The sequence below is a fragment of the Lolium perenne genome, chromosome 2 (assembly GCF_019359855.2).
Source record: "Lolium perenne isolate Kyuss_39 chromosome 2, Kyuss_2.0, whole genome shotgun sequence".
NCBI lineage: Eukaryota > Viridiplantae > Streptophyta > Magnoliopsida > Poales > Poaceae > Lolium > Lolium perenne.
In genome coordinates, this window is record NC_067245.2 from 52,871,857 (window position 1) to 52,943,271 (window position 71,415).

General features: G+C 46.6%; 4 protein-coding genes across 4 annotated transcripts; 1 reads left to right on the top strand and 3 right to left on the bottom strand.

Annotated features, from left to right (window-relative positions):
• Positions 1-7,669: 7,669 nt before the first annotated feature.
• LOC127332608 (uncharacterized) lies at positions 7,670-9,725 on the bottom strand. The gene is made up of 7 exons (XM_071825337.1): positions 9,353-9,725; positions 9,176-9,260; positions 9,026-9,067; positions 8,740-8,908; positions 8,175-8,227; positions 7,787-7,999; positions 7,670-7,684 (listed from the first exon to the last, which is right to left on the bottom strand). The coding sequence occupies exons 1-7, from the start codon at positions 9,571-9,573 to the stop codon at positions 7,670-7,672; spliced, it is 798 nt and encodes a 265-aa protein (XP_071681438.1). The 5' UTR covers positions 9,574-9,725.
• A 384-nt stretch (positions 9,726-10,109) lies between these two features.
• LOC127332606 (uncharacterized) lies at positions 10,110-12,625 on the bottom strand. Its single transcript, XM_051358926.2, has 4 exons — positions 12,325-12,625; positions 12,084-12,158; positions 10,642-11,926; positions 10,110-10,555 (listed from the first exon to the last, which is right to left on the bottom strand). The coding sequence occupies exons 1-4, from the start codon at positions 12,623-12,625 to the stop codon at positions 10,294-10,296; spliced, it is 1,923 nt and encodes a 640-aa protein (XP_051214886.2). The 3' UTR covers positions 10,110-10,293.
• Positions 12,626-17,422: 4,797 nt separating this feature from the next.
• On the bottom strand, positions 17,423-19,757 carry LOC127332609 (uncharacterized). The gene is made up of 8 exons (XM_051358930.2): positions 19,543-19,757; positions 19,362-19,446; positions 19,217-19,258; positions 18,936-19,104; positions 18,540-18,592; positions 18,153-18,365; positions 17,878-17,924; positions 17,423-17,750 (listed from the first exon to the last, which is right to left on the bottom strand). Exons 1-8 carry the CDS (start codon positions 19,755-19,757, stop codon positions 17,696-17,698), a joined length of 879 nt encoding a protein of 292 aa, XP_051214890.2. The 3' UTR covers positions 17,423-17,695.
• A 37,466-nt stretch (positions 19,758-57,223) lies between these two features.
• Positions 57,224-58,366, top strand: LOC127328568 (putative cyclin-dependent kinase F-2). The gene has a single exon (XM_051355161.2). The coding sequence runs from the start codon at positions 57,224-57,226 to the stop codon at positions 58,364-58,366; it is 1,143 nt and encodes a 380-aa protein (XP_051211121.1).
• Positions 58,367-71,415: the final 13,049 nt, after the last annotated feature.

The window sequence follows — 71,415 nt, forward strand, 5'->3', positions numbered from 1 at the left end:
ATCAAAGTTAACGATGATGTGGGCAACTACTTCCAAACAAAGAAAGGTTTGAGACAAGGCGATCCCCTATCTCCAATGTTATTTAACATTGTGGCGGATATGCTTGCTATATTAATTGAGCGTGCTAAGGAAGATGGGCAGATCGAAGGAGTGGTTCCCCATCTAGTTGATGGGGGATTGTCGATACTGCAATATGCCGATGACACGATTATTTTTATGGATCATGATCTGGAAAAGGCACGAAACCTGAAATTAATTTTATCAGCGTTTAAGCTACTTTCCGGTCTAAAGATTAATTTCCATAAGAGTGAGTTGTTTTGTTTCGGTGAAGCCCAAGACGATGCTAACCAATATGCCGAGTTATTTGGCTGTGGTTTAGGAAGTTTTCCAATAAGCTACTTGGGTATCCCGATTCATCATCGGAGACTCACCTTAGCAGAATGGAAAATAGTCGAGGAAAGATTGCAGATAAGACTTTCTAGTTGGAAAGGAAAATTACTATCTCTAGGTGGAAGATTGGTCCTCATAAATTCAGTACTCACGAATATGGTACTATATATGATTTCTTTCTTCCAGCTACCTAAAGGAATTCTTCATAGATTGGATTATTTCCGATCAAGATTCTTTTGGCAAGGAGATAGTGAGAAGAAGAAATACCGGTTAACAAAATGGAATGTAGTATGCCGTCTGAAAAATCAAGGTGGACTTGGTATCCATGACTTGGAGGTTAAAAACAAGGCCCTACTAGGCAAGTGGTTGGCCAGGTTTTTAACTGAGGATGGTGTATGGCAGACCTTGTTGAGGAGGAAGTATGTAGGCTCAAAAGCGATTTCTCAGGTTATTTGGAAACCTGGGGATTCTCACTTTTGGGCTGGCATTATGGCAACTAAGAAGCACTTCTTCCCACATGGGTCGTTTTCCATTAGAGATGGGTCGGAGATACGGTTCTGGGAGGATAAGTGGTTGGGTGCAACCACACTCCGAGAACAATATCCTGCTTTATACAGGATCATACGTCATAAGGATGTTACTCTTCAGAGTGTGATGGTAACCTCTCCACCAACTATGACATTTAGGCGGGATGTAGTCGGTCCCCGCTTAACTTCTTGGAATGAATTGCTACAAAGATTAGCTCCAATCCAACTGGTTCAGGGGAAAGATATTTTCCGCTGGGAACTTACCAAGAATGGTTTATTCTCGGTAAAATCCATGTATGAAGCGTTGACAGAACCTGTCCAACCGGTACTAAATAATAAAAGCATTTGGAAGTTGAGGATACCACTAAAAACGAAGGTGTTCGCTTGGTACTTACGCCGTGGTGTTATCCTCACTAAAGATAACCTTGCAAAGCGAAACTGGCATGGTTGTAAGAGATGTGTCTTCTGTCATGAAGACGAGACGATAAAACATCTCTTTTTCCAGTGTCAATTCGCGAGAGCTATATGGTCAATCATTCAGATAGGATCTAGCTTATACCCACCCCGAAGCATCGCTAACATTTTTGGCAATTGGCTAAATGGGGTTGTGGTTAGGTATAAGAGTCTTATCAGGGTGGGAGCGATTGCCGTTATTTGGTCGCTATGGCTATGTAGAAATGACAAGGTTTTTGACGATAAAAATTCTTCTCTTATGCAGGTAATCTACCGGTCTACGGCCTTGCTCCGTTCATGGTCGTCACTTCAGCGCTTGGAGGACCGCGACCTATTTACGGAGGTGTCTACACGGTTGGAGAATTCGGCCAAGGAGTTTATTACCCAACATGGGTGGCTGCATAGTCGGAGGATTGCAGCTTCTTCACCATGATGCGCTTTTCACTTAGTCGCTTGTTATGACATGAACTTTTCTGTTTTTATACTCTTGTGTGGACGGCTGTGTGCATCATAGTTATGCAGAGGCCGGGTGTATTACGAAACTTTGAAGTAATAAAGCGCCCTTTTTCGAAAAAAGAACACCATGGCGAGCACCAATAGAGCTTTGATCCTTATGGCTTTGGTGCTGAGCACCACTATGCCAGGCGCTGCCGGCGGAGGCTTGCCCCTGACGGAGGGACGCCTTCGCCTCTCAATGAAGTTGTTATCAAATGGCTTCTCGACCTCAAGCTTTGGCAGAAGGTACTCCTCTGCGTCGCCATCTTCTTGGCAGGATGTACTCCTCTGCGTCGAACATGTTGCTATAATTTTGTAAATAATACTGCAATTCAGATAAACAACTTTTACCTTTAGTTATGAGATAAGATCTTGATTGAAATCCTTTAACAATAGATAAAACTTATTTTTTACAATACAAATATAGGGGAGGGGGCATTTGCCCCTGGTTCTATTTAAACAATGGTATATGGCTATGAGTTCTCCCTACCAAACTTTAGGACCATCCCCCGCTAATACCTTGTGTGCATTGGGCTCATCCTGCGATGATGCCTGGTGAGGTGGGGTGCCGCCTGTGAGCGGCATAATGTCCCCGCCCTTCACTCGTCGGACCACGAGGCAGCTTCCAGTGCGTGTGTCAAATGCTAAGTCACAGCAAGCATCCGCGATGGGTGCACACATCTTTGTGATGCGGCGGTCGGGATGGCTGGGTTCATCGGCTGCATCAGCGTCGGCTAGTCCGGCTGCCTCGCATTTGTTGCTCTCTACCGAGCGGTCTGGGCACTCAGCAACGAGGCCGTTTCCGGTGTTGTCTCCGCCGTTCTATTGCATCAATACTTCTATCAGGGGTTTGTGATAGAGGCGTGATAAGCAGTTTGTGTGTTCTGTGATTTTAGTACTACTGGTAGCTTTGTTTGTGTTGAATTCCCTTCGATCGAGTTCGGGTCTTGCTATGTTACTTGCCAAACTTATTAGCCACTCCAAGGATGATTTGTTATTGTGCTTTACTGTTGTGTGTATTCTACTCTTGTAATGTTCTGTACTCTTATGTTGTCACGAGATGCCAACTACTGGGTAAGAAACATGAAATTTACTTGTTTACTGTGGCATGAAATATATTGGATGCTCATGTTATATACGCATTTTTTCCCTTAAGAAGAGGAATGTCAGGGTTTTACTCTGTTTGGTTTGGTAACATGCTAACAGCTCGTTCCCTGGATTCGTAGCTTCTACTTTTCTCCCTACTCGGTGTTCTTGATTCTTCAATGTGAAACATTACTTACTTCTCCCGCATTAATCAGCAGTACCAGCCAATCATGTTCCAAACCAAACAAATTACCATCACAAATATGTAAACTCGATCATAGTATACACGGACCAAGTCAATAATCTCATTGGGCGCATCTCAATTAAGAACACATCAACTTACTAGAATATAGTTTATGTAGTGGTGTTTGTAGTGAGCTTGTATGAGCAGGTGATAAAATAGTGGGTAGCAGTGGAAGGTTTATGTCCCTGGTGTTCTGCCCTTGCTGAGTGTCCAGGTTACTTGCGATGAACATTAGACCATAAATGACCTGAAATTAAGTGTCAGCTGGGATGGTGACGCTAGTCTTAACCCAAAACTGTGCAAAAAGATTGAATAAGCATGTCAGAAGCTGCATTACTATATGTTGCGTTGTCCACCTTATGAAGAAGTGGCCGCATTACATAAAACATACATTCTGTCTGTGAGGATCATCATAACGAAACACAAGCATGAATTTTCTACTAAAAATTGCTGAAAGAACTAGCCATGACTGAAGTACATAATACCATGTGGTACAAAAAATTGTTGATTGATGTTTCGGGTTCCTATACTGCTTAAGTGGCATACATGGATTGTGGGCTTTTACCATGATGATTTGATAGAAATGGAGAGAAACTATCACACAAAATATATAGGAGCATAAGTAAAGCTTAAACACTTCTAGATGGAATATTATGATCTATATGATTAGGAATAACCATCTCTTAAAAAATTGGAATCAACCTGGTGTCAAGGTTTCTTGCAGTCAATTTGCTAGGGCACCATCTCGTAATGAGGCACAAATATAATATGCAGAAATGCCAGTAAATCATTCATTATTCATCAGGGTATACATGGATTTTGGATGTCACAACGACAAAGTTTTGTTGATCATAATATCAACCAACAATCCGGTAATAGCCAAAACGATGGAAAAGCGTTGGACAACACACCACCAATACCCAAAAACGTGTTTAACAGTGATGGGAACTTTTGGAAGCCAAGTGGAGGTAGTGTGAATCTAGTCCAGCAGATGAAGCCTGATATAAGCACTTTGCAAATGCCAAAGAACAGTTCTGGTGGCAAAGGTGTTAGTAGTATGATGGACTCAAGCAAGCCAACAATAAATCTTAATCAGCATCAGATAGTTGTTGGTCAAACTTAGGGGTCCTCAGAATCACTACGAAGAAAAACAGAGCCAAGAACAATTGACCGCAGCCAGGAGACCAGAATGCAATACTCATGGAAAGCCATGGACAGCAAGTGACCTTGCTGCCAGCAAATGAGTCAAGGTTTTGGTTTAAGGCGTCCCAACGACACTCAACTTCATATCATTTCTGGTCTAGTCACACTAATGTTCAAGCAACCTGAACGCTCGGCAAGGAAATAACACCAGGGACAGATTGATATCTTCCACTGCTCCCCAGTATTTATCACCTGCTCATACTACAAGTTCATCATCACTAACACCATTTCAAACTTTAGAAACGGGTAGTACTTGACAGCCAGCTGGGCATTTTCCCTAGTTAAGTTCAGGTTAGCAATTAGAATAGGGCTACACCAAGTATATGTATGATAATGTTGTGACAAGTGTTCGAACAAGCGATGGCGACACTGATGACTTTCCAATTAGAATAGGGCTACACCAAGGGTCAGCTTTGAGCCCTTATCTTTTTGATTTGGTGATAGATGAGGTCACAAGGGATATACAAGGAGACATCCCATGGTGTATGCTCTTTGCGGATGATGTGGTGCTAGTCGATGATAGCCGAACAGGGGTTAATAGAAAGTTAGAGTTGTGGAGGCGAACTCTCGAATCGAAAGGTTTTAGGCTTAGTAGAACTAAAACTGAATACATGAGGTGCAGTTTCAGTTCTACTAGGCACGAGGAGGGAGAGGTTAGCCTTGATGGGCAGGTGGTACCGGAGAGAGACACTTTTCGATATTTGGGGTCCATGTTGCAGAAGGATGGCGATATCGATGAAGATGTGGGCCACCGAATCAAGGCTGGTTGGATGAAGTGGCGCCAAGCTTCTGGCGTACTCTGTGACAAGAGAGTGCCACAAAAGCTAAAAGACAGGTTTTATAGGACAGCTATCCGACCTGCGATGTTGTATGGCGCTGAGTGTTGGCCAACGAAGAGACAACATATCCAACAGTTAAGTGTAGCAGAGATGCGCATGTTGAGATGGATATGCGGCCACACAAGAAAGGATCGAGTACAGAACGACGATATACGGGAGAGAGTTGGGGTAGCACCGATTGAAGAGAAGCTGGTCCAACATCGTCTTAGATGGTTTGGACATATCCAACGGAGGCCTCCGGAAGCGCCAGTGCATAGCGGACGGATAAAGCATGATGAGAATGTTAAGAGGGGTCGTGGTAGACCAAACTTGACATGGGAGGAGTCCGTTAAGAGAGACCTGAAGGTTTGGAATATCGATAAAGATTTAGCCATGGATAGGGGTGCGTGGAAGTTAGCTATCCACGTTCTGGAACCATGACTTGGCTTCGAGATCTTATGGGTTTCAACTCTAGCCTACCCCAACTTGTTTGGGACTGAAAGGCTTGGTTGTTGTAAGTTCAGGTTAGCAATCATGTGCTTGACATCAGACTTGGTTCTGTACCCACCCCTCAACAAGGCAGCTCAACAACAGTATCCAATCTAACAAGATTAAACCCGATATTCTCCAGCCTAAGGTGTTTCCAAATAACGCTTCAGAGTCCAACTTATGGGGCTCAGAGAACAAGGTTAGATGGCATCAACGCCCACCTGATGCTACCACAATTTCTGCCAAATCACATAGTCAAGAGACAAAAGAAGTTCTAGACAGTGATGCAGTGTTAACCTCTTCTGAGATGACAAATTTTGATTCTGCTGGAGCTACTGTACCCACAAGGGGAATCAATTTCTGCAGAAGCACTCTTCAGATGAAAACTTTGCCATTCCCGCTTCATCCTTAGCGCACTTGCATCAACAAGGTATGTTGTATCCTAGGCAGGGAGAGAACCCTGCAGCTAACTTTCCGTAAGGTGTTAACTGGGAACCCACCAAAGTCTCACTTACAGTTCATTTTGTATTTTCTAGTTCAAAATTAGGGAACTATAAGTGCGACTTTATTGCGATCCCACGTGCAACTATAACTTTCAGTCTACGAATGTTTTTCACAACAATAGTGGCACTAATGTTAGTGGCATTGGGTTCATGGAAGCCCAGCACCTTCGAACCTCCAACAGCAAAAAAGTTCTCCCCAGCATCAAGTGCAAGCAATGGGTCATGTGGATATTGATCCAGGCAGTACAACTGGAAAGATGCTTGAACCAAATGAGATGGTAGTTTCTGATGCATCACAAATTGACAGGAAATCTGCTCAGAGGTTTGAATATGAAGCCAATAACTCGATCAGGTCATCCATAGATAAACAGCGGTATCCTTGTAGCCAATTTTTATCTATGTGGGATGTGCTAGTAATCTAATTAAACAAACATTTCAATATGTAGACAAATTTATACTGCATTGCATTTCCAAAAATATTTCACTAGCACTTGTTGATCTTTAATTCCTTGTGCACTCTGACTCATGACGTCAACTATGATTTTCTTCTTAGGATAGCTCTTCTTTCTGTCCCTAGTATGAATTTCAAAACTACCTTATTGTTGACCTATCTATATTTACCTGGACTCGTGAAGTGATCGTTTAGAAGAGCTTGAGGGTTCTCTTGTGCTCCCCCAATCACAAGGAAATGGAAGCATTAACGCTTGGGCGAAATAGTAGACCGGTGTACTAATAAGATTCTCTTGTATGAGTAGCTTGAAATGTTTAGCTGGAGCAAAGTTAGTGATGGAAAGATTAGTGTTGGACACGGACGAGGTGGCACCACTCAAAATAAGAACAGAGAGATGTATAGTAACAACTCGGATAGTGATTCCAATTTGGTTTCTCTCCCAGATACTTCGAGTTTGTACTTTGTAGGTTATGGTGATGTTGCTATGGTCCTAACCTTTCTTTGGCTGACCAACTTAGTAAATCTTTAATACATAGCGGGCACTTCAAGAATAACAACATTGTAATACAAGAGAAAGATCACATAGGCTGAGGTTTTAGCCTTCAGGACTTCCATTAAGGAAAAGAAACGGCTTAAAGGATGACAGGTCATTTCATATGCATCAAAATCTTCAACATACTCTGGTTTGCATCTCTTCCCCAACAAGCTCGAATATTTTTTCAATTCTGAAATAAATCAAGTCATCAATACTAACAGCAAAGTTATATGATACCGATTAATTTTTGAAATTCAGTGTGCAAATTCTGATATTCTTAGTCTATAATAGCCAAAAGCTGTCAATAAAGCAATTACTTACTCATCTTGATATTCACATTATCAAGCCAAGAGGTTAAATAAACCTGTAAAACAAGCAATTAACAAGATAGAACCCTTGTTAGATAGCAAGCTGACATAGGATAACACGTTTGACCTAATCCAAAGATGGCCTTTCATCCTTTACATCAGCCAAGTTAGTGCTTATAAGTCTATCAAATAACAGACAATTAAAGACATAAGCACCAGGATAGAGACAGTAGAGTTCTAATGTATGGAATCAATGCAACAATTTGGCCAAATTAGACCCATACCTGCAAAACCTCATGCGCTGGAGTATGGTCAGGTAGCCGTGCCTGCAAGACATCAGCCCTCCAGTTTTCAGGCAATGGGCAACTGTCTCCAGACCGAAGCTCAGTAATCAGAAATTTGTGCAATTCCCCGTCATATAGCTCATCTGACCATTCTAGTGAAGGATCTGGACCTTCCTTTAGGTTGATCGACAGAAATTCCAAGACAATCAGTCTCTACATTGAAAGTGATTTCCACTGTAAGGAATTCCGCAAAGAACGGGAGAAAGCGGGCACGTAAAAAGAAGCAATTCCTAACTGCACAAGCAGAAACCATAGCATGATCGAATGCACTAACTGTTTCTGAGATCAACAAGCATCACCATCTCATCAAATAATATGATGATAATACCTTCAACTGTAACTCCGAAGCAAACATCTGAACAAGCTCTTGAGCAAGATCCTCTGACATAAATTCATAAATAAAAATAAATTAGTACAACAAACAAAACTGTATCTTGCTGGATTAGGACCAGCCGAGCAGCATAGGTCTCATGTGCAGATCTGAATCTTGAGTAGCTATTTCAGAAAGGAAATTCGACATCAGAAACTAGATATTTACTAATTTAACTTGATCTGATGTGACAGTTCTACACTGAAACTATATGATAACTTACAGTTTATTTTCTAACTATATAACACTCACTCGACTTTCTGACTAAGTTGCAGCAATTACGCAAACTATACATAATTCGTTGAACTCCTGAATCATACATCAAGAATGCATTTCTGCCACGCCTAACACAAAGGAACGAAAGAACATTAGTCTTTCTGAATCCAAGTATTTGAGAACGCAGCTTTCTGAATCTCTTTAAAGCAATCACTATCATGTCTAATCAAAAGGAAATCGAAGTTTTTCGCGAAAGGAAACAGAAGTTATGAATCCTGTTTTGCATGAAAATAAATGAGCAGCCCACCGAATTCTGAGATGGATATCGATTTGAATACTGGAGCTCCTCCACCATCCCCTGAATCACGCAAATCATCTTGGGAGTCAGTAAACCGGACTAGTGGGCTACTGGAAGATATTTTGGAAAAACACCGCATGGCTCGTGAAGCTTTAACCAAGTCGGACATGGCAAGGACCTAGTTCCAGGCAAAAAAAAAATGGAGAACATCGAATCAAACAACCAGTCATGCCCTATGGGGTCCTGAATAAAAATAAAAGGACCTGAACAAACACGGTCTTTGTATCAGCATTACCATCTCTTTGTAGGTTGATAGAAGCATCTCGCAGCATTGCACCTGAACCAGCCAAAAGAAACGAAAATGAGGATACCAACAAGAACTTAAACCCGGGACCATGCTTGCAAAAGAGAGGATGGGCTGAGTTCCAGCCGAAAGTGTAGCTACCTCCTTGTGAGCCAACTTGGCGCTCGCCCTGTCGCGGATCCCCGGCATGTCCTTGAGCACCCCCAAATCCATCCCGGACATGTAACTGACAATCCCAAGGCGGCGTCAGAAAGTGGTGTCTGAACCTCGGAAAACCCAAGCGCGGCCGAGACGCAGAGCGAGAGAGCGGGGGACTACCTGCGGGAGAGGTGGGCGTTGACGAGCGCGGATGCGTGCGAGCGTCCGTCGGCGGCGGCGGCCAGCCACCGGGCCTTGGCGGCGAGCATGCGCGACCACTGGTTGCGCAGGTTGCGCTGCGCTGCCGGCCGCCACTGGCGCAGCGACGAGGGCGACGGGGTTGGGGAGGACGGGGACGGGTCGGCAGGGCGGCGAACTGGAGTGGCTATGCACGCCTCCATTGCTTCGTCCGCGTGCGGCGTGCCGCTGGCGCTTCTGCAGTCTAGCCTGACCGAGCCCAGCGCCGTTGCAAGCACCGCTGGCGGGGAGAGGACCAGCTGGCGAGCTAAGGTCGACCAGTTCGGCGGCGGCCGGGCGCGGAAGCGGTGGACCGGCAGCAGAGCCGGGGTACGAGGCGGGAGAATGACTTATAACCCCCCCCCCCCCCCCCGCGTTGGTGTGCAAGGGCAAAAGAAGCCCCCTTCTTCGTTGCTCTCCCTCTCAGCCCCCCAGTTCACGTTTCAGTTGCTGATGTCCCCCTTTTGCTTCTTTAACAGAAATGTCAGCATATAAACACTAAAATGGCACATGAATAGACAGAACTACCCCTGCAATATGTTGCCCAAGTAAATAACTGAAACGTGTTGCTGTTTCAATTGAAAAAAAGGCTATAATTCTGCTGCAATATGTGCACCTCCAAATTGACAGCAAATATGTAGTTTCAGAACATATAAATACTCACAAACTGACAGCAAATATATAGTTTCACAACATAATATGACTCACAAACTGACAACAATATCATAGGTTCACAAACTGATAGTTTCACAGTCTCACAAACTGATTGTTCAACAAGAATTTAAAGTAGTTCATGCATGACAACAAAATAAACATGAGAATGTCTCTCACGTACACAACCAAGTTCTGAACAAATAAAGGAGTTCTTCAAAGGCACAACAAGTTCACAGGTCACTTGATTTCCGCTTCTTTGGAGTCATCTTCTTTCCTTTTGCTGGAGGAGATTTCAGTGGTGTAGAAGCAGCAGATTGGCTCCTTGTCACAGGTCCTGGGCTGCTAGTTGTAGCAGCAGCAGCTTGGCTCCTTGTGGTCGGTCCCGGGCTGCTAGTTGTAGCAGCAGCTTGGTTCTTTGTTGGTGTAGACGGGACTAAGTTGCTCACGGAAACATCAAACCATGGCGACATGTTCTTTTTCCCCTTTCCGTTCCTACAAAAATGAGCAATTAGAATGATTTGCATGTAAAAGATCCAAGGTGTTAGAACTAAAAAGAGAGCAACAAGTGTGATTTTTACCTTTTCTTTGTTCCATTATTAGGACAGCCAGATTCTCTATGCCCAAGCTCGCCACATCTTTTGCATTTGTTGAGAGCCCCCTTCCTTGTACCACCTTCCCACCAAGCCTTTATCCTTTGTTTCCTTGTTCTTCCAGCAGCTTTCTTGCTTGTTGGAATTGGTGGACGCAAGACAAATCCAGTATCTACTTGTGGCCACTGATTCTTGTCTGTAAGGGGCTCAATTGCACCTTCATAGGCTGCCCTGAATCTGCTAACTGAGTAGTACTCATGTACGTAATCCTCCATGTTGACAAAGTTCCGAGCTTGCAGAACATTTATGAAGGCAAGTGCATGGTCACAAGGCTTGCCTGTGTGCTGCCATTGGAGACAAGTACACTCATGTGTGAGTGTTTTCACCACATGCCTTTCACCATCTTTGTTAATATTGGTCACTTCCGCACTCCAATCAGCTGATGCTTTGGCCTTGAGATGTCCTAGTCCTCTAGTCTTTGCATTTAGTTGATGTATGACAAATGGCAGAATTAGACCTACAAATCTTTCTCCAATCATTCTCCTCTTCCTAAATAGCTCCATAATCATCTCTCTAATTTTGTCCGCTAGCTGAACAATCGGTAAGTCCTTGATATCTTTCACCCAAGCATTAAAACACTCGGCCAAATTGTTATTGATGTAGTCACACTTGATTTGAGGGTTAAACATGCACCTCATCCATAACAGATTATGGTAATTGCTTAGGTAAGGCAATACCTTATCGGAAGCCGCATACACCTTGGCCATGTGATGTTGATATACCTCCAATCTATATGCCCGAGCAGCAGGCCACAACCTTCCAAAGACATCACCATGGAAATATTTCTGGAAATTGTGGTACATGTGCCTAAAGCACTCACGCTGCTCGGCTTCAGGAAAGACCCTTTTGATAGCATTTTCAAGACCCTTGCAAGCATCGGTGCAAACAGCCAATACCGGTAGGTCCCCTATTGCCTTCTTCAATTGATTCATGAACCAAGCCCAATTATCTCCATTTTCAGACTCAATAAACCCATATGCCACCAGAAACATCCAATTGTGACCATCTAAAGCAGTGACTACAGCTAACTGACCATTCCATTTGCCATTCAAGTGAGTTGAATCTATGCTAATATATGGCCTACACCCATTTAAGAACCCATCTATGCAAGGCTTCAGAGCTGCAACTGTGGTTGTATCAATCTCTACAATGCTTCCCGGAGACCTCAACTCTATCTCCGCCTTGTAGTTGTACAGACTCCTGAAACTTTCTTCTCAACTCCCATATAAGCTGGTTGCAGCCTTTTGTTTGCCTTTCCACACCGTGCGATAGCAAAGTGTGACATGATGTTCTTCTTCCAGCTCTTTAAGTAACTTCACAGCACTTAAGGTGGGATCTTTCTTCAGAATAGCCTTTGCCTTATCAGCCACCCAAGATTGGGATGTCATATTTGTCACTTTTCCACTTGTTGAGCTGCAAATATGTTGTGTTTGATGCTTCACAACCTACAGCACAAAAGGTACAGATTTATAAGTTATTACCATTACCAACAAATGGAGCAAAAAAATAATACAATACAAAACGAAAATATCATTACCATGACACACTTTGCATCTCGCTGCCAATTAGCGGTTAGGGCCCATTTGCAAGGTTCATCTTTTTGGGATTTACCTTTACAAAACGCCCGAAACCTCTCTGGCTCATTTTTTTTAGTGCCATATTCAAACTCCCCATTGATAGCAAATTGTTTTATGGCCTTTCTAAATGCAACCATATTAGGATATGGCGTCCCAACATCCATATGCGGGTGCCGTTCGTCCCACACAATAAGTGGCTCATTTGGAGCCTTATCATCGACAAACATATCAGCACCCTCACAATCATGTAGGCCATAATTAGGAATAGGAATATTTGGCTTCACATCAGCAGCTCGCACATTCTCCTCTGTTTTAAAACCAAACAGAGCAAACATGGCGTGCTCATCCACCGGCTTTTCATCCGGGATCCCCTTTTCCTCCCCAGCATTTTCGTCCCCCTCATTAGCAGGTTCAATCACAAGAGAAGACCAATCAATAATAGGAACAGGATTTTCGTCCCCATCATTGGCCGAAGTAGCTCCCGTGGTTAGGTTAGTCACACTGGATTTACTAGATTCATGCATACACGTAGACATGTCCCTTCAATAATACACATCAAAAATTCAGAAATTTGCCACAAATATTGGACACCAAAAACACATGCATACATCCAGAAAAAATCGGGGAATATGATGTTACCTTTGCAGATCCATCATACCCCTTTGTCAATCCAGAACCCCTCAAATCCCCATATCAATCTCCAGTCCACATCTAGGGTTTCAACAAACCAGATCAACCACACCAAACTAGCAAAATCCAGCCAACACAAGAGAAGGGGAGAAGCTTGCCTTGCCTTGGGGGAGGTCCTGGAGGGCGGCGGGCGTGGGGAGACGGCGGAGCAGAGGCGGGCGACGAGGCGGAGCAGAGGCGGGCGACGAGGCGGAGCAGAGGCGGGCGACGGGGACGGGCGCTCTCTGTGGCGGCTCGGTCACGAACGGGTATGGGGACTGGGGAGCGAATGAACGAGCACGGGTTGCTCCTTCCGTGTCGTGTGCAATCTGAAGAAAAAGAGGAGGGGCACTTTAGTCATTTCTATAAAAATTGGAAAGGTACAGATAATTAGAAGTCTAATAATAACTCATGACAGTAAAAAGGGGCTGAGAGGGAGAGCAACGAAGAAGGGGGCTTCTTTTGCCCTTGCACACCAACGAGGGGGGTTATAAGTCATTCTCCCGTACGAGGCGGACGAGCGGTATCGGACTTTCTGTTCGAAGGCTCTGCCCTGGATCGCTGTAGGCCTTTCTCTTGCTGGGCCTGGGCCGAAATTACTTGCTACTGAAACCTTGATGCTAGACAAATAAGTCTGGCTTTTCTTAAGTTCTAGAAATCATGATACCATCCAATTTCCCCAATTTTCATGGACAGTTACTTAGCTAGCTTACCATAATATAATCTAAGCTTAATTTCCTCATTGCAAATTTTCAGCTATGAAGGCAACATGGACCTCCAAATAGGGAATCAAGAGAAGCAACACTTAATAATCCTTATATTTGCCCTGCCTGGAGTATCGCTTTTAGTTACAGTTCCCCTCCGTTACTATGTGTTAGCATGAAAAACCATCAAGAGAAACTTATCAGAAGGTCAAAGAAGGAACCCTCCTCTTATCGTGTTATATTTCCTTACGGTGTCTTTTATTCTGTGGGCATGTGTTCTTAACCTTATTATGGCATTCCTTTGTTACATATGGCCTTAGGAAGTCCTGCCAAGTAACAGAAGTCAAGCGCATTGTCCTACGTAATTTTTGAATGCCATATCCATCGGTATAAGCTTCACTCCTTTGTTTGTATAACTCTATCGGGAAATTTAATGAAGATGTAAGCTATGGTTGCAGACATATATTAAAATATCATGTTGTAGAGGTAAGTTCGAATTGAAATTTTCTTCTGGTGAATGACCACATTTGATTTTCTAATACTTAGAGCTGCCAGCAAAGGAAGAGAGGAGAACTGAACTTTAGGAATTTGAGAATATATGAATGCTTAGCCTATATAGCTGGTATATGAAGACTGGAAGAGCTCCATTTCGAATTCTGTATGGGATCATAACTAGCATTATTTGTTAACGAATCAAATGCTCTTGTCCATCACGGTCACTCTGCAATATAACTTGAGGTTGGATAAAAAATTCATCAGTTTCATCTGTTTGGTGAATGAGTTCTCATAGCTAAGGTAAATAGCCATCAGTATCTTATAGAGCCTCTCCAGTTATTGCTTTTTGTCAAGAACAATGATACACGTAATGCTAGTGAGGACTGGCTAGATCTAGGCCGTTTCCTGGCCCGGGTGGCGGTGAGTGATGGAGAAAAGAGAGAGACAAGCTGATGATGGATTTGTGTGTCCAACATCTTCATCTATGAGTACATGGAAGACCTCTCGATAAGAGCTATTGGCAGGACATGAATGTTTGGCGCAAATGACCGTGACGATGGGATCACACCATCAATGTGCTACAGTTATATTTTTACATCCCAAGTCAGTAATGTGCATACCACAATAAAATTGGAGAAGTGTAAGGAAGGGGAATTTTAGTTTATATTTAGTTTACTTTTCTCAATTATACACCAGGATTATTTTCTTTAAGTTCCTTGTGGTCATAAATATGTTATCTATGTTTCCATTGAAGAATAATAAGGGACATAATTGTCATTGTACTATGTGTATATTCATTATTTTAAATAAAAAAGAAGTATACCATCATATCTCATCACCTTTAGAACCAGGTGAGGGTCATTTCACAGATTTGATAACCTTTTAAAAAACCAGCAAGGCCATGGTAAAGATAGATGTCACATTTTTGAAACTGCGGTAAATATCATAAATTATAACATAACAAACTTCAAAATTTGATAGATTTGTTTCTTATGAGTGTGCAACATGGAGAGGGATATTCAAAGTCTTGCCGAAAGTAAGAAATATTTTTAAAAAGAAGCTAGAGCTTTTTCATTGCTTAGGATTCGATAGAATTAAAGCTTCACTATTGCTACTTGCTACGATTCCGCTTCTATTTGAACATGTTGCTATAAACTTGTGTTTGTCAATAATATTGCAATTCAAATAAACAACTTTTACCTTGAGTTATGAGATAAAATCGTCTTGATTGAAATCCTTTAACAACATATAAAACTTATTTTTTACAATACAGATATAGGGGAGGGGCATTTGCCCCTGGTTATATTTAAACAATCATATATGGCTATGAGTTCACCCTACCAAACTTTCGGACCGTTCCAAATCCCTTTGAGAACGGCTTGGAAGACGCGGCTGGAGATGCCTTAACGCAGAAAACTGAAGCACATAATAGGAAGAGCACCTCTTCTCTCTCTCTCTCACTCGGTCACTCTCCCCCTCTCTCGGATCTCGCTCCCTAGCTTTACGAGCGAAGGCAAGAAACCCTAAACCCAAAGGCCAAACCCCACTTAGTAAGCTTCCGGCGCCTGTGCCAAATGCCAGGTCGAGGCAAGCCTCTGCGAAGCGTGCGCACACCTTTGCGACGCGGCGGTCGGACTGGCCGGCTGCATTGGCGTCAGCTAGTCTAGCTGTCGGGTGCTCTCTCCGCGACTCCGCCGGTCTGCTGCAGTTTGTGATGGAAGCAGTTTATGTGTTGTGATTTTAGTAGTACTATTGTGTTGAATTCCCTTGGATTGTCTGGATCTTGCTATTGTGTGGTGTGTATTTCTAGTTTCCATAATGTTCAATAAATTTACTTTCTAGTATAATATATTTTATGTAGTTTGTTGCGAGCTTGTATGAGCAAGTGATAAAGTGGTGGGTAGAACCGTAGAAGTGGAAGTTTATTTCCCTGGTGTTCTGCCCTTGCCGAGTGTCCACGTTGCTTGCTATGAACATTACACCATAAATGATCTGAAATTAACTGGCGTTGGGACGGTGGCGCTAGTCTTAGCCCAAAACTATGCAAGAAAGATTGAATAAGCATTTCAGAAGCTACATTGCTATCTATTGTGTTGTCCACCAAGTGAAGAAGTGGCCGCATTACATAAAACATGCATACTGTCGCCACCTGATGCTACCACAAGTTCTGCCAAGTCACATAGTCAAGAGACAAAACAAGCTCTAGACAGTGATGCAGGGTTAACCTCTTCCGAGATGACAAATTTTGATTCCATTGGGCTACTGTACCCACATAGGGAATAAATTTCTGCACAAGCACTCTTCAGATAGGAACTCATCCATAGCACAGTTGCATCAGCAAGGTATCATGAATTCTAGGCAGGGAGAGAACCCTGCAGCTAACTTTCAGTAATGTGTCAACTGGGAACCCACCAAAGTCTCACTTTCACTTCATTTTATATTTTCTAGTTCAAAATTAGGGCCAAAATTTGACTAGAAAACACAAAATAAACTATAAGTGCGGCTTTATTGGGATCCCACACTACGAATACTTCTCACAACAGTAGTAGTACTAATGGTAGTGGCATTGGGTTCATGGAAGCCCAGCACCTTCGAACCTCCAACAGCAAAATTTCTCTCCCCGCATCAAGTGCAAGCAATGGTTCATGTGGATATTGATCCAGGCAGTACAACTGGAAAGATGCTTGAACCAAATGAGATGGTAGTTTCTGGTGCATCACAAGTTGACAGGAAGTCTGCTCAGAGGTTTGAATATGAAGCCAATAACTCGATCAGGTTGTCCTAGATAAACAGCGCTATCCTTGCAACGCATTTTTATCATTGTGGGATGTGCTAATAATCTTCTAATAAAGCAAACATTTGACTATGTAGACAGACTTATACTGCATTGCATCTCTGAAAATCTTTGACTAGCACTTATTGATGTTTAATTCTTGCACACTCTGACTCATGATGTCAATTACATTTTTCTTCTTAGGATAGCTCTTCTTTCTGCCCCTGGGATGAATTTCCAAACTAGCTTATTGTTGACCTAACTATATTTACCTGGACTCGTGAAGTGGTCGTTTAGAAGAGCTTGGGGGTCCTCTTGTGCTCCTCCAGTCATAAGGAAATGCAAGCATTAACGCTTGGGCAAAATAGTGGACGGTGGACCGGTGTACTAATAAGTTGCTCTTGCATGAGTAGCTTGAAATTTGTAGCTGGAGCAAAGTTATTGATGGAAACGGACGAGGTGGCAACACTCAAAATAAGAACAAAGAGATGTATTGTATCAACTCGGATAGTGATTCCAATTTGGTTTCTCTCCCAGATATTTCGAGTTTATACTTTGTAGGTTAAGATGATGTTGCTCTGGTCCTAACCTTTCTTTGGCTGACCAACTTAGTAAATCTTTAATACATACCGGGAACTTCAAGAATAACAACAGGGTAATACAAGAGAAAGATGACATAGGCTGAGATTTTAGCATTCAGGACTTCCATTAAGGAAAAGAAACGGCTTAAAGGACGACAAGTCATTGCATATGCATCAAAATCTTCAACACAGTCTGGTTTGCATCTCTTCCCCAACAAGCTCGAATATTTTTTCAATTCTGAAATAAATCAAGCCATCAATACTAACACCAAAGTTATATGATACAGATTAATTTTCGAAATTCAGGCTGCAAATTCAGATATTCTTAGTCTATAATACCCAAAATCTGTCAATAAAGCAATTACCTACTCATCTTGATATTCACATTAGCAAGCCAAGAGGTTAAATAAACCTGTTAAACAAGCAATTAACAAGAAACAACCCTTGTTAGATAGCATGCTGACATAGGATAACACGTTTGACATAATCCAAAGATGGGCTTTCATCCTTTACATGAGCCAAGTTAGTGCTTAAAAGTCTATCAAATAACAGACAATTAAAGACATAAGCACCAGGACAGAGACAGTAGAGTTCTAATGTATGGAATCAATGCAACAATTTGGCCAAATTAGACCCATACCTGCAAAACCTTATGCGCTGGAGTATGGTCAGGTAGCCGTGCCTGCAAGACATCAGCCCTCCAGTTTTCAGGCAATGGGCAACTGTCTCCAGACCGAAGCTCAGTAATTAGAAATTTGTGCAATTTCCCGTCATATAGCTCATCTGACCATTCTAGTGAAGGATCTGGACCTTCCTTTAGGTTGATCGATAGGAATTCCAAGACAATTAGTCTCTACATTGAAAGTGATTTCCACTGTAAGGAATTCCCCAAAGAACGGAGAAAGCAGGCACGTAAAAAGAAGCAATTCCTAACTGCACAAGCGGAAAACATAGCAGGATCGAATGCACTAACTGTTTCTGAGATCAACAAGCATCACCATCTCATAAAATAATATGATGATAGTACCTTCAACTGTAACTCCGAAGCAAACATCTGAACAAGCTCTTGAGCAAGATCCTCTAACATAAATTCATAAATAAAACTAAATTAGTACAAACAAAATTGTATCTTGCTGGACTAGCAACAGCCGGGCAGCATAGGTTCATGTGCAGATCTGAATCTTGGGTAGCTATTTCAGAAAGGAAATTGGACATCAGAAACTAGATATTTACTAATTTAAATTGATCTACACTGAAACTATATGATAACTTACAGTTTATTTGCTAACTGTATAACACTCACTTGACTTTCCGACTAAGTTGCAGCGATTATGCAAACTATGCATAATTTGTTCAATTCCTAAAAGTAAACAGAAGTTATGAATCCTGTTTTGCATAAAATAAAATAAAATGAGCAACCCACCGAATTCTGAGATGGAGATCCATTTGAATACTGGAGCTCCTCCACCATCCCCTGAATCACTGAAATCATCTTGGGAGTCGGTAAACCGGACTAGTGGGCTACTGGAAGATAATTTTGAAAAACACCGCATGGCGCGAGAAGCTTTAACCAAGTCGGACATGGCAAGGACCTAGTACCAGGAAAAAAAAGGAGAACATCGAATCAAACAACCTTTCATGCCCTATGGGGTCCTGACTAAAACAAAAGAACCTGAACAAACACGGTCTTTGTATCAGCATTACCATCTCCTTGTAGGTTGACAGAAGCATCTCGCGGCATTGCACCTGAACCAGCCAAATGAAGATGAGGATACCAACAAGAAATTAAACCGGGGGCCATGCTTGCTAAAGAGAGGATTAGCTGAGTTCCAGGCGAAAGTGTAGCTACCTCCTTGTGTGCCAACTTGGCGCTCGCCCTGTCGCGGATCCCCGGCATGTCCTTGAGCACCCCCAAATCCATCCCAGACATGTAACTGACAAGCCCAAGGCGGCGTCAGAAACTAGTGACTGAACTGAACCCCGGAAACACAAGCGCCGGGGAGACACACAGCAAGAGAGCGGGGGACTACCTGCGGGAGAGGTGGGTGTTGACGACCGCGGAGGCGTGGGAGAGTCCGGCGGCGGCGGTGGCCAGCCAACGGGCCTTGGCGGCGAGCATGCGCGACCACTGGTTGCGCAGATTGCGCTGCGCCGCCGGCCGCCACTGGCGCAGCGATGAGGGCGACGGGGTTGGGGAGGACGGGTCGGCAGGGCGGCGAACTGGAGTGGCTGCGCAAGCCTCCATTGTTTCGTCTGCCTTCCGGTGTCCGGTCCGACGGAGCCCAGCGCCGTTGCAAGGTCACAGACACCGCCGGCGGGGAGAGGACCAGCGGGTGTCCACCTCACTCCTCGGCGGCGGCCTGGCGCGGAAGCGGTGGACGAGCGGTATCAGACTGTTCGATCGCTCTAGGCCTTTTTCTTGCTGGGCCAGAATGTGGTGACCCTGCATACCACTGCATGTTGTAGTATGCCAGTCGTTGATATAACATTCACGAAGTACCATTCCGCAAATATTATATCCCTCAGAGTAGTACAACAGAACATAGCAGGTCCATAACTCATTCATTTATTATTACAAATATCATACACATGTCGTTTCGGAGCTCCTCTTGGGTCCTAAGAGGAATACTCCTGGGTTCGAGGCGAACCCAACTTAGCTTACAATATAAGAGTCTCATTAAGTTATAAATTTATTTCCTCGAGCAGCTAAATACTAAGGGTTCGGGCTGCTCGGCTACTACTACTACTCGAGATGTTCAGGCTTGATCTCCTCCGGAAGCCTCCCCGGATCCGTAGACGATGAGGTAGTCTACGCCTTCGATACCTCCAGAGAGGTCTGGTTCTTCATAGCCGATGATCTCGGCTCCTTCATTGTTGTCGTAGTCCTCCTCCAGACGATTCAGACAATCTAAGCATGGGATTTAAGAGTGGTATGAGTACGAGCGTACTCAACAAGTTCATTATAGATAAGAGGTGTTTAATGCTCTAGCTACGATATTAGACCAGAAAGTCTAATACCAATGCAAGTTTTTATAAACATTTCTTCAAGAGATTGCTTTTATTCAAAGAGCTATGTCCGTCCGCCTTCACCGGTTTACTAGAACTTCATGGAGCTCCTTTCCGGCCGCGTTCGCAGTTCCTTATCCCGGAACAGGGAGTGACAGGTCACAGTTCTTTACACTCTGCAGAGGTGTGTTGCTTTACCCATAAGAGATCTTAACCTTGGTGCCAACCGGGCAGCTTTCCCGTCCACACTTCCTTCGGTGTGAGGCCCGGTATAAGGTCTAGTCAATCATGTTCCTCCGCTACCTCGAACACCCACCCTTTGTTGCATGCCCCGACCCTGGGTCCTCGCCGGTCCCATTATTCCCACTCACGGGTGGACCCCGACCACGACAACAGTTTGGGACTCGTTAACCAAACCCCTTCGCCGGTAGCTGCAGCCCATCATAGACCGCAATACCGTGGGGACTTAAGGCCTCCCCAGCCAACCGCTTGCTTTTCGAGCGACAAGTGTCTACGGACTATGCCGTGGGGACTTAAGGCTTCGCCAGCCAACCGCTTGCCCTGACAGATACAAGTGTCTACGGTAAAGCGCATCCGTTGATGAACGAGAGGTGGAAACACTTTTGACTACTCCGTCCCACTCCGGATCTTATGGTTAACACGGGTATTTGATGTCTACGCCCCCTCCTTTTCCTGTAGACAGTGTTGGGCCTCCAAGAGCAGAGGTTTGTAGAACAGCAGCAAGTTTTCCCTTAAGTGGATCACCCAAGGTTTATCGAACTCAGGGAGGAAGAGGTCAAAGATATCCCTCTCATGCAACCCTGTAACCACAAAGCAAGAAGTCTCTTGTGTCCCCAACACACCTAATAGGTGCACTAGTTCGGCGAAGAGATAGTGAAATACAGGTGGTATGAATATATATAAGCAGTAGCAACGGCACCAGAAAAGTGCTTTGCCCAGGACAGTAAACAAGCAGTAGTAACGCAGTAAAACAGTAAACAAGCAGCGATAGCAGTATTTAGGAACAAGGCCTAGGGATCATACTTTCACTAGTGGACACTCTCAACATTGATCACATAACAGAATAGATAAATGCATACTCTACACTCTTGTTGGATGATGAACACTATTGCGTAGGATTACACGAACCCTCAATGTCAGAGTTAACAAGCTCCACAATATTCAATGTTCATATTTAAATAACCTTAGAGTGCATGACAGATCAACACAACTAAACCAAGTACTAACATAGCATGCACACTGTCACCTTCACACTATGTAGGAGGAATAGATCACATCAATACTATCATAGCAATAGTTAACTTCACAATCTACAAGAGATCACGATCATAGCATACTCCAAGTACTAACACGGATGCACACACTGTCACCTTTACACCGTGCAGGAGGAATAAAACTACTTTAATAACATCACTAGAGTAGCACACAGATAAATTGTGATACAAAACACATTGCAATCATAAAGAGATATAAATAAGCACTTCACTATGCCATTCATAACAGTGAATAAGTATTCTGTGAAATATAGCCTAAGAGACCCACACGGTGCACACACTGTCACCTTTACACACGTGGGACAAGGAGTCTCCGGAGATCACATAAGTAAAATTCACTTGACTAGCATAACGACATCTAGATTACAAGCATCATCATATGAATCTCAATCATGTAAGGTAGCTCATGAGATTATTGTATTGAAGTACATAGGAGAGAGATGAACCACATAGCTACCGGTACAGCCCCGAGCCTCGATGGAGAACTACTGCCTCCTCATGGGAGACAACAGCGTTGATGAAGATGGCGGTGGTGTCGATGGAGAAGCCTTCCGGGGGCACTTCCCCATCCCGGCGGCGTGCCGGAACAGAGAGTCCTGTCTCCCAGATCTTGGCTTCGCGATGGCGGCGGCTTTGGAAGGTTTCTCGTACCGTGGCTTTTTCGTCTCGAAGTTTTAGGTCGAGGACCCTTAAATAGGCGAAGAGGCGGCGTCAGAAGGTCAACGAGGCAACGACACCATAGGGGGCGCGGGCCACCCCTAGGCCGCGCCGGCCTATGGTCTGGTGGGCCTGTGGCCCCCCTCTGGCGACTCTCGGGTGTTCTGGATGCTTCCGGGGATTCTAAGATCTTCGGCGTTGATTTCGTCCGATTCCGAGAATATTTCCTTACTAGGATTTCTGAAACCAAAAACAGCAGAAAACAGCAACTGGCCCTTTGGCATCTCGTCAATAGGTTAGTTCCAGAAAATGCATAATTATGACATAAAGTGTGCATAAAACATGTAGATATCATCAATAATGTGGCATGGAACATAAGAAATTATCGATACGTCGGAGACGTATCAGCATCCCCAAGCTTAGTTCCTGCTCGTCCCGAGCAGGTAAACGATAAACAAAGATAATTTCTGGAGTGACATGCCATCATAACCTTGATCATACTATTGTAAGCATATGTAATGAATGCAGCGATCAAAGCAATGGTAAATGACATGAGTAAACAAATGAATCATATAGCAAAGACTTTTCATGAATAGTATTCAAAGACAAGCATCAATAAGTCTTGCATAAGAGTTAACTCATAAAGCAATAATTCAAAGTAGAGGCATTGAAGCAACACAAAGGAAGATTAAGTTTCAGCGGTTGCTTTCAACTTATAACATGTACATCTCATGGATATTGTCAACATAGAGTAATATAACAAGTGCAATATGCAAGTATGTAGGAATCAATGCACAGTTCACACAAGTGTTTGCTTCTTGAGGTGGAGAGAAATAGGTGAACTGACTCAACATAAAAGTAAAAGAATGGTCCTTCAAAGAGGAAAGCATCGATTGCTATATTTGTGCTAGAGCTTTGATTTTGAAAACAAGAAACAATTTTGTCAACGGTAGTAATAAAGCATATGTATCATGTAAATTATATCTTACAAGTTGCAAGCCTCATGCATAGTATACTAATAGTGCCCGCACCTTGTCCTAATTAGCTTGGACTACCGGATCATCGCAATGCACATGTTTTAACCAAGTGTCACAATGGGGTACCTCTATGCCGCCTGTACAAAGGTCTAAGGAGAAAGCTCGCATTGGATTTCTCGCTATTGATTATTCTCAACTTAGACATCCATACCGGGACAACATAGACAACAGATAATGGACTCCTCTTTTATGCATAAGCATGTAGCAACAATTATTTTTCTCATTTGAGATTGAGGATATATGTCCAAAACTGAAACTTCCACCATGGATCATGGCTTTAGTTAGCGGCCCAATGTTCTTCTCTAACAATATGCATGCTCCAACCATAACGGGGTAGATCGCTCTTACTTCAGACAAGACGAACATGCATAGCAACTCACATGAAATTCAACAAAAGGTAGTTGATGGCGTCCCCAGTGAACATGGTTATCGCACAACGAGCAACTTAATAAGAGATAAAGTGCATAAGTACATATTCAATGCCACAATAGTTTTTAGGCTATTTGTCCCATGAGCTATATATTGCAAAGGTGAAGAATGAAAATTTAAAGGTAGCACTCAAGCAATTTACTTTGGAATGGCAGAGAAATACCATGTAGTAGGTAGGTATGGTGGACACAAATGGCATAGTGGTTGGCTCAAGGATTTTGGATGCATGAGAAGTATTCCCTCTCGATACAAGGCTTAGGCTAGCAAGGCTATTTGAAACAAACACAAGGATGAAGCGGTGCAGCAAAACTCACATAAAAGTCATATTGTAAACATTATAAGACTCTACACCGTCTTCCTTGTTGTTCAAACTCAATACTAGAAATTATCTAGACCTTAGAGAGACCAATTATGCAAACCAAATTTTAGCAAGCTCTATGTATTCTTCACTAATAGGTGCAAAGTATATGATGCAAGAGCTTAAACATGAGCACAACAATTGCCAAGTATCAAATTATCCAAGACATTCTACCAATTACTACATGTAGCATTTCCCGTTTCCAACCATATAATAATTTAACGAAGCAGTTTCAACCTTCGCCATGAACATTAAAAGCTAAGAACACATGTGTTCCTATGAACCAGCAGAGCGTGTCTCTCTCCCACACAAGCATTTATTCAAACAAAAACAAAAAACAAAAGCAAACAGACGCTCCAAGTAAAGCACATAAGATGTGGCCGAATAAAAATATAGTTTCAAGAGAAGGAACCTGATAATTTGTCGATGAAGAAGGAGATGCCTTGGGCATCCCCAAGCTTAGACGCTTGAGTCTTCTTTAAATATGCAGGGATGAACCACCGGGGCATCCCCAAGCTTAGACTTTTCGCTCTTCTTGATCGTAGCATATCATCCTCCTCTCTTGACCCTTGAAAACTTCCTCCACACCAAACTCAAAACAGCTCATTAGAGGGTTAGTGCATAATCAAAAACTCACATGTTCAGAGGTGACACAATCATTCTTAACACTTCTGGACATTGCTCAAAGCTACTGAAAGTCAATGGAATCGAAATATCCATCGAACATATCAAATCAGGCAATGCGAAATAAAAGGCAGAATCTGTCAAAACAGAACAGTCCGTAAAGACGAATTTTATTGAGGCAACAGACTTGCTCAAATGAAAATGCTCAAATTGAATGAAAGTTGCGTACATATCTGAGGATCACTCACGTAAATTGGCATAATTTTCTGAGTTACCGACAGAGAATTTTGCCCAGATTCGTGACAGCAAAGAAATCTGTTTCTGCGCAGTAATCCAAATCTAGTATGAACCTTACTATCAACGACTTTACTTGGCACAACAAAACACAAAACTAAGATAAGGAGAGGTTGCTACAGTAGTAAACAACTTCCAAGACACAAATATAAAACAAAGTACTGTAGCAAAATAACACATGGGTTATCTCCCAAGAAGTTCTTTCTTTTTAGCCATTAAGATGGGCTCAGCAGTTTTAATGATGCACTCGCAAGAAATTGTATTTGAAGCAAAAGAGAGCATCAAGAGGCAAATTCAAAACACATTTAAGTCTAACATGCTTCCTATGAAAAGGAATATTGTAAATAAACAAGTTCAAGAGGCATAATGTAACAAGCATAGAAAGATAAAACAAGTGTAGCTTCAAAAATTTCAGCACATAGAGAGGTGTTTTAGTAACATGAAAATTTTTACAACCATATTTTCCTCTCTCATAAAATTTTTCAGTAGCAACATGAACAAACTCTACAATATAACTATCACATAAAGCATTCTTATCATGAGTCTCATGCATAAAATTATTACTCTCCACATAAGCACAATCAATTTTATTAGTTGTAGTGGGAGCAAATTCAACAAAGTAGCTATCATTATTATTCTCATCAAGTGTAGGAGGCATAGTATAATCATCATAAAATGTACTCTCCATAGTAGGCGGCACCAAAAGACCACTATCATTATAATCATCATATATGGGAGGTAAAGTATCATCAAAGTAAATTTTCTCCTCAATGCTTGGGGGACTAAAAAGATCATGCTCATCAAAACCAGCTTCCCCAAGCTTAGAATTTTCCATAGCATTAGCAACAATAGTGTTCAAAGCATTCATATTAATAACATTCCCATTAGCATGCATATAAAGTTCCATGGGTTTTTTAATTCTCTCTTCAAACACATCATGTCCTAATTCAAGATAAAGTTCATAAAGATCTCTCATATTTTTGTTGTTTTCCATTATGCCTTACTAGTGTAAACAAGAAACAAAAAGATGCAGTTGCAGGATCTAAAGGAAATAGCTTCGAGTACTTACAATGCGCCGGAAAATAGCTTAGTAGCCGAGATCCGGAGTGTGAGTACCTTTTACCTTTCCTCCCCGGCAACGGCGCCAGAAAATAGCTTGATGTCTACGCCCCCTCCTTTTCCTGTAGACAGTGTTGGGCCTCCAAGAGCAGAGGTTTGTAGAACAGCAGCAAGTTTTCCCTTAAGTGGATCACCCAAGGTTTATCGAACTCAGGGAGGAAGAGGTCAAAGATATCCCTCTCATGCAACCCTGTAACCACAAAGCAAGAAGTCTCTTGTGTCCCCCCTGTAACCACAAAGCAAGAAGTCTCTTGTGTCCCCAACACACCTAATAGGTGCACTAGTTCGGCGAAGAGATAGTGAAATACAGGTGGTATGAATATATATAAGCAGTAGCAACGGCACTAGAAAAGTGCTTTGCCCAGGACAGTAAACAAGCAGTAGTAACGCAACAGTAGTAACGCAGTAAAACAGTAAACAAGCAGCGATAGCAGTATTTAGGAACAAGGCCTAGGGATCATACTTTCACTAGTGGACACTCTCAACATTGATCACATAACAGAATAGATAAATGCATACTCTACACTCTTGTTGGATGATGAACACCATTGCGTAGGATTACACGAACCCTCAATGCCGGAGTTAACAAGCTCCACAATATTCAATGTTCATATTTAAATAACCTTAGAGTGCATGATAGATCAACACAACTAAACCAAGTACTAACATAGCATGCACACTGTCACCTTCACACTATGTAGGAGGAATAGATCACATCAATACTATCATAGCAATAGTTAACTTCACAATCTACAAGAGATCACGATCATAGCATACGCCAAGTACTAACACGGATGCACACACTGTCACCTTTACACCGTGCAGGAGGAATAAAACTACTTTAATAACATCACTAGAGTAGCACACAGATAAATTGTGATACAAAGCACATTGCAATCATAAAGAGATATAAATAAGCACTTCACTATGTCATTCATAACAGTGAATAAGTATTCTGTGAAATATAGCCTAAGAGACCCACACGGTGCACACACTATCACCTTTACACACGTGGGACAAGGAGTCTCCGGAGATCACATAAGTAAAATTCACTTGACTAGCATAACGACATCTAGATTACAAGCATCATCATATGAATCTCAATCATGTAAGGCAGCTCATGAGATTATTGTATTGAAGTACATAGGAGAGAGATGAACCACATAGCTACCGGTACAGCCCCGAGCCTCGATGGAGAACTACTCCCTCCTCATGGGAGACAGCAGCGTTGATGAAGATGGCGGTGGTGTCGATGGAGAAGCCTTCCGCGGGCACTTCCCCATCCCGGCCGCGTGCCGGAACAGAGAGTCCTGTCCCCCAGATCTTGGCTTCGCGATGGCGGCGGCTCTGGAAGGTTTCTCGTACCGTGGCTTTTTCGTCTCGAAGTTTTAGGTCGAGGACCCTTAAATAGGCGAAGAGGCGGCGTCAGAAGGTCAACGAGGCGACGACACCATAGGGGGGCGCGGGCCACCCCTAGGCCGCGCCGGCCTATGGTCTGGTGGGCCTGTGGCCCCCCTCTGGCGACTCTCGGGTGTTCTGGATGCTTCCGGGGATTCTAAGATCTTCGGCGTTGATTTCGTCCGATTCCGAGAATATTTCCTTACTAGGATTTCTGAAACCAAAAACAGCAGAAAACAGCAACTGGCCCTTTGGCATCTCGTCAATAGGTTAGTTCCAGAAAATGCATAATTATGACATAAAGTGTGCATAAAACATGTAGATATCATCAATAATGTGGCATGGAACATAAGAAATTATCGATACGTCGGAGACGTATCAGTATTACGGCACAAGAATCACTGGCGATATTTGTTGTTTAATCCTAGATGGATATAAGCCCGTGCAATGGAACCTCCACCATATCAACACAATCCATGGTTCCATTGCCCACCACATAGTCATATTCATAGTTATGAAAGTAGTGGTTTTGATTTTTATGCAATAGTGATAACCATAATACTTTGCAAGTAATTTGATAGAAATACCCAAATGACATGAGCAAGTGATGAACTTGCCTGAACACTGCAAAGTTTTGCAGTTGGAAGGTGTGGACTGACCCTTGTCCCCTATCTCTGAAAAATAGCATCATTGTCCGATAAGGGCAATGGTTACAGAAGCAATATGCATGATTCCAGTTTTAGGGTTTGATTCCCCCCTTCCGATGTCGTTATTATATCATGTGAGAGGTTAATACTAAGAATAATTTAGGGATACTTTGTTTAGGGTAAATACAACCTTGAAATATTGTCAAGGTGTTTTTAAAGTCCAATTGTATTAATGGACTTATTTTCATTTTAGAAAATAATATGTGTGATTTAAATTCTCATTTAAATCATCAAAATAAGACTTATTCTTAATTGTCTTCAAAAATTCTGTTTGGTATTTTATTTAAGGGATTTCTATTTTCGTGCCCTCAGTTCCTTAGTTGTGCTCAGTTTTCCCCAGCTCCTTAGTTTTTCCTCAGTTTTCCCCAAGACCTTGTCTGAAACCATCACAGATGCTGTAACGGCCGGTTGCCCGACGGTTGACCGTTATCTTCTGACTAGTGGGGCCACGTAGAGCCCGCAAAGACACGTCAGACCATCCATCTTTGTTTGACCGTAAGCATCGCTGTATCCCTGACCAAAACACACACGAGTGGGGCTTTGGTATATCGAATGACAAGTGGGCCATGGCGCTGATACAAGGGGCAATACACGGGTAGGAATAGATTTTTAAACGGAGCTCTACAGCGATGGCACGGAGGAGGTGGCCTGCGGAGTGCCGAGATGAAATCGACGTCCACAAAGAACTGCATGAGGTGAGACCAGACGCATTAGATAGATATGAACTAGACGCGTTTAACCATGCAAAGAAGAGAAGAAATGGTCAACGACATCGACGACTACCTCAAAACTTTGACTGACCGTGTCCGACACGAACGCGAGCAATGTAGAGAAAACTAGTGTCTCTCCTTTCTGGCGTGTATAGATGGGTGCTAGAAGAGTGTGGTGGCAAAGGGAAAGACCTCGCGGTGGTCTGTGGCGTCCAACATAGCGGGGCGGCGTGGCCGTGCCCACATCGGCGTGGATGCATGTTCGGCATTGGCATCAGCATGTACGTTCGGCATTGGCCTCGGTGGTATCTCTGGTGTGTCAGTGATCGAATGAGGGGACGGGATTGAGGGTGCATCCCGACGGTGACCTAGCAGTGGCGTCGAGCATAGCCGTTCTGACCATGCCGATATCGGCATCGGCAAAGTTTGGAGGCTGTGGTGCTCGAATCAAGGAGGGATTTGTTTCTTGTACGCCAAAAGTGATTTGAAACAAGTTTCGTGTTGAAGGTTAGGTAACGAAAGTTTGTAACTAAGCCCAAAATTATACTAGCGCCATGGTGAGGTTCTTTTTGATAGAGCTATACGGTTGGGCAAACTTTTTTGACACTTTTTAGATAGGGTTCCTTGTTGTTACACGTATGGCATCATGTATGGCAAATTTGGGATCATTTGGAGATGTTCGAAAAAATCACTTTGCTTAAACGCATGCCGTTTCGTCTCACTGAAACCAGCTTTTCTAACAAGGTGATTTATTCTACCTCCTCTAAATGACCTCAAATTTCATACAGCTGATCTTCTATACATAGATAGATAGATTGTTTCGTTTTATATTTTTCAAACTTTTTATTTCCCTTTATAATATCCAATTGATTTTCAGGTCAAAACCTCGAAAAACAGCATCATGCATGGCATCATTTTCGCCATAAATTTCAAATTTTGTGAAACTTTCCCTTTTAGATATTCCTTGTTGTTATAGATATGGCATAATGTATGCTAAATTTGGTTAGGTCTCACTGAAACCAGCTTTTGTAACAAGTTAGGTTTTTTCGACCTTCTCAAAAGGGATTTTTTTCTACCTTCTCTAAATGACCTCAAAAATCATACAGACGATCTTCTATACAAAGATAGGTAGATTGTTTCGTTTTTACATTTTTTGAACTTTTATTTCCCTTTATAATACCCATTTGTTTTCAGGTCAAAACCTCGAAAGTTAACATAACTAGATGGTGAACCCTTCCAAACTTCAAATACAGAGATAGATAGATTGGTTCGTTTATCATTTTTACCGTGAATAGTAATGGCTACAAGAAATCGGTGATGGTCTATCATTTTTTGCGTGAAAGGTAATGCATACAACAAATCGGTGATGGTTTATCATTTTTTGCGTGAAAATTAATGGCTACAACAAATCGGTGATGGTTTATCATTTGGGATTTTCGTGAAAATTAATGGCTACAACAAATCGGTGACGGTTTATCATTTTTTGCGTGAAAATTTATGGCTACAACAAATCGGTGATGGTTTATCATTTTTTGCGTGAAAAGTAATGCCTAAAAGAGTTTATAATTTTTAGCGCGTGAAAATAAATACAGAAAACCGCCATTTAGCAAACTTAGAGAGTGGAAGGTAACCGCCGACAGAGAGAGAGAGGGGTTATCCTGCCCGTTAGATCATACGATCAACGGTCGGCGGGCACGATCCGCGTGACATGGGCTAGACCAATCAGGGCAATGTTGCACGTATGAGAGAATTTGTGGAGGGAGAGGGCAAAACTGAGTAGTATCAAGAAACCAAGGGCACCTATGTAATAAACAGACTAAGGGATTCAAATATGAGATTTAAAAAATGGAAAATGCGTGTTTTGTAGAATAAAACCCATCTTGGCCTATCTCAAACTATTTGCAATACAAATATACATGAGTGTGAGAATTGTGGCCTCATTTAGACAAAGTATGTTTTGGGGAAAGCTGTTTTGGGAAGGGCTTATTGTGGAAAACCATGCACCTTCATAGCTACTAGGTGATTTGAGAAGGCCTTTGAGAAGTGGCAATTTGTGGTAAAACTTGATTTATCTATGACTTATCTATGTTTTGAGAACTGGCAATTTGTGGTGAAGACTCCATGAGTATGTGCCACTATTTTTCGGAATTTTTGCACATTAAATGACTCATTTAACTAGTTAATCCCATTTATTGACTGTCTGTTGACCAGCTACTTGAGGGTAAAACTGAGCATATTGCACTAGCCAGTATTAGCACTCAAGAGGAAAACTGAGCACACAAAAAATGCTAGTATAATGCTTGAGGTTATACTTGAGTATATCTAAATTTCCAGGGTTAGACTCGAGGACGCGTGTTGCGGTGCAGAAATGAAAGACGTGCAATATTTGACGCGTAGACGCCGGTCGCGGTGCAGAAGTCGAAGACGTGCAATCGTGGACGCGTGGCGCATTGCAGAAGTCCAAGACGTGCAGACGTGCAGCGGTGGACGCGTAGGACGCGGGTCGCATTAACCATCCCTTGCCTTTATAGACGCCTCCTCCCACTATCTCTGTCACTCTCACTCGCCTACGCAACGCCGCCTCTCTCACGTCCCATCATCTTCTCCAAAGCAAAAAACCCTCTCCCTCTCCTCTGCCGGCGAGATGGACAAGGAGAATGCCAATCCCATCGTCCACGGCGCCGGCGGCTCCAAGCGCGACGCCTCCCTCTTCGACGCCGTCCCCTCAATGGACGTCGCCGCCGTCCCCTCAACGGACGTCGCCACCGCCTCCGCCGGTGCATCGGAGGCTGCTGCCGCCGGTCGTGGTCAGATCCCGCCGGGATGGGACCCCTACGAGCCGGTGCCGTACGTCTCGCCCCCGAACCGCTACGACACCTCCATAGAGGACCCATGGAACGAGGTAACTACGGTTTGCTTCCTTTTTTGTTCCCCATTCCTTTTTGAACCCTATTTGTGCTGGTGTAGATGGATCTGTGGATGGATGAGTATTGGGCTAATATTTGCGCCGATTTTATTCCATTTTGCTTTGATCCCTCCTTGATTTCGTTCAAGATTTGGGTTTCGGCCGTTCGGTTAATTTATGCAAGTAATAATGGGATCTCAATCAGTTAATTTATGCAAGTAATCATAGGATCTCAATCAGTTATTTTATGCACGAATCAAAAGATATCAACCGTTTAATTTTGCAAATAATCTGGAATGTGTTCAAGTTCAGATCTGGAATCTGTTTCTTTGCCTATGATGAATCGGTGGGCACAGATTTTTACAGGGAGGGTTCAGCGAACCATTTCTGTGTACAAATCTGTTGTGCATGAGCTTTGGTTCGCTTACACCGTCCCTGTAGACATATATGTCGTGGTATCGTCACGGCATATGCCATAGGGTGGTTAATCGAAGGTGGTCCCTGAGAGATCTCACGGCGGTATCCGGATGCGGGTATGGGGACGAGCGACAAGGCGACGTACCCAGGTTCGAGGCCCTCCGATGGAGGTAACACCTCTACTCCTGCTATGAGTGTATATGATGATCACACAATACAATGGTGCTCCTAGAGCTGTGTCCGGCTGCTCCTGGGAGGCTAAGGAAGACTGAAGTCTCTCTCACAGGGCAGCGCTAAGGGTGGAATGAAGTGAGAATGATCGATCGATCCCCTGCACGAGAGGGGGTAGTGCGGCTTATATAGGCACCGGCACTTTACATATAAGACCCTATAGTCTATTGGCCGGCTTGGCCGGCTCCGGCTTCCACTCCTTCCCGAGGCAGTGACGTCAGGAGCCGTTGAGGCCTCATGGCCTGTCCCATCCGGCTGCCAAGGTCAGCGGCATGGTGAGGAGGTGTCCCTGTCGCCATCAGCCACTGTAGCCAGTACGGCTCGACGTAGACCATGATGGCCTGTCCGGTGCGTGGCACTATTGCTCCACAGTGCCCCGCGCTTTACGGATGATGAAGTCAGGGTGGACTTTGGGAACCCGGATCACCAACCCGGTTCCTTCCAGTGCAAGACTCGCCAGCCTCGAGTCGGTCTGAGGTACAAACCCCCAGTCGGATATGGCTTGTAGAAGCCGGCCCAGCTACAGCATTGGCGGCTGTAACCAGGCTGACTAGGACCTAGAGCCAGCCGGCTTCCGGACCAGCCGGCCACGGCGCCAGCCGGCTGCTCCTCAGCCGGCCTTTGCCGCGAGCCGGCCAGTGGCCAGCCGGCTGCTCCGCGTCCATTGCCCTACCCGGGGTCTTCCCCCCGACATTAGCCCCCGAAGCTGGCAAGGTCCTGCGTTTAGAAGGACCTAGGTAGGTTTTCCTGGCTTCTCGAATATACTTGACGGCACTTGGAGGGGCCGACTGAGAATTTCCATTCAGCTGGCTGCGCCCTCATCCGGCTCGTTCCTGCCGGCTGCTTCTAGCCGGCCGCTATTTACACTTATGCAGCTTTTGTTTTCTCGCAAGTTCTGGTGGTGTTTCCGCCTTGCTGGATGACTTTTGGTCCGAGTTGAACTTATTGTCCGGCTCCGGCTTGCGGCGCGCCGGAGTCTCCGCCACCTCGGGTCCTGCTCCCGACTTGACCGGTCTGACGCCTGGGCTCTGCCGCCGGTTCGTATGGTCACATCAATGTCCCCTCCGGATCCGGTGCGGTCGTGGGCGACTGATGTCTACTTCCCCCTCCTTTTCCTGTAGACAGTGTTGGGCCTCCAAGAGCAGAGGTTTGTAGAACAGCAGCAAGTTTTCCCTTAAGTGGATCACCCAAGGTTTATCGAACTCAGGGAGGAAGAGGTCAAAGATATCCCTCTCATGCAACCCTGCAACCACAAAGCAAGAAGTCTCTTGTGTCCCCAACACACCAAATAGGTGCACTAGTTCGGCGAAGAGATAGTGAAATACAGGTGGTATAAATAAGTATGAGCAGTAGCAACGGTGCCAGAAAATAGCTTGCTGGCGTGTAGTTGATGGTGGTAGTATTGCAGCAGTAGTAACGCAGTAAAACAGTAAACAAGCAGCGATAGCAGTATTTAGGAACAAGGCCTAGGGATTACACTTTCACTAGTGAACACTCTCAACATTGATCACATAACAGAATAGATAAATGCATACTCTACACTATTGTTGGATGATGAACACATTGCGTAGGATTACACGAACCCTCAATGCCGGAGTTAACAAGCTCCACAATTCAATGTTCATATTTAAGTAACCTTAGAGTGTAAGATAGACCAATTCGACTAAACCAAGTACTAACATAGCATGCACACTGTCACCTTCATGCATATGTAGGAGGAATAGATCACATCAATACTATCATAGCAATAGTTAACTTCGCAATCTACAAGAGATCATGATCATAGCATAAACCAAGTACTAACACGGATGCACACACTGTCACCATTACACCGTGCAGGAGGAATAAAACTACTTTAATAACATCACTAGAGTAGCACATAGATAAATTGTGATACAAACACATTGCAATCATAAAGAGATATAAATAAGCACTTCACTATGCCATTCAACAGTGAATAAGTATTCTGTGAAATATAGCCTAAGAGACCCACACGGTGCACACACTGTCACCCTTACACACGTGGGACAAGGAGTCTCCGGAGATCACATAAGTAAAACTCACTTGACTAGCATAATGACATCTAGATTACAAGCATCATCATATGAATCTCAATCATGTAAGGCAGCTCATGAGATTATTGTATTGAAGCACATAGGAGAGAGATGAACCACATAGCTACCGGTACAGCCCCGAGCCTCGATGGAGAACTACTCCCTCCTCATGGGAGCAGCAGCGGTGATGAAGATGGCGGTGGAGATGCCAGCGGTGTCGATGGAGAAGCCTTCCGGGGGCACTTCCCCGTTCCGGCGGCGTGCCGGAACAGAGACTCCTGTCCCCCAGATCTTGGCTTCGCGATGGCGGTGGCTCTGGAAGGTTTCTGTGGGTTTCGTCGAACTTATCAGGGTTTTCGCGACGGAGGCTTTAAATAGGCGAAGAGGCGGCGCAGGAGGGTCGAAGGGGTGCCCACACCATAGGGTGGCGCGGGCCCCCCCTGGCCGCGCCGGCCTAGGGTTTGGTGGGCCTGTGCCCCCTCCCTGGTGGTTCTCGTGTGTTCTGGATGCTTCCGGGTAAAATAGGAACCTGGGCGTTGATTTCGTCCGATTCCGAGAATATTTCGTTACTAGGATTTCTGAAACCAAAAACAGCAGAAAACAGGAACTGGCACTTCGGCATCTTGTTAATAGGTTAGTTCCAGAAAATGCACGAATATGACATAAAGTGTGCATAAAACATGTAGATAACATCAATAATGTGGCATGGAACACAAGAAATTATCGATACGTCGGAGACGTATCAGCGACATGGTGTGGCGGTTTCTGGTAACGGCAGCGGTCGTGGGGGGAGTTAACGCGCAGAAGATCCGGGCGACGTGGCCACGATCGCCACTTGGGGGCTAACCGTCCGCCGCGGTCGGCTATAAATGCCGCGGGGGAGGGTACCGAGGCGGCCACTACCTCACTTCATCTTCCTCGCGCTCCCGTTCCTCTTCGCTCTCTTCTTCGCGCTCGAGCCCGTTGCGTCTCCGGCGAACGTCTCCCGCTGGCGAACTCCGGCGAGCGAATCTCCACCGATCCGCCGCCACTACTCCGACGAGCCGGCGCCACGGGGCCCCGCGTTTCGACGGAGCGTCCTCCGCCGCCGTCGTCGCCGCCGCCGTCGCAAGGTTCTTCCTCGCATTTCCGCTTTTCGTTGTCTTCCTCTTCTTCTTCCTCGACGATGGCCTCCGCCAGCGGATCATGGAGGGGCTCGTACATGAGGGAGGACGACATCGAGCGGCTGGTGCGCCTCCGCCGGATCCCGTCGTCGGTGGTCACGCGGGCGCCCGGCGAGGAGACGGAGCCCGAGCCGGAGCCCGGCGAGCGCGTCGTCTTCGGCGCGCATCTCGATCGCGGGCTGGGCCTGCCGGCCTCCACCTTCTTCCGCCAGTTCCTCGACAACTTTGGCCTGCAGCCGCACCACCTGCCGGCCAACGCCTGCATCCTCCTCAGCTGTTACGTGGCCTTCATGGAGGCCTACGCCGGCTTGTGGCCGGATATCGACTTCTGGAGCCGGCTGTTCTACCTCAAGGCGCAAACCACTGAGGGCCGCCTGCGGGCCTGCGGCGCCGCCTCGATCTACACCCGGCCGGGTACGCCCTTCCCCAAAATTCCAACCGTTGAATCGGTGAAGAATTGGCAGATGTCGTTCTTCTACGTGCGCAACGAGGGCCAGCTCGTCGACCGGATCAACCTGCCGGAGTTCAACCCGGCTCCTCCAGTCGGCCGGATCAACTGGAGCTACAACGCCCGCACGACGGATCCGGACGCTGAGGTGAATCAGCTCTGGGACTTCCTGGGGGCGGCTATCGCGAACGGGCTGACCGCCGAGGATCTCCTCTGCACCATCGCCGAGCGCCGGGTGCTGCCGCTCCAAATGCGCACCCACAAAATCGGGCATATGTCCAGCCGGTTCGACCCGAACCGGACGTCCAAGGCGCTGCTCTCCAAGGCCCAGGTGGCCCACCGGGTGAATAACATCACCAAGGCGAACATGCCGGACGAATGGAACTACGGGCTGGCGCCCCACGATAGGGACCACCAACCCGAGCTGGTAAGTTTTGTGTTTTCGCCGGCTTCCGGCTAGCGGCTGCGAGGCCGACTTCCTTTTCCTTTCTGCCGACTTCCGGCTTGTTGTTTGCTCATGTTTTGTTTTTTCTAGCTCTTTGACCGCCAGAACGTCGAGGACGGCGACCCGACGACGAGGAGGTGGACGCCGGATCATGTCGATCCGGCTGATCAAGCCGGCGACCAGGCCGGCGACGACGACCTGCTGCAGGCGCCTGATCTAGGCGGCCAGGGGGAGCACAATCCGCCCCCCTCTCCGGAGCAGCAGGAGGACGAGGAGCCGGCGACGTCCGCCACGGGGCCAATCCCCGCCGTGCCCCTGCGCGCGAGGCCGCCAAGCACCACGGCGACTTCAGCGCCTAAGGGGAAGAAGCGGGCCAGCGAGCCTCGCTCTACTGCCGCCTTGGAGGCGAAGGCGAAGAAACTCCGCCAGCAGCAGCCGAAGAAGGTTCCGGAGCAGGCCGGGTGAGTTCTCTTCTTCTCACTTGTTTGATTCCTTTTCTTTCCTTACTCCTTATGCTTAACTTCTCCTTGTTTGTCCGGCTAGGGCCCCCATCAAGTTTGCCCAGGGCGGCGGCTCCCGGCAGACTCCGCGCGTCGTGTCGCCGCCTCCGCGCCAAAGGAGGGAGCCGACGCCGCTGCCTCCATCGCGCGCACCTATGCCGCCGCCGCCTGCGGGTACTCCGCCTCCCGCAGGGGCGCCTTCCTTCGCCGTGCCGCTGGCCTCAGCGCCTGATCGCGGCACGCGGGCCGAGCCGACGCGCCAGCCGACGCTGGACGACATGTTCCCGCACCGGACTCGCCTTTTGGACCCCGCCGCTGGGGCCGGCCGGGGAATGCCGCCCTCGACCGGAGCCGGAGCCGGCAGGGCTGCACCGCCCGCGACCGGAGCCGGAGCCAGGCCAAGCGTGGTGGTGCTGGATGAGAGCCCGGAGGGGCACCTCGAGCGCCGGAGACGGCAGCGCCAACTGGGCCATCTGCTTCGCCCGGAGCGCCGCCGCCACCGGAGCCGACGACGGAGGAGCCGGCCAGGCAGGAGCCGGCAAGGGATGAGCCGGCGCGCACGGAGGGCGCCGACTCGCGCGCGCTGGTGAGGACGGGAGCCCCATCGGTGCCGCAGCAGGGCCTGCACGTGGCCAAGGGCGCTCTGCTTCTGCATGTGCCGTCCGCCTCCGACTCCAGCCTTGGCTCGGCTGGCACTATGGAGCAGGCGTGGCTCCGCGCCGACTCCTATGAGGTGACCAGCCGGGAGGGGAACCCTGGCCAAGCATCGGTGGAGATGTTCTTCTCCAGCCTGCAGGCCAACCTCAAGGCCAGGGCTACCGAGGCCACGGCCAACGTCGCCAAGGTGGAGGAAGCCAACAAGGTAAGCTTCATCTGTTTTTCGATTTGGTTATCATCCTGGTAGCCCTCCGAGGCATGGGCCGGCTGCTTGGAGCCGGTCCGGGTTTCGCCTAGCATACTGATTTTTCTTTTTTCCTTAGGCTATGGCGGATCGGCGCACCAATCTGTACAACCGCGCCGTGACCCACTATCACAAGGCCAAGCTGGACCGGGCCGACTTGGCTCGCGAGCTGGAGGCCGTCAAGGGTAAGATCTTGCTTCTTCCGACTCGATGTCTTCTTTCTTTTTAGTCTTCGTTGGCTGACGTTTCTTTCCGGCTGCCTTGCAGTTGAAGCCGCCAAGGTCCCGTGGCTGGAGGCGGATCTCCGGGCTGCTCGCGCCCAGTGCACCGAGAGCGAGGAGGCGGGCCGATCTGCAGCCGCCAAGCTCAAGGTGGCTGAGGGGGAGCTGGTGCGGCTGCGCCTGCTTGAGCAGAACCACCTCACCGAGCTTGCCTCCCTTAGGACGGCGGAGAAGGAGAAGGTGGAGGATCTGAGCCGGCGGCTGACCGAGGTGGAGAAGCAGCGGATTGCGCTTCAGGAGGAGGTCACCACCAAGTCCACGGAGCTGTCGGCCACTGCCAAACGCTGGACGGACGAGATCGGCACGCTTGACCATGGCTTGTCGGGTGAGTGCATTTCTTTGCTCCTTTCCCTTTGCCGGCTTTCGGCTGTCGGCTGCCGACTTTCGTTGGCAGCCGGCAGCAGAAACTCTGATTTCTTTGCTATCTCCATCTTTGGGCTGGGGGCAGTCGGTTCTTGCCGGCTGCCGCCAGGCTTTTCCTTTTGTCTTAGGACTTCGAAAATTTGCATTTTTCAGCTTATTTCGGCTTCGATGATTTCTGACTTGCTTCTTCTTGCAGCGGCCTTCCCGGAAACGCAGGATGCGGCGCTAGCAGCCGTTGGCGTTGCACGCGAGACCAGGAGGCGGGCGACTGGCGAGGGCAGCTCGGAGTACTTCACCATGGAGGACTATATGGCGTCCATGGCTGCCCGCGTCGAGCCCATCACCAAGCTTGGCTGGGAGCTCCGGAAGGCGGTTGAGGAGCTGGTCCCGATGCTGTGGCCCGCGGAGACGGTGCCGCAAGATATCTCCAACCTCACCTCCTTGATGGAGCGGGCGCCGGATCGCTTCCTCGACTGGAAGGAGTCTGCCACGCGCGCTGGTGCCGACATGGCGCTGTCCTTTGTCCTCTCCTGGTACAACGAGGTGGACCTGGGGCAGCTCGAGTACCGGCGAGCCGGCGTGGAGGACAAGCTCCCAGCCGAACACAAGACCGCCCGGCTTGCCCGAGCCAGCACCATCGCCGACTTCGTCGACAAGGGCGTCTTCGTCACGGACCCGAACCCTCAATCTGATGAGGAGTACGAGATGGAAGACGAGGAGGCGGAAGACGCGCCCGAAGACGACCCGGCAGCCGGCTCCGCTGACGCTCCTCCGGCTGGTCCTTCTCCAGCCGCTGCTTAGTTTACCTGTTTCTGTTGTTGCTTTTGCCAAGATAATTTATTAAATCCCCGGGATGTCGGGTGCATATGTATGAATATTATCGTCCTTTCATTATGTCACACTTTAATGTGTTTGTTAATCATTTGTGTGCCGAGTTGCTTTCTTTCGACTTGTTCGCTTTTTCCCATCCGCCCCACTCTTTGGCTGTGCTCTTGCCGGTCGTACGTTCGACTTGCGATCCGGATGCCTCCGCTCAAGCCCAAGGCTCCCAAGGGGAGCAACAAGTGGAGGCAGAGGCAGATGGGGTAGGCGGAGTCCTGGACGTGTGCTGCTGCTGCCTCCTCCATTTTGTTGTTGGGATCCCTTTGTTGTTAGCTAGGGATCCCTCGTTGTTATGTTGTTAGTATGATGGTGCTGTACTGCTGTGAAGAACCTCGAACCCTACTATGTTTGGCTGCTGAATGCAGCTTATTATTTATATTATCTATCCCTATTCTACTATATGACCTTGTGAATTTATCGTACATTCCCTGTAGATTTGCTTCTAGATTTAACTACATACATATGGACCAGATGGAGTACTAGATTGGGCTCCCTACTAGATTTGCTGCCATATTGGGAAAACAACCAGGGCCAAAAGGCACAAATAATAATTGAAGAAAGACAGAAATGCAAGCTTCTCTAGATTTGATACTAATTATGTGAAAAAAGGCAGAGAGAAGGAGGCAGAAAAGGTACTCTTAAAAGGGAAATGCCAATGGCCGAGAGAGACAAAACCCAGCTCCTGCTCACGTGCAACCAAACGCTATCTCGTCCTGTCCCACGCGGTCCCTTTCTACCAGCCCCACGCGACGCGGGCCCACACGACGCGGCCCCACATGTCAGAACGGAGCGGTCAACTTAACGGGAATCCTGCCGTCTGAGCTGCCTTCTGCGGGTTTCAAACAAGGACTTGGGGAAAAGTGAGGAAAAACTAAGGGGCTAGGGAAAACTGAGCACAACTAAGGAACCGAGGGCACGAAAATAGAAATCCCTTTATTTAAATAGAGAATTTTATGCTGATCCATTTTCATATTTTTAATTTATTTTTTTGAGCTTCTAAGCATTTCTTATTTGATTTCAAAGTTTCTGCATTTATATGAATTATGAAATGCCTAAAATACCCTTGGGCCCCACCTGTCAGGTGGCCCAACGGGTTGAGTCAAACCCGAGCCGCCCCAACCGGCTCGGTCGGACTCAGACGCGCTCCTCCTCTCCTCTCACGCGAAACCCTAACCGCTCCCGCGATGCGGTGGTCGCCTGCGCCGTCGCCGATTTATCCCCGCCGCCGCAGGCCGTCGCCGGCGACGAAGTACTGCGGATCTGGGTCGCCTTTCGACGGCGAACCAGATTGTCCGCGTCGATCTGTCGCTGGCGCCGCTGTTCGCTCGCCATCGACCCGCCAGTACGCCAGACCTTCGGCGTCTGCCGCCGCCGTGCGTTGGAGAGGTCGTGGCCCTTCATCCAGGCGCCTCCCCTGCGCGTGGTGCAGCGCTAGGGTGCGGTGGTGGTCGCCAGGCTTGGTTTGGCCAGGCCTGGTGCCGCCGTGCTCCGGCGCGCGCCGCCTTGGCCGCCATGACCGCGTCGGCCACCTCCTCCCTGGTGAGTTCTTCTCCTACCCTCCTACTTCATCTTCCCCACCTCTTCTTCGTCTAGCTTGACCACGGCCTGCTTGTCCTCGTAGAGGTGCTGGCCGTGCTAGCTGCTGTACTGCTGCTTAGTTGTTTGTGCTACTGCGGTGCTACTTGTGCTATTGCCGTGCTGCTTGTGCTACTGCCATGAATCCTAGCTACGGTGCTACCCTATTCTGCCTAATGGCTATGCTTAATTCTTGCTATCTTGGTTGTGCACATTTCTATACATGTTCTAGAGCCACATGCTTGTTTAATCTTGCATTTTTGGCTTGAATTTCTTCCCTGTGCCTCTATTCTAGTTACTGTTCTTGCTAGACACGCATGTGTATTCAATTTGACTGTCCTGGCTTGATTACTAAGTGTATTCCTTGCTATTTGCAAGAACCAGGGCAATGGTATGCTACCCCTTGTGCTCAATTTCATGTGTATGCTCAATTGAGCATTACTGTTGGTTTAATTGCATGATTCAGTGATGAGCACCAAGTGCTTTACTTATTTATCTTGATCTAGTGGTTCATCCTGTCTTGGATGTGCTTCTGGATACAATCATTTGGTTATCCATTTGGTTATCTGTGAAACACTTGTTGATTATCTGTGGCCAATTTAATATCTGGTCCATGCTCTGTTGCTTAGTGATGCTCTAGCATGCCCTAGCATGCTATGGCAAGCTCTGATGATCATGTGATCATCAACAGCTGATAATTGGTTTGCTTACCTGTGCCTGTGCATTGCTGTTACCTATTAATGTGTATGTGTGTGGCACAGATCAGTGCTGGTGCTTGCTCAAGCATCAGCTGCTACTTGCAGTGATCCTCTGGATCATTAGCAAATGTTTATTCCAGGGTTTGCTTGTTAATATCAATTATCTGTGTTGCTTTAATTGATGGAGTGGATAATTGATGTGAACTGTGATACAGTGATAATCATCACAATTGATTGGCTTAGGCTAGATGGATGCCCACAGTGGTTGGGAACCCTAGCCCTTCTTTGAACCCAATCAGGGTGATGATATTTGTATTTGGCTTGTTGGCTTGGCTGTCCTAGGGTTTGAGGTGACCCTGGCAGTAGTCATATGCTGCCCTAGGGTAGCTCCCCTATTTGTTGGCTTTCTGTGATGGATAGATGCTCACTGGCTAGTCACTTGGTGAATTTCCAGTAGCTTTAATGTTGATAACTAAGATAGGCACATGTTGCCTATCAATCTGATGGTTTAGCTAGGCTAATAGGTGCTTTGTGAATCTGAATGGTTACAAGGAGTAAATCCATGCTGGATTTCTCTGGTTTTTACACTGTGTTGTCACAACCAGTGTTCCCTGGTTTAGTTTCCTTCTAACCTTGGTTGTACTTGCTGGCACCAATTGGTTTAGTAACCAAATGATGATACACCCAGGGTTTTCCTACCCTTCTGTGCTCCTGTGATGCAAGCATGCTTAAGTATGAGCAAGGTATGATCTTGCTCAGGCTCTTGTGTGGTATACCTCACTCCAGCTCCTAGAAATAGGTGTTGGTGTAGAGGATTGCTTCTGTGATGCTTGGTTTGCTTGCCCTGCTCCTCCTTGCAAGCTTGTGGTGCTTTACTCCATCTGGTGCTTGCTCACAGTTGACAGTTCTTGGTGAAGCTGTCCCTGGATGGTTTCTGGTGGCTTGTTGTTCTTCCTGTTCTAAGTGTTCTTGCTGTTCTTGGTGAACTTACCCAGGAGCTTGTGTCGATGGAATGGTTAGGGTTTGGATGGAAAAAAGTTTTATATCATCCTCTCTTTGCTCTCCTGGTCGACAGCTGAGCCTGGCACCATTTTGGTGACTCCCCTGGCTTGTGTGTGCTGTTGCGCATGCACATAGCCCGGTGAGCTACCTGGTTGTGTGTGTGTGCAAGTGTTGTGCACTTGGACTTGATCCTATCTGTGGCATGGCTCTCCTCGGCAGAGACTTGATCATATCCACTCTTCACCATATATTTGCTAACCTGCCAAGTGGCTTTGCCACTTGGCTTAATACTTTGATTGTTTGTGTATGTGTGCAGGTACCAAGTGCTGATCAGGATGAATTCAAGATCATAGAATTCATGAAAATCACATTGTAGTTTAGTTTATTTAGATAACTTGTAACTTTCCTTTTTCTTTTTCTATTTATTCAATTCTTGTAATGTGTTGTAATATTCATTAGTTCCCATTCTGAATATTGTAATTGACAATGTATCTTGTGTGATTATTAATAAAGCTCAAGTTTTTCCTTAATGAGCTTTACTTAGCTGTTGTATTATTTATATTCTTGCTTAATGATAATTGTGTGTTAAATTATCTCATATTTAACTTATTTGATAATCATTTGATGTTTGAATTTGAAATTCAAATTCAAAATTTGGTTTGAATTCATTCAAACAACTTAATTTAGAGTTCAATCATGCAACTGAAGTTTGTGATGCAAACTCTCCCCTCTCTTCTCAAAACCCTAGTTTAGTTGAATAAGGAACAGGTTTATCGCACTCTCAAAACCCTAACCCTGTAAGGTGTCGAGAGAGAAACTTGTCCCCCTTCGATGTAGTTTTGTTTTAAAAGCGCGAAATTTCCCCGTAATTTACAATGCAATGCACATCCCTTTCTAAAATCTACCCCTCGATCGTCTCTAAACCTGGGATATTACAGCCTTTCCCCCTTAAAGAAAACTTCGTCCTGAAGTTGTGGTTGTAATACCTGAAAAGTTCGGGGTATGTTTTCCTCAGGTCTTCCTCTTTTTCCCAGGTGGCTTCCCTCTCGGGATGGTGCTTCCATTGTATCTTGCAGTACTTTATCGCTCGATTCCTGAGTTGTTTCCAGTTTTCCTCGAGAATCTTCGCTGGCTTCTCGATGTATGTCAAATCTAGTTGTAACTCGAGCTCTTCATGTGATACTGGCTCATCTGGGGTCTTCAAACATTTTTTGAGTTGCGACACATGAAATACGTTGTGAACCTGAGATAACTTTCCCGGTAGTTCCAATTCGAAGGCTAACCCTCGGTTTTGACTCAAAATCTTGAAAGGTCCGATGTACCTAGGGCTTAGCTTTCCTTTCACTCCAAACCTCTGAAGTCCTTTCATCGGGCTCACCTTAAGGTATACCATGTCTCCAACTCGTGGCTCCCATGTTCTCCTCTTTTGATCGGCATAACTCTTCTGTCGGCTCTGGGCTATCTTGAGCCTATCTCTGATAATGTCAATGATTTGTTGTTTTTCTTTGACATAATCAGGGTTGAACTCTTTGCTTGCTCCGGCTTCATACCAACATATCGGTGATCTACACTTCCTTCCATACAGAGCTTCAAATGGTGCCATCTTGATGCTGCTTTGATAGCTATTATTGTATGAGAACTCTGCTAGTGGTAAGTGCTCCTCCCATGATCCTCCGAAGTCTAGGGCACAAGCCCTAAGCATATCCTCTAGAATCTGGTTAGTTCTTTCCGTTTGTCCACCTGTCTGAGGATGATAGGCGGTACTATAGTCCAACTTGGATCCTAAAGCTTCGTGTAGTTGCTTCCAAAATGCTGATGTGAACACGGATCCTCGATCCGACACGATCTTCTTGGGCACTCCATGTTTACTCACGATCTCCTTGATGTAAAGATTGATGAGTTTCTCTCCTTTGTCCTGCTGATTTACCGCTAAGAAGTGTGCACTCTTCGTCAACCGGTCCACGATTACCCATATCATGTCCTTCTTTTTATTAGTCATGGGTAGTCCGGTGATGAAATCCATCCCTATCTCCTCCCATTTCCACTCTGGAATAGGTAAAGGTTGTAACTTCCCTACCGGACTCTGATGCTCAGCCTTCACTCTTTGGCAGGTATGGCATTCCGCCACATATTGTGCTATCTCTCTCTTCATATTATTCCACCAGAATAATTCCTTTAGATCCATGTACATCTTTGTACTACCCGGATGAATGGAGTATGGGGTTTGATGGGCTTCCCGGAGTATTACTTCCTTAATTTCAGCAATATCCGGAACACAAATTCTTTTCTGGAACCATAATGATCCAGATTCTCCGCGGTGAAATTCGGATGGTCTTCCTTCATCTATTCTTCTCATCTCCTCAACGATGAATGGATCGTCCAGCTGACCCATCATTATCTCATTCTTCAGGTTAACATTTAACTCTTCAGCTACTTGCAACGCCATAATCCTTCATGGGCTTCCTTCTCCCAAAGTTGTATTTGGGCTTGACTTATTTCCTTCCTCAACTCCGGTGAGATTTCTTGTTCCACTCCGCCAGTGCTCTTCCTACTTAAGGCATCTGCTACAACATTGGCCTTTCCTGGAGTGTAATTGATGGTCAAATCATAATCCTTGATCAATTCAAGCCATCTTTTCTGCCTCATGTTGAGTTCTTTCTGAGTGAAGAAATATTTGAGGCTCTTGTGATCTGTATAGAGCTCACACTTGGCTCCATAGAGAAAATGTCTCCAAGTTTTGAGTGCAAACACGACTGCGGCTAATTCTAAATCATGTGTTGGATAGTTTACTTCATGAGGTCTGAGTTGTCTCGATCCATAAGATATCACTTTCCGATATTGCATGAGTACGCAACCCAATCCGTGTTTGGATGCGTCACAGTACACGGTATAATCCTTGCCAACTTCCGGAACTGCTAACACCGGTGCCGTGGTGAGTTTCTCCTTCAGAGTTTGAAAACTCTTCTCACACTCCTCTGACCACACGAATGGTGTGTTCTTCCTTAACAGCTCCGTCATTGGTCCTGCTATCTTGGAGAATCCCTCAATGAATCTCCGATAATATCCTGCCATTCCTAGGAATCCTCGGATTTCCTTGACAGTCTTGGGTGCTTCCCATTCTAGAACTGCTGCTACCTTGCTCGGGTTAACAGCTATTCCATCTTTACTAATGACATGACCAAGGAATTCCACTTGATCTAGCCAAAATTCACACTTGCTAAACTTGGCATAGAGTTGATGTTCCCTTAGTGTTTGCAACACTAACCTCAGATGTTCAGCATGTTCGGCTTTGTTTTTGGAATAGATCAAGATATCATCAATGAATACGATGACAAACTTGTCTAGATATGGCATGAAAATCTTATTCATGAGATTCATGAATATTGCTGGGGCATTGGTTAATCCAAAAGGTACTACAAGGTATTCATGATGTCCATACCTTGGAACAAAGGCAGTTTTCGGAACGTCTTCCTTCTTGATCTTTATCAGGTGATAACCGGATCTTAGATCAATTTTGGAAAAGACTCCCGCGCCTCTAACTTGATCGAATAGATCTTGTATTCTTGGAAGTGGATACTTGTTCTTGATGGTGACGTTGTTCAGATTCCTGTAGTCTCCGCACATCCTTCTTCCTCCATCTCTTTTATCCACGAAGATTACAGGTGATCCCCATGGTGAAACACTTTCTTGTATGAATCCTTTCTGTTCCAAGTCATCCAGTTGCTCCTTAAGTTCTTTCAACTCCTTGGGCCCCATCTTGTATGGTGCCTTAGCAATCGGAGCTGTTCCTGGAATTAGGTCGATAGTGAATTCTATCTCCCTATCTAGTGGCATCCCAGGTAATTCCGCAGGAAACACATCCTGGAATTCATTCACTACAGGTATATCCTCTAACTTCACCTCCTTCATGCTGTTCAATTGTAGTTCCACTTCAATCTGTGTATGTTTGTCGCCTTGGTAGATCATTCTACTTCCATCGGGGCTTTTCAAGGATACCGTCTTGTTCACACAGTCGATCAATGCTCCATTAGCTTCTAACCAGTTCATACCAAGAATGACATCAATGTCCTTCATCGGTAAAATGAACAGGTCCGTGTCAAACGCGCACTTATTGATCATGATGACTTGTTTTTTGTTTGGTATGGGTTACTACTATCGTTCCCCCCGCAGAAAGTATGGTTATGGGTGTATCTAGCTTAGTGCAACTAATCCCATGTTTGATGATGAATTGTTGAGAAATGAATGATGTAGTTGCACCAGTATCAAAAAGTACTTTGCCAGGATGAGTGAGTATCTGGAGCGTACCTATCACCGCCTGATCGGAGTTGACCACCTCCTCCAGACTAGTGCAGTTCAGCTTGCCGAAAGGCTTCTTATTTCTCCAGTTCCCTCCGGTGTTTCCTCCACGATTTCCTCCTCCTCCTGACTGACCTCCTCCACTATTTTTCTTGGGGCAGTCCTTCAGCATGTGCCCCTCCTGACAACAACCAAAGCATATAATCTTTGGCTTCTTGCAATCCCTAGAGAAATGCCCTGGAAGTCCACAGCTTCGACAAACCATTGGATTGGCAGTCTGAAAAGCTTGGTTCCTCCTACTATTGTAGTAGTAGTAGTAGTAGTAGTTGTTGTTGTTGTTGCTGTACCTGGGCTTGAAACTCAAGCTGGTATTGGGCTTGTTACTAACAAACCTCTTAGGCTCAAACTTGGCCTTCTTCCTTTTCTCCTCCTGCAGTTGTTTGAAATCATCTTCCAGAGTGATGGCAGCATCCACCAACTCTTGAAACTCCGTCGCTCTCATCATACGGAGCTGAACCTTGAACTGGGGACTTAACCCCCTCAGAAACCTTTTCTTCTTCTTGTCCTCGGTGTTGACTTCTTCAACAGCATACCGGGACAGTTTTGAGAATTCCCTGACATAGGTCAGGATGGCCTTGTCCTTCTGCTCGAGACTTTCAAACTCTCGACGCTTCAGTTCCACAATACTTTCAGGGACATTGGATTCCCTGAACTTCCTTGCAAACTCCTCCCAGGTGAATACCTTTCCCGCCGGGTAAACGGCTACAATGTTATCCCACCATGATGCGGCGGGTCCACACAACAGATGTGTAGCATAACGGACCTTCTCTTGGTCATTGCATCCAACGGTATTGAGCTTTCGCTCAGTATCCATAAGCCAATCTTCCGCGTCCATTGGCTCGGGCGCGTATGCGAAAGATATAGGCTTGGTGTTCTAGAAGTCTGCTAAGGTGACTCCCTGATTCTCGGGTCTCTCTACCCGGTTCTGTTGCAGCAATTCTTGGAAGAATTTGTTCTGCTGCTCCAACGTTACACGTTGTCTTTCCTCCACCAGCTGCATGTACTGAACAAAATTCTGCTGCGTCATGGGTGGTGGTGGTGGTGGAAACTGGTCTCTGGCTGCTCCCTCAGCCTCTTCCTTTTGTTTTGCTTCGCGCTCCATGCGCTGCGCTTCAGTCTCCTCACCTATCGTTCCCGACATAACCCCCTAGTTCTGCAACACAAGATGATACTCATAATTACTCCATGCGCAAGTTTTCTGAGCTCAACTTTGTGCACAGAACTAGTCACACAATGGAAATCAAGAAGCAAATCCAAATCATACAAAACATATACCATGTATATACATACTTAAGTGGTCTTATTACAATACTCAAGTCGATGTGAGTATGCAAACTCACTTATTAAAGTATATGTACAAATTTATACAAATATTACATACTATAATACACGTGGTACTTGTGTATTATAGCCTCGCCTCCCTTGGTGGACTCTAGTCGATCTTCACTCCCGGTACATCCCAGGCTTCCATCCGGTCGAACGTGTCGTCCTCCTGATAGACCCTGGAACATAAGGTCTCCCCGTCGGCTGGTAGTCAGAATCAGATGATGATCCTAGGGAGAAGTCAATGTTCACAAACTGATCGTTAAGTGCATCATAGTCCACCCATCGGGTGTCTCCCCTGTAGCTCCACCATAGGTGTTTCCAACACTCGTACCCGACTCAACCTGTGTCGGATACCCTCCATCAAATCCTTCATTACTAGGATAACTCTGGTTCTGGGTTGTGGCGTCATCATTCATCTCTCCATCATAATACACTGAAGTACTATGAGTTCCCGTATCAGATCCCCAACGCCAACCCGTGGAATTTTCTATAGGAGTCTCGGAACGCTGATTGTTTCCGGATTCCTCTCCGCCCTCATATCCCCCATAGGAACTACCCAGGTAGTTCCCAGGTGTAACAGGTGTAGTTTAACGCTCAAGAGGATCAATACTAATGTAGTCACCAGCGGAGTAAACTGGTGTGTGCACCACATTCTCCATAGGTTCTTTCCCCCTAATCTCCTCCTTGGGTTCAGTAAACTCCTCTAGCATCGTATCAATTGCTCCCGTCAGATGATGGTTCAACTGAAAGAGCAATGATATAAAGTTGCGACTATTGTCCATGTATTTTGCAACTGCTATTGGTTTGCGTTTTGCATATTTGTAGTGGTTAAGCATGGGATCTTCTTCCTCCTGCATATGAGGAATGTGGGTGAATTCGGAACCCATAAGCTCTTTCGTCTTATGCTCCCGAATATCTGTGATGGCTCTCATAATGGCTATATGGTAGGCTGTGTTGATAGTTCTGGCTTCACCTGCTGGCATTACTACGCTCATTCCCAAAGATTCGGGAAGTCGCAGTCCTACCCTACACTTGGCCAATACAGTACCATCATAGTACATGTATTTCTTTACTTGGATCTGGGGATCACACCCAAATTCAAGTAACATGGCTTGTAGAATATCTGCAAGTCCTCCTTCGTATTCACTCAGTGTGGAATCCATCACTTTCACATTTCGTCCGGGACGTGAACTTGCCATGTTGGCTGTAGAAATAGAAAGATTATGAGATTAGTAATAATGCATCATAATAGAGATAATAAAGAATTATCGCACTAAAAGATATGATTGTTGTATTCTCAATTGAATATACACCATATTTTTAGAGAATTCTTTACTAATCCTATTTGACTCCTAACGTTTGGTCCCATTTACTAGGTTCCAACCTAAGGTCAAAGCTTTTGCTCTGATACCAACTGTGGTGACCCTGCATACCACTGCATGTTGTAGTATGCCAGTCGTTGATATAACATTCACGAAGTACCATTCCGCAAATATTACATCCCTCAGAGTAGTACAACAGAACATAGCAGGTCCATAACTCATTCATTTATTATTACAAATATCATACACATGTCGTTTCGGAGCTCCTCTTGGGTCCTAAGAGGAATACTCATGGGTTCGAGGCGAACCCATCTTAGCTTACAATATAAGAGTCTCATTAAGTTATAAATTTATTTCCTCGAGCAGCTAAATACTAAGGGTTCGGGCTGCTCGGCTACTACTACTACTCGAGATGTTCAGGCTTGATCTCCTCCGGAAGCCTCCCCGGATCCGTAGACGATGAGGTAGTCTACGCCTTCGATACCTCCAGAGAGGTCTGGTTCTTCATAGCCGATGATCTCGGCTCCTTCATTGTTGTCGTAGTCCTCCTCCAGACGATTCAGACAATCTAAGCATGGAATTTAAGAGTGGTATGAGTACGAGCGTACTCAACAAGTTCATTATAGATAAGAGGTGTTTAATGCTCTAGCTACGATATTAGACCAGAAAGTCTAATACCAATGCAAGTTTTTATAAACATTTCTTCAAGAGATTGCTTTTATTCCAAAGAGCTATGTCCGTCCGCCTTCACCGGTTTACTAGAACTTCATGGAGCTCCTTTCCGGCCGCGTTCGCAGTTCCTTATCCCGGAACAGGGAGTGACAGGTCACAGTTCTTTACACTCTGCAGAGGTGTGTTGCTTTACCCATAAGAGATCTTAACCTTGGTGCCAACCGGGCAGCTTTCCCGTCCACACTTCCTTCGGTGTGAGGCCCGGTATAAGGTCTAGCCAATCATGTTCCTCCGCTACCTCGAACACCCACCCTTTGTTGCATGCCCCGACCCTGGGTCCTCGCCGGTCCAATTATTCCCACTCACGGGTGGACCCCGACCACGACAATAGTTTGGGACTCATTAACCAAACTCCTTCGCCGGTAGCTGCAACCCATCATAGACCGCAATACCGTGGGGACTTAAGGCCTCCCCAGCCAACTGCTTGCTCTTCGAGCGACAAGTGTCTACGGACTATGCCGTGGGGACTTAAGGCTTCCCCAGCCAACCGCTTGCCCTGACAGATACAAGTGTCTACGGTAAAGCGCATCCGTTGATGAACGAGAGGTGGAAACACTTTTGACTACTCCATCCCACTCCGGATCTTATGGTTAACACGGGTATTACGGCACAAGAATCACTGGCGACATTTGTTGTTTAATCCCAGATGGATATAAGCCCGTGCAATGGAACCTCCACCATATCAACACAATCCATGGTTCCATTGCCCACCACATAGTCATATTCATAGTTATGAAAGTAGTGGTTTTGATTTTTATGCAATAGTGATAACCATAATACTTTGCAAGTAATTTGATAGAAATACCCAAATGACATGAGCAAGTGATGAACTTGCCTGAACACTGCAAAGTTTTGTAGTTGGAAGGTGTGGACCGACCCTTGTCCTCTGTCTCTGAAAAATAGCATCATTGTTCGATAAGGGCAATGGTTACAGAAGCAATATGCATGATTCCAGTTTTAGGGTTTGATTCCCCCCTTCCGATGTCGTTATTATATCATGTGAGAGGTTAATACTAAAAATAATTTAGGGATACTTTGTTTAGGGTAAATACAACCTTGAAATATTGTCAAGGTGTTTTTAAAGTCCAATTGTATTAATGGACTTATTTTCATTTTAGAAAATAATATGTGTGATTTAAATTCTCATTTAAATCATCAAAATAAGACTTATTCTTAATTGTCTTCAAAAATTCTGTTTGGTATTTTATTTAAATAGAGAATTTTATGCTGATCCATTTTCATATTTTTAATTTTTTTTTTGAGCTTCTAAGCATTTCTTATTTAATTTCAAAGTTTCTGCATTTATATGAATTATGAAATGCCTAAAATACCCTTGGGCCCCACCTGTCAGGTGGCCCAACGGGTTGAGTCAAACCCAAGCCGCCGCAACCAGCTCGGTCGGACTCAGACGCGCTCCTCCTCTCCTCTCACGCGAAACCCTAACCGCTCCCGCGATGCGGTGGTCGCCTGCGCCGTCGCCGATTTATCCCCGCCGCCGCAGGCCGTCGCCGGCGACGAGGTACTGCGGATCTGGGTCGCCTTTCGACGGCGAACCAGATCGTCCGCGTCGATCTGTCGCTGGCGCCGCTGTTCGCTCGCCATCGACCCGCCAGTACGCCAGACCTTCGGCGTCTGCCACTGCCGTGCGTTGGAGAGGTCGTGGCCCTTCATCCAGGCGCCTCCCCTGCGCGTGGTGCAGCGCTAGGGTGCGGTGGTGGTCGCCAGGCTTGGTTTGGCCAGGCCTGGTGCCGCCGTGCTCCGGCGCGCGCCGCCTTGGCCGCCATGACCGCGTCGGCCACCTCCTCCCTGGTGAGTTCTTCTCCTACCCTCCTACTTCTTCTTCCCCACCTCTTCTTCGTCTAGCTTGACCACGGCCTGCTTGTCCTCGTAGAGGTGCTGGCCGTGCTAGCTGTTGTACTGCTGCTTAGTTGTTTGTGCTGTTGCGGTGCTACTTGTGCTATTGTTGTGCTGCTTGTGCTACTGCCATGAATCCTAGCTACGGTGCTGCCCTATTCTGCCTAATGGCTATGCTTAATTCTTGCTATCTTGGTTGTGCACATTTCTGTACATGTTCCAGAGCCACATGCTTGTTTAATCTTGCATTTTTGGCTTGAATTTCTTCCCTGTGCCTCTATTCTAGTTACTGTTCTTGCTAGACACGCATGTGTATTCAATTTGACTGTCCTGGCTTGATTACTAAGTGTATTCCTTGCTATTTGCAAGAACCAGGGCAATGGTATGCTGCCCCTTGTGCTCAATTTCATGTGTATGCTCAATTGAGCATTACTGTTGGTTTAATTGCATGATTCAGTGATGAGCACCAAGTGCTTTACTTATTTATCTTGATCTAGTGGTTCATCCTGTCTTGGATGTGCTTCTGGATACAATCATTTGGTTATCCATTTGGTTATCTGTGAAACACTTGTTGATTATCTGTGGCCGATTTAATATCTGGTCCATGCTCTGTTGCTTAGTGATGCTCTAGCATGCCCTAGCATGCTATGGCAAGCTCTGATGATCATGTGATCATCAACAGCTGATAATTGGTTTGCTTACCTGTGCCTGTGCATTGCTGTTACCTATTAATGTGTATGTGTGTGGCACAGATCAGTGCTGGTGCTTGCTCAAGCATCAGCTGCTACTTGCAGTGATCCTCTGGATCAATAGCAAATGTTTATTCCAGGGTTTGCTTGTTAATATCAATTATCTGTGTTGCTTTAATTGATGGAGTGGATAATTGATGTGAACTGTGATACAGTGATGATCATCACAATTGATTGGTTTAGGCTAGATGGATGCCCACAGTGGTTGGGAACCCTAGCCCTTCTTTGAACCCAATCAGGGTGATGATATTTGTATTTGGCTTGTTGGCTTGGCTGTCCTAGGGTTTGAGGTGACCCTGGCAGTAGTCATATGCTGCCCTAGGGTAGCTCCCCTATTTGTTGGCTTTTTGTGATGGATAGATGCTCACTGGCTAGTCACTTGGTGAATTTCCAGTAGCTTTAATGTTGATAACTAAGATAGGCCCATGTTGCCTATCAATCTGATGGTTTAGCTAGGCTAATAGGTGCTTTGTGAATCTGAATGGTTACAAGGAGTAAATCCATGCTGGATTTCTCTGGTTTTGACACTGTGTTGTCACAACCAGTGTTCCCTGGTTTAGTTTCCTTCTAACCTTGGTTGTACTTGCTGGCACCAATTGGTTTAGTAACCAAATGATGATACACCCAGGGTTTTCCTACCCTTCTGTGCTCCTGTGATGCAAGCATGCTTAAGTATGAGCAAGGTATAATCTTGCTCAGGCCCTTGTGTGGTATACCTCACTCCAGCTCCTAGAAATAGGTGTTGGTGTAGAGGATTGCTTCTGTGATGCTTGGTTTGCTTGCCCTGCTCCTCCTTGCAAGCTTGTGGTGCTTTACTCCATCTGGTGCTTGCTCACAGTTGACAGTTCTTGGTGAAGCTGTCCCTGGATGGTTTCTGGTGGCTTGTTGTTCTTCCTGTTCTAAGTGTTCTTGCTGTTCTTGGTGAACTTACCCAGGATCTTGTGTCGATGGAATGGTTAGGGTTTGGATGGAAAAAGGTTTTATATCATCCTCTCTTTGCTCTCCTGGTCGACAGCTGAGCCTGGCACCATTTTGGTGACTCCCCTGGCTTGTGTGTGTTGTTGTGCATGCACATAGCCTGGTGAGCTGCCTGGTTGTGTGTGTGTGCAAGTGCTGTGCACTTGGACTTGATCCTATCTGTGGCATGGCTCTGCTCGGCAGAGACTTGATCATATCCACTCTTCACCATATATTTGCTAACCTGCCAAGTGGCTTTGCCACTTGGCTTAATACTTGATTGTTTGTGTATGTGTGCAGGTACCAAGTGCTGATCAGGATGAATTCAAGATCATCAAGATCATAGAATTCATGAAAATCACATTGTAGTTTAGTTTATTTAGATAACTTGTAATTTTCCTTTTTCTTTTTCTATTTATTCAATTCTTGTAATGTGTTGTAATATTCATTAGTTCCAATTCTGAATATTGTAATTGACAATGTATCTTGTGTGATTATTAATAAAGCTCAAGTTTTTCCTTAATGAGCTTTACTTAGCTGTTGTATTATTTATATTCTTGCTTAATGATAATTGTGTGTTAAATTATCTCATATTTAACTTATTTGATAATCATTTGATGTTTGAATTTGAAATTCAAATTCAAAATTTGGTTTGAATTCATTCAAACAACTTAATTTAGAGTTCAATCATGCAACTGAAGTTTGTGATGCAAGCTCTCTCCTCTCTTCTCAAAACCCTAGTTTAGTTGAATAAGGAACAGGTTTATCGCACTCTCAAAACCCTAACCCTGTAAGGTGTCGAGAGAGAAACTTGTCCCCCTTCGATGCAGTTTTGTTTTAAAAGCGCGAAATTTCCCCGTAATTTACAATGCAATGCACATCCCTTTCTAAAATCTACCCCTCGATCGTCTCTAAACCTGGGATATTACACAGAATTAGGGCCCACACAATTTGCTGGGTTTTGGCCGGCTGGGCTGGGTGATGGCACACACAATTTACCATACGACTACCAAATAAACTCCCCTTTGTCTAAAAAAAACCAAATAAACTCCCCTTCCCTCAAAAATAAATAAATAAATAAACTCCCAAGTCCCAAACCTGGCCGCCTCCCCCAATCCTAGCCCCAATACCCTCCTCCTCCCGCCGCCGCTGGTGGCACCGCTGGGCAAAGCCTCGGTGGCGTGGCGGCGGCGGGGGACCCTCTCCGGCTGCATCGGGCAGCAACTCGGCCTGGTTTCCGTCTAGGTTCGCATGAGACGTTGTCGTGATGGTGGAGGCAGCGTCGCATCGGAATAAGAGGGCTGGAGCTCGACCCTCATCTCGGCAAGGCCACTTGTGGCGGCGTCGGCGATCTGCTGGCCAGGTATCCTCCCAGATCTATGGATCTAGGGAGGGTGGTCTCCCCGAGTGCGGTCGATCTTCGAACCCGCCGCGGGTTTTGTGGAGTCTGATTGGGAGTCGAGGGAGTGTTGTTGTTGTTGTCTTCCCCTTGGCCAGCCGTGGTGGCGAGGGAGAGGAAGAGGATGGCACCACCGTCCTCCTTTTTAAGGTCGCGTGTGCTCTTCTGGTGGTCTGCACAGCGTCTTGCAGCTCCCTCCGGGCGGCCTTGGTGGCGAGGGGTGGAGGCGGCTCTACGTGTCAACGCCTGAACCTGCCAGATGGTGGAGCCTTCTACTGGTGGCTTGGGTTTACTGCTCGGGGATCTTTGTCTAGAGGTATTGCTGGCTCTTCCCCATCTCCTGCCTGCCCGATGGTCTGGAAAAGATTATTAGATCTCACCCTCCCTGGTGGGCACTCCTTCGGTGTTCAAAGCCCGGTGTGGCGACGGTGGCAGCAGTGATTCGATGGTGTTGGAAGATGTGTTGCCTCTGACTCCGGTCTCTGTATTTGTTCGGTGACGACGAGGATGATGGGCTTGATTGTGGTCTGAAAGTATGATGTGAGGTCATTTTTTTATAAAATGTTTGGGATTATATTGTATTTTTGTTGTTTGTAATCGATTTCGTCAATGAATTCCATCATTTATTATCTTAAAAAAAAAAGACCACCAAATAAACTCCGCCCGAATTCCCAAATTTCCAATCCGGAAACTCCGATCTTAATACAACCTCCCAAATTTCCAAATTTCCAATCCGTCTCCGACCCGAGCATGCATGTACCTCTCGTCTACACATATGCCTGTAAGTGGTCACGGACCGTCCACGGCACCGCCTGCCCAGCCCAATTAAATCCATTAAGTGAAGGCCCACGGTCAAGGGAGAAAAACTGATGGACAGTAGCGGCCTGTCCACCACCGCCGCCACGCCGCTCCCTCTGCTCACAACCTCCAACTCCGACAAACGCCATGGAAGATCCGCCCTGCTCACCACCTCCGCATCGAGGATCTTTCCTCCCTCCGTTAAATTGGCCGCCTCTCCCTCCCTCCGCCCCCTTCTCCGGCCACCACCAAGCTAACCCTGCCCCTCGAGCAGAGGAGTCCCGGCCAAATCCGTGGGGAGCAGCCGCCGCCGGCCAAATCCGTGGGGAGCAGCCCACCGCCGGCCAGGTCAGCGAGATCCATGGGGAGATTCAGGGCGGTAAGGAGATCGTACGGAAGAAGAACAGAGATCCATGGGGAGTGCAATTAATGTGTACTCCGTATTAGCGAAAGCTGAATGCGTGTGCTGGCTGATTGGGCATTGAGGTGCTAGCCGCGCTGACTTTTCCTCCTTTAGCGCTGGCGGGTTTAATCGGGCTGACGGATGCCCGCTAAGGATGAGCTATTTATACGGCCATGAAGTGACAGCCCGTTCAACTTCTACGGACAGAAAAGGGCACTTGGTGGGCCGCCGCTAGCCTGCCCACTTACAGGCTGATCTACACATGTCCATATATAGCTCGTTTACCCTTCTCTGCCCAGCAGTTGAGTCGAGCGTCATGGTCTTCTGCAGCTGCAAGCGATCTGCCACCGTCCACGCGACACGAGGATCATCAGCAACAAGCACCAGCATCGGCAGCACGGCGGACTACGAGTACGACCAGGACCACGCGTCAAGCCTCGGCAAGGGCAACTTCGGCGTGGTCGTCAAGGCGCGGCACCGAGCCACGGGAAACACCGTCGCAATCAAGTCCCTCGGCTGCACCGACGACGACACCGCCACCGACGCCGGCCAGATGCTCCTGCGCGAGGCTCGCTTCCTGACCGAGGCGTCCAGCGGAAACCCTCACGTCGTCGGCTCCCACGGGCTCGTGCTCGACCCGGCCACTAGCAACCACTGCCTCGTAATGGAGTACGTCGGGCCGAAGAACCTCGCCGATTTCCTGGCGGCGGGCAGGCCACCCCTCCCCGAAGCCACCGTGCGCGCCTTCGTGCGGCAGCTCCTCGCCGGGGCCAACACGATGCACAAGCGCCGCATCGTCCACCGCGACATCAAGCCGGCCAACGTCCTCGTCGGGGAGGACGAAGAAACGGTCAAGATCTGCGACCTCGGGCTGGCCATGTCCCTGGCGATGGAGCGGCAGCCGTACGGCAGGGCCGGCACAGCGTCCTACATGGCGCCCGAGGTGCTCCTGTGGAAGCCGGACTACGACGGGCGGGTGGACGCGTGGTCGCTCGGGTGCGTCATGGCCGAGATGCTCACCGGCGGCGATACGCTGTTCGAGTTCAAGGGCGACGATGCGCGCCAGCTCCTAAGCATCTTCTCCGTGCTTGGGGTGCCGGACTGGCCAGGGGTCACGTCCCTGCTAGGGCGGCAAGGCAGCCGGCTGCGGGAGCTGTTCCCGATCGAGACGCTGTCCGAGGACGGGTTCCAGGTCTTGGAAGGGCTGCTGGCGTGTAACCCTAGGAAGCGGCTGACGGCGGCCGCGGCTCTCAAACTCCCATGGTTCTCGGCGTCTGCTGCTAGTCCAGCCGATGTTGCCAAGGTCAGCACGTTTGCATTGCTCAGGAAGAAGGTGGAGGTGGTGTTGCCCGTAAGGAAGAGATTGAGGGCCAAGATCATCCAACCCAAGAAGAAAACTCAAATACCATTCGAATCAATTGTAACTAAGCTAGTGCAACATATTCGATTGGTAAGATAGGCAACACATGAGCAGAGGTCGACTGCTCAAGATCACAAATACTTGGTGGCAAAAACATGCATCTCCCATCTGCTGTTTGAGCGGATCATATGAGCCGGCCGCCAAGGGCCGAATAGCACTTATTGAAGAAGTTGTCCTCTTTATCTGACACGATGGCGCCTAAGAGGAAGATGACTACTAAAACTTGAAATTGATCAATTGGAAAAACTAGTTTTATTGAAATATTCCACAGGTTCCCCGCTCCTAACAATGCCCGGCCTATCGGAGGAGGAGGAACCAATGGGTGGATGAGACAGAGTTGCGGCGGCTAGTGTTTCGGGATGACGGCTATTTTAGTGACCTATCAGGAAATCTCGTAGTTTACTGCCCGCACCCCCCAACCCTAACCTCTCCCGCACCCGCGCGGCGGCGCCGCACCGCGCCGGGCGGCCGCCTCCCCCTTCCCTCGGCGCCCCTTCCTCGGCCTCCTCTCCTGCCGCCGCCCAGGACGTCGCCGGACAAAGCCCAGTGTGGTGTGGCGGCGGCGGTGGCTTTCCTCGGCCTCCTCTGTTGCGGATCGGGGAGGCTCGGCGGCGTCCGGCCTCTTCTTCGACGCGAAGGCGCTGCGGGGTTGTGGCCCTTGGTGAAGCTCCTACGGCTGGCGGCGCTGGCCCCTTGGGTTCGGCAGGTTCTCCTTCTTCTCCGTCGATGGCGTGGAGTCTTCCTCGGGCTACCTCTGCGACGCTGAGGACGATTGGGAGGTGGTGGTGTGCCCTACCGGCGGTGGAGGGAGGGGTGGGGGCGGGCTGCAGGGGAAACCCTAGGTCCCCTTCTCCTCTCCTATCGGCGGCCGGCGGTGGAGGGCTGGCGTTCGGCTGCGGTGGTGCCCAGGCGTGTGCGGTGTCTCCGGATTACGGCGATCTTCTTGGTGTCTCCAGTGGCAGCTAGGGCCAGCCCGGGATGGTCGCCGGCGTGGGGGTCTGCTGACGTGGGAGTTGACGTGGGATCAACGTCGCCAGAAAGTAGCTTCCTTGTGACGGTAAAGCACTCGTCCGTTGGGAACCCCAAGAGGAAGGTATGATGTGTACAGCAGCAAGTTTTCCCTCAGTAAGAAACCAAGGTTTATCGAACCGGTAGGAGTCAAGAAGCACGTTGAAGGTTGATGGTGACAGAGTGTAGTGCGGCGCAACACCAGGGATTCCGGCGCCAACGTGGAACCTGCACAACACAACCAAAGTACTTTGTCCCAACGAAATAGTGAGGTTGTCAATCTCACCGGCTTGCTGTAACAAAGGATTAGATGTATAGTGTGGATGATGATTGTTTGCAGAGAACAGTAAAACAAGTATTGCAGTAGATTGTATTCGATGTAAAAGAATGGACCGGGGTCCATCAGTTCACTAGAGGTGTCTCTCCCATAAGATAAATAGCATGTTGGGTGAACAAATTACAGTTGGGCAATTGACAAATAGAGAGGGCATGACAATGCACATACATGATATGATGAATATTGTGAGATTCAATTGGGCATTACGACAAAGTACATAGACCGCTATCCAGCATGCATCTATGCCTAAAAAGTCCACTTTCAGGTTATCATCCAAACCCCTTCCGGTATTAAGTTGCAAGCAACAGACAATTGCATTAAGTATGGTGCGTAATGTAATCAATAACTATATCCTCGAACATAGCATCAATGTTTTATCCCTAGTGGCAACAGCACATCCACAACCTTAGAACTTTCTCACATCGTCCTGCATTTAATGGAGGCATGAACCCACTATCGAGCATAAATACTCCCTCTTGGAGTTACTAGCAAAAACTTGGCCAGAGCCTCTACTAACAACGGAGAGCATGCAAGATCATAAACAACACATAGGTAATAGATTGATAATCAACATAACATAGTATTCTCTATTCATCGGATCCCAACAAACACAACATATAGCATTACAGATAGATGATCTTGATCATGTTAGGCAGCTCACAAGATCTGACAATGAAGCACATGAGGAGAAGACAACCATCTAGCTACTGCTATGGACCCATAGTCCAGGGGTGAACTACTCACTCATCAATCCGGAGGCGACCATGGCGGTGTAGAGTCCTCCGGGAGATGAATCCCCTCTCCGGCAGGGTGCCGGAGGTGATCTCCTGAATCCCCCGAGATGGGATTGGCGGCGGCGGCGTCTCAGTAAGGTTTTCCGTATCGTGGCTCTCGGTACTGGGGGTTTCGCGACGAAGGCTATTTGTAGGCGGAAGGGCAGGTCAGGGGGCCACACGAGGGCCCCACACGCCAGGGCCGCGCGGCCAAGATCTAGGCCGCGCCGCCCTGTTGTGGCGGCGCCTCGTGGCCCCACTTCCTTTCCCCCTCGGTCTTCTGGAAGCTTCGTGCAAAAATAGGACCCTGGGCTTTGATTTCGTCCAATTCCGAGAATATTTCCTTACTAGGATTTCTGAAACCAAAAACAGCAGAAAACAGCAACTGGCTCTTCGGCATCTCATTAATAGGTTAGTGCCGGAAAATGCATAATAATGACATATAATGTGTATAAAACATGTGAGTATCATCATAAAAGTAGCATGGAACATAAGAAATTATAGATACGTTTGAGACGTATCAAGCATCCCCAAGCTTAGTTCCTACTCGTCCCGAGTAGGTAAATGATAACAAAGATAATTTCTTAGTGACAATGCTACCAACATAATCTTGATCAATACTATTGTAAGCACATGTAATGAATGCAGCGATTTGAAACAATGGTAAATGACATGAGTAAACAATTGAATCATAAAGCAAAGACTTTTCATGAATAGTACTTAAAGACAAGCATCAATAAGTCTTGCATAAGAGTTAACTCATAAAGCAATAATTCAAAGTAAAGGTATTGAAGCAACACAAAGGAAGATAAAGTTTCAGCGGTTGCTTTCAACTTGTAACATGTATATCTCATGGATATTGTCAATGTAAAGTAATATAACAAGTGCAATATGCAAGTATGTAGGAATCAATGCACAGTTCACACAAGTGTTTGCTTCTTGAGGTGGAGAGAAATAGGTGAACTGACTCAACATAAAAGTAAAAGAATGGTCCTTCGCAGAGGGAAGCATTGATTGCTATATTTGTGCTAGAGCTTTGGTTTTGAAAACAAGAAACAATTTTGTCAACGGTAGTAATAAAGCATATGTGTTATGTAAATTATATCCTACAAGTTGCAAGTCTTATGCATAGTATACTAATAGTGCCCGCACCTTGTCCTAATTAGCTTGGACTACCGGGATTATCGCAATGCACATGTTTTAACCAAGTGTCACAAAGGGGTACCTCTATGCCGCATGTACAAAGGTCTAAGGAGAAAGCTCGCATTGGATTTCTCGCTATTGATTATTCTCAACTTAGACATCCATACCGGGACAACATAGACAACAGATAATGGACTCCTCTTTAATGCATAAGCATGTGGCAACAATTATTATTCTCATATGAGATTGAGGATATATGTCCAAAACTGAAACTTCCACCATGAATCATGGCTTTAGTTAGCGGCCCAATGTTCTTCTCTAACAATATGTATGCTCCAACCATTAAGGTGGTAGATCTCTCTTACTTCAGACAAGACGAACATGCATAGCAACTCACATGATATTCAACAAAGAGTAGTTGATGGCGTCCCCAGGAACATGGTTATCGCACAACAAGCAACTTAATAAGAGATAAAGTGCATAAGTACATATTCAATACCACAATAGTTTTTAAGCTATTTGTCCCATGAGCTATATATTGTAAAGGTAAAGAATGGAAATTTTAAAGGTAGCACTCAAGCAATTTACTTTGGAATGGCGGAGAAATACCATGTGGTAGGTAGGTATGGTGGACACAAATGGCATAGTGGTTGGCTCAAGGATTTTGGATGCATGAGAAGTATTCCCTCTCGATACAAGGTTTAGGCTAGCAAGGTTATTTGAAACAAACACAAGGATGAACCGGTACAGCAAAACTCACATAAAAGACATATTGTAAACATTATAAGATTCTACACAGTCTTCCTTGTTGTTCAAACTCAATACTAGAAATTATCTAGACCTTAGAGAAACCAAACATGCAAATCAGATTTTAGCATGCTCTATGTATTTCTTCATTAATAAGTGCAAAGTATATGATGCAAGAGCTTAAACATGAGCACAACAATTGCCAAGTATCACATTATTCAAGATATTATACCAATTACCACATATATCATTTTCCAATTCCAACCATATAACAATTTAACGAAGAAGAAACTTTCGCCATGAATACTATGAGTAAAGCCTAAGGACATATTTGTCCATATGCAACAGCGAAGCGTGTCTCTCTCCCACACAATGAATGCTAGGATCCATTTTATTCAAACAAAAACAAAAACAAAAACAAACAGACGCTCCAAGTAAAGTACATAAGATGTGATGGAATAAAAATATAGTTTCAGGGGAGGAACCTGATAATGTTGTTGATGAAGAAGGGGATGCCTTGGGCATCCCCAAGCTTAGACGCTTGAGTCTTCTTGATGTATGCAGGGGTGAACCACCGGGGCATCCCCAAGCTTAGAGCTTTCACTCTCCTTGATCATAGTGTATATCATCCTCCTCTCTTGATCCTTGAAAACTTCCTCCACACCAAACTCAAAACAAACTCATTAGAGGATTAGTGCATAATCAAAATTTACATATTCAGAGGTGACACAATCATTTTTTATACTTCTGGACATTGCACAAAGCTACTGAAAGTCAATGGAACAAAGAAATCCATCTAACATAGCAAAACAAGCAATGCAAAATAAAAGGCAGAATCTGTCAAAACAGAACAGTTCGTAAAGACGATTTTTTAACAGGCACCAGACTTGCTCAGATGAGAAAACTTAAAACTAATGAAAGTTGCGTACATATCTGAGGATCACTCACGTAAATTGGCATAATTTTCTGAGTTACCTACAGAGAATTTTACCCAGATTCGTGACAGCAAAGAAAATTGTTTCTGTGCAGTAATCCAAATCTAGTATCTTACTTCTATTAGAGACTTTACTTGGCACAACAATGCAATAAAACTAAGATAAGGAGAGGTTGCTACAGTAGTAAACAACTTCCAAGACTCAAATATAAAATAAAAGTACTGTAGTAAAAACATGGGTTGTCTCCCATAAGCGCTTTTCTTTAACGCCTTTCAGCTAGGCGCGGAAAGTGTGTATCAAGTATTATCAAGAGATGGTGCATTGATATCATTAGCTCCCCCATCTGTAGTGGTACTAAGGGCTTTGTCAATTTTAGGCCTATAATAATATTTTTTTGGTTTAGGCACCTTAGAGACATACATAAACTTTTGCTCCTTACCCACATAAGCTTTCTCTTTATACTTAAGAGAAGAAAAAGTTGAACCCAAGGTTTCCATAGCTTCTTCAAGTTCACCAATCCTATTGATTTGATTATCATGGGCAACACAAGTTCCTAGAACACTAATTCTTTCATCCATTCCTCCTAAGGATTTATCAAGTTCATTAGTTTTATCAAGTAACATTTCCAATTTAGTTTCAATACTTGGAAAATTTTTCTCTATGGTTTCCAATTTTTTCATAACATCTTCAAGAGAGATTTCAATTTTAACTTCATCAACAGGGGGTATTCCAAATAGGCTCTCAATAATGCAGCTAGCTTCTAATGCAGGAGTACTTAGGAAATTACCTTTCGCGAGACAATCAAGATCATACCTATTCCAGCTAGAGACACCAACATAAAAATTCCTAAGTAGGATAATAGTGGAGTGTTTCTTAGTGCACCTATGATGAGCGTCACTAATTCTATACCAAGCATCTTTAAAACTTTCTCCACCTTGTTGTTTAAAAGAACGAACTTCAACTTCAGGATTACTCATTTTAGCAGCAGTAAATGAAGTAAACTAGATAAAGTAAATCCAAGTAACTAATTTTTTGTGTGTTTTTGATATAGCAAACAAGATAGCAAGTAAAGTAAACTAGCAACTAATTTTTTTGTGTTTTGATTTAGTGCAGCAAACAAAGTAGTAAATAAAATAAAGCAAGACAAAAACAAAGTAAAGAGATTGGGATGTGGAGACTCCCCTTGCAGCGTGTCTTGATCTCCCCGGCAACGGCGCCAGAAAAAGAGCTGCTGATGTGGGAGTTGACGTGGGATCAACTTCGCCAGAAAGTAGCTTCCTTGTGACGGTAAAGCACTCGTCCGTTGGGAACCCCAAGAGGAAGGTATGATGTGTACAGCAGCAAGTTTTCCCTCAGTAAGAAACCAAGGTTTATCGAACCAGTAGGAGTCAAGAAGCACGTTGAAGGTTGATGGTGACGGAGTGTAGTGCGGCGCAACACCAGGGATTCCGGCGCCAACGTGGAACCTGCACAACACAACCAAAGTACTTTGTCCCAACGAAACAGTGAGGTTGTCAATCTCACCGGCTTGCTGTAACAAAGGATTAGATGTATAGTGTGGATGATGATTGTTTGCAGAGAACAAGAAACAAGTATTGCAAAGAGATTGTATTCGATGTAAAAGAATGGACCGGGGTCCACAGTTCACTAGAGGTGTCTCTCCCATAAGATAAATAGCATGTTGGGTGAACAAATTACAGTTGGGCAATTGACAAATAGAGAGGGCATGACAATGCACATACATGATATGATGAATATTGTGAGATTCAATTGGGCATTACGACAAAGTACATAGACCGCTATCCAGCATGCATCTATGCCTAAAAAGTCCACTTTCAGGTTATCATCTGAACCCCTTCCGGTATTAAGTTGCAAGCAACAGACAATTGCATTAAGTATGGTGCGTAATGTAATCAATAACTATATCCTCGAACATAGCATCAATGTTTTATCCCTAGTGGCAACAGCACATCCACAACCTTAGAACTTTTTGTCACCGTCCTGCATTTAATGGAGGCATGAACCCACTATCGAGCATAAATACTCCCTCTTGGAGTTACTAGCAAAAACTTGGCCAGAGCCTCTACTAACAACGGAGAGCATGCAAGATCATAAACAACACATAGGTAATAGATTGATAATCAACATAACATAGTATTCTCTATTCATCGGATCCCAACAAACACAACATATAGCATTACAGATAGATGATCTTGATCATGTTAGGCAGCTCACAAGATCCGACAATGAAGCACATGAGGAGAAGACAACCATCTAGCTACTGCTATGGACCCATAGTCCAGGGGTGAACTACTCACTCATCAATCCGGAGGCGACCATGGCGGTGTAGAGTCCTCCGGGAGATGAATCCCCTCTCCGGCAGGGTGCCGGAGGTGATCTCCTGAATCCCCCGAGATGGGATTGGCGGCGGCGGCGTCTCAGTAAGGTTTTCCGTATCGTGGCTCTCGATACTGGGGGTTTCGCGACGAAGGCTATTTGTAGGCGGAAGGGCAGGTCAGGGGGCCACACGAGGGCCCCACACGCCAGGGCCGCGCGGCCAAGACCTAGGCCGCGCCGCCCTGTTGTGGCGGCGCCTCGTGGCCCCACTTCCTTTCCCCCTCGGTCTTCTGGAAGCTTCGTGCAAAAATAGGACCCTGGGCTTTGATTTCGTCCAATTCCGAGAATATTTCCTTACTAGGATTTCTGAAACCAAAAATAGCAGAAAACAAAGAATCGGCTCTTCGGCATCTCGTTAATAGGTTAGTGCCGGAAAATGCATAATAATGACATATAATGTGTATAAAACATGTGAGTATCATCATAAAAGTAGCATGGAACATAAGAAATTATAGATACGTTTGAGACGTATCAGGGTCCGACCTGAATAAAGGCGGCGGTCCTAGGGCCTCTCTTGGGTTAAGAGGAACACCCCCCCGCAGTCGTAGCGGTAGCGACGTGAACAAGAGTAGCGTCGCGGACGGTCAGACTGGAGAAGAGGCTGGTGAGGCGCAGGCGAGGTGGTAGCCCTTTGTGCCGATGTCGAGGTAGCCGAGAGCGTGTGGGTGTTGCAACCTTGGTCGAGGGAGCCGCGCGAGGGATTGCCGTGGTCGATGTCGTGGGCGGGTGCCGGTGTCGATGTAGCCGCAAGCGCGTAGTGCACGAGGAGAGTGACGGAGACGCGTCGAGGCAGTCGTGGAGGTTGTCGATGCCGAAGTCGATGCAGTCCGAGCCGTCGAGGACGACGTGCGGCCCTAGTTTTGCCAGAACCAGGCGCACGTCGGGGACGAAGGCATACTTCGGTTTTGCCAGAACCGAGTACACATAGAAGAAGTCAGTGACGCAGTCGAGGCAGTCGTAGAGGCGATGCCAAAGAAGACGTTGTCGAAGCCGATGAAGACGAGACGCCGGTCCGAGCTTGCCAGGCCCGGGGACGCGTCGGGGACGAAGGCACTTCCGGTGTTGCCAGTACCGGGCATGCGAGGGCAGGGAACATTACAAAGTGCACGCCATGTCGGAGTTGACTAGTAGAGGAGGTCTCGACGACGGGTGTCGGAGAAGAGGAGCAGGTGGTGTAGTCGGGGAAGAGGCGAGTCTCGACGACGGGTGTCGGAGTAGAGTAGCAGGTGACGTAGTCGGGGAAGAGGGGAGGACGCTGGCGGCGAAGCTGTAGTGTACGAAGACGTAGAAGGCGGCTAACCCAGCGGTGACCAGGGGTGGTCATGCTGGACGCCTAGACGGGCGTTGCGGTGGTCGGCGAGCCAGCGCGACCTGAAGTGGTTGGCGAGCCCAGCGGCGACTTGGGGTGGGGGCGCGGCGGCGGTACACGAAGTAGGCGAGGAAGACCCAGCGGCGTGACGAAGACCATGCACGGATGGAGGCGACCCGCGCCGAAGGGGCGGCGCTGTGGTGGCCTCGGACATCGACGCACGGGGAATGGCTAAGGCGACCGCGGCGCGGCAGCCGGAGCAGCCGGCCTAGCTATCGGGTCAGCCGGTGCAGCCGGCCGAGCGATCAGTGCAGCCGGCGCGGTCGCCGGTGCAGCCTTCGCGGCAGCGGCTAGCGGCGTGGACCAAAGGCGGCGACGCTGCGGCCCGAAGGGGCGACGCAGCGGCAACCCTTTGCTCGATCGGTGGTAGGCGTGTGCTCGGGGACTTGCTTGGCGTAGATGTGCGCGGGGTCGGCCGGCGGCGGCGCTACATGTGCCATGGCGTGGACGACGCGCAGATCGGAGTCGATGGCGGCGTTGTCGATGTAGTCCCGGGTGATGACGGCGAAGACGGACCAGCAATGTAGACCGCGCGGCGAGACATTTCGCAGTTGTCAAGACGTAGGGGCGCCCCGTGTGCGGCGCGTGCGGCTGTGCCGTGCGGTTGATGGCCGGTGCAGGTCGATGCCGTTGTCGGAGTAGAGGCGCAAGAGGACGACGGCGATGGGCGACTCAATCCGATCTATGATCGGTAAAACCAAAAAAGAAAGCGCCGGTCGAGCGACCGGCGACGCAAAAAGAAAACCAATTTACGGATTGGAAAAAAAAAGACTCGAGGGCAGCGGATCAACAGATCGGCGGACGAACCCTCATACGGATTGCGTGGCCCCCGGGGTAGATCATGGAGATCAACCTCCCCGGGGGCGGCGCGGCGCGGAAGCTTGGGCGGCGGCTAGGTCAAGGAGCGTGCCGCTCTGATACCATGTTGAAGGATAGAGAGGGAGAGAGATATGCGGAATATGTTGGATGTTGTATTGCGCCTCATGGGCGAGTATATATAGGGTACAAGACTTGGAGGCTAAGAAGCTCTCCTAGAGATAAGGCAGGAGATGAATGACAAATCCTATACAAATCTCGTGACATCTAATACTACCTAATATATCTCTAACACCTATGATCTTTGATTGGGCGACAACGGCGCTGGTGCACTGTTCCCTTCTTGGAGGCGTCGCTTTCGAAGAGTCTGATTTTCAAGTGTTGTCTTGGTGGTGGTTGTATTACTGTTGCTAGGGCTATGATGCTGTAGCAGGACTTTTATTTCTTAGTTTTCTTTTTTTATTTTTTGGCATCCCGTTAATCTCGATCTCAACTCAACTAGCGATTTTTTTGATAAAGATATTAATGCCAAGATGATATCAAATACATCCAAAAAGAAAGGAAAAAAAGACCCGCCGCGGAGATTGAAGGCTCGCATTAGCATGATCAACAACTGTTGCAAATCTATACCTAATAATAAAGAAAATAAGGTTTCTTGTTGGTCCGTTTTTTATTACCCCAGTTTTTCAGTTGAAATTACAGAAGGCTGCCACCGCCAAGTGAAACAAAACGATTCGGTTCTCATCCTGCGAGAACACGCGTGACGCCCGTCCGGCAAGGCCCGAAGAAATCCAGGCTGAACATGCTCTATGTCGTATTGCCGTGCCGCACTCGAATCCTATCGAATCTATTAAGACGTGCAACTATCAAACTCGATTGATTTCGTTCCCCTTCCCCACGATAATCCGTCCGTATAAGGCCACTCTTCGACTAGGTGCGAAGAATCACAGGATTTGGCCAAAGCGGCCGCGCCTCAAATCGAGGAGCGCCGCCATCGGGAGCCACGCCTTGATTTGCGCAAGGCGCCGGGGATTTAACGCAGGATGTTGATTTGATTTGCTGGAGACTTGCTTCTTCACCCCCGCGGGCGACAATGGTTGGCACAACCAAGTCTCGAGAGTCCGGAAGTGTGTGCCTCCGCCGTTGCTCCTCGTGCAGGTCCATCGCACGCAGCTGCTGAACTAATCCAATCGGGAGTTAACTTGTTGCATAGAGAGCGGCAAGTTCGGCAGAGGATCTGCAAGCAGCCTGTGCGAGGAGGCAGAGATCAGGAGGCGTTGATAAAACAAGCCGTGGAAGATGGTGCTCGATCCGCGGGCGGTGATTCTGTTTGGAGCTGGAGATACAACGTTGCACTATGTGGATCCGAGGAGGTACAGAGCTGGAAGGAAGACTGGGGCACATGGTTGGCTTGGCGGTGGTCTCTGCTGCTGCCTGACATCAAAATTATCATGATGAGGATTGGGGTTGGGGACTTTATCAGCAAGAACATATGCTGACTTTGGACTAGAGTGTGTGCGCGCATTTTTTCAAGGATTTCTTAATCAATCTTCTGAATTCGAACATCTGTTCCGGCAAAGCCGGCCCAGCAAAGCCGGCCCGGCAAGGCTGTCGAAGAAGTAGGCCAGGAGTGCGTCGAAGGCGTTTGCCAATTGCCATTGAACGTGCCGGACAGCGTGTTGGTCTGGAGGCCACGGTCCCGGAGTGCGTCAAGGGTGGTGAAGAGGCCGGGAGGGTGCATGCGAGGTTGGATTCTTGAAGTACAGGTTGTCGACCCGACTTGGGCATCGCGAGGTGAACGCCGACCGCAGCTCCTTCTAATCTCGAGCAACGTCCGCGGCGAGGTGAACGCCGACCGACAACTCCTTCTAATCTCGAGCAACGTCCGCGGCGCCGTGGCTGTTTGACGGCGCTGGACTTCGCTCTAGCCGATGGCTCACGATTCGTCCTGCACGGACGGCGCAGGTGGCCTCAACCCGCGTCCAATGCCTTTCTGCCAATCAGTTGTTCGATCATTTTTTTATTCGATCTGTTGAGCACGAATATAAACACAGCATGAGATTGTGTGCGTGGCCTTGGTACTCGCCCTTCGCTGGATTTACCTTTGTTTATGCAGTACAAATAATTCGACTCATCCTTCATATTTTAACGAGTATACGACCTTCTACAGATTGTGGAGAACGCAAGACTAGAGATGTGAACCACTGCCATGAATGTGGCTACGCATCACCCACCTGAGAAAGGCCACCAATTTATTCTCTCAATCTCCTAATTTTTCGGTGGCAGATGCGTCATGCTGTTCTGCACTTTTCTATTAGGATCAGAATTGTTTGTGCTCACCATATGTCAATTTTAAGTATTTAACGGTTAATTAAGCCTGATGGAATTTTGGCATAGCTTAATAATTGGGTGTTATACTTCAGATTTGTAGATACATATTTGAAGTGGAAGTGAACAAATTTTCAATGGCACATGTTCGGAATTTCGTTCAAATGATAATTTGAACAAGTGACATATTTGCGCTCCAACCATTGGAGGCAGAAATTTTTGTTCGGACTGCTTATTTAGTGACCGAAGGTGATTATTTATTTTTAGCGTTAAAAGCGTTGGAGTGAGGAAGGTTCCTTCATGTTTTTGTGAGTTACCCTCTCAACCAACTTCATGTCAACGTTGGTCAAATTTGATGTCAATCTGTTGAAGGCCTCGACGTCGCCGGTGTTAGGTGTAGTGGATGATGGAATGAGCATCGAATATTCACATCCAAATGATTTATCTATCTTCTACTCTACTCCTTGATCTAAAGGAAGCGAAGGCCTTTGCGAAGTGAGGTTATGTTACGATGACGACGCCTTGCTGGCGCTGGCGCAGGTGCATTAGGTGGTGTGGCTAAAGAAAAAGGTGGGGGAATCGGTGGTGGCACATCTATCCATGATACAGATTTTTTCTTTCCCGTTGCAACGCACGGGCATATTTCCTAGTCTATACCTAATAATAAAGAAAATAAGGTTTCTTGTTGGTCCGTCTTTTATTACCACCGCTTTTGGTCCAAATTACAGCACCTGCCACCGCTTATGAAATATAAAAAACGGTTCGTACTGTTCCGATCTAGAAAAAGAAGACACGGCCCCTCCATCGCTATGCCGCCGCCATCCCCTGCCACTCCGGCAACCCGTCCTTAGGTGAAAGCTGCCGGATCTCCCCCAATCCCCCATCCTCCTCACTCGCACGTGCTCGCCGGATGACGCCCCCCTCCCTAACTCCGCGCGACCGGCCTGGTATGGGACCCTGCCATCGCTAGCTCGCAGGATTTGGTCGCCTTGAACTCGTGTTGTCTCATCGATAACTCGAAAAGTGATGGAGGCAGCGGGTATACCGCATCCGTTCTGTGAAGCGCCATCGTGCTCTACTTCTGCTTGGCCAGATCCAGTGGCCCTGGAGGGCACATGAGCATGTGGCTAGGAGGAGCTCGCATGCGGCAATGGCCAGGGCGGCAGCTGGGTCCAAGGTCATAGGTCGGAAGTCTAAGTGTAACTGGCGTCTAGCGAGGAGCAGTGGGCATGGGT

Excerpts from the sequence above, each read along its gene's own strand:
- LOC127328568 (XM_051355161.2), top strand. The coding sequence starts at position 57,224 with ATGGTCTTCTGCAGCTGCAAGCGATCTGCCACCGTCCACGCGACACGA.
- LOC127332606 (XM_051358926.2), bottom strand. The coding sequence starts at position 12,625 with ATGTTTGCTCTGTTTGGTTTTAAAACAGAGGAGAATGTGCGAGCTGCT. Across the intron at positions 12,159-12,324 it reads GTTTCGGGCGTTTTGTAAAG|GTTGTGAAGCATCAAACACA; the intron begins GTAAATCCCAAA and ends TTTGTGCTGTAG. Across the intron at positions 10,556-10,641 it reads AATAATGGAACAAAGAAAAG|GAACGGAAAGGGGAAAAAGA; the intron begins GTAAAAATCACA and ends TCATTTTTGTAG.
- LOC127332609 (XM_051358930.2), bottom strand. The coding sequence starts at position 19,757 with ATGGAGGCTTGCGCAGCCACTCCAGTTCGCCGCCCTGCCGACCCGTCC. Across the intron at positions 19,259-19,361 it reads CCAAGTTGGCACACAAGGAG|GTGCAATGCCGCGAGATGCT; the intron begins GTAGCTACACTT and ends TGGCTGGTTCAG. Across the intron at positions 17,751-17,877 it reads GTGAATATCAAGATGAGTAG|AATTGAAAAAATATTCGAGC; the intron begins GTAATTGCTTTA and ends GATTTATTTCAG.
- LOC127332608 (XM_071825337.1), bottom strand. The coding sequence starts at position 9,573 with ATGGAGGCGTGCATAGCCACTCCAGTTCGCCGCCCTGCCGACCCGTCC. Across the intron at positions 9,261-9,352 it reads AACGCCCACCTCTCCCGCAG|TTACATGTCCGGGATGGATT; the intron begins GTAGTCCCCCGC and ends TGGGATTGTCAG. Across the intron at positions 9,068-9,175 it reads CCAAGTTGGCTCACAAGGAG|GTGCAATGCTGCGAGATGCT; the intron begins GTAGCTACACTT and ends TGGCTGGTTCAG.